Source organism: Salvelinus fontinalis, chromosome 16 (genome assembly GCF_029448725.1).
Source record: "Salvelinus fontinalis isolate EN_2023a chromosome 16, ASM2944872v1, whole genome shotgun sequence".
Classification (NCBI taxonomy): domain Eukaryota; kingdom Metazoa; phylum Chordata; class Actinopteri; order Salmoniformes; family Salmonidae; genus Salvelinus; species Salvelinus fontinalis.
Window position 1 is genome coordinate 3,888,940 of NC_074680.1, and position 71,856 is coordinate 3,960,795.

The 71,856-nt window shown below is 42.2% G+C and overlaps 1 protein-coding gene across 1 annotated transcript; it reads right to left on the minus strand.

Annotated features, from left to right (window-relative positions):
- Positions 1-30,342: 30,342 nt before the first annotated feature.
- On the minus strand, positions 30,343-56,946 carry LOC129812534 (bromo adjacent homology domain-containing 1 protein-like). Its single transcript, XM_055864168.1, has 7 exons — positions 56,572-56,946; positions 43,543-45,198; positions 37,121-37,608; positions 34,856-35,015; positions 34,349-34,428; positions 33,477-33,568; positions 30,343-32,785 (listed from the first exon to the last, which is right to left on the minus strand). The coding sequence occupies exons 2-7, from the start codon at positions 45,176-45,178 to the stop codon at positions 32,596-32,598; spliced, it is 2,646 nt and encodes an 881-aa protein (XP_055720143.1). The 5' UTR covers positions 45,179-45,198; positions 56,572-56,946; the 3' UTR covers positions 30,343-32,595.
- Between the last annotated feature and the right edge of the window lie 14,910 nt (positions 56,947-71,856).

The following is a 71,856-nucleotide window of genomic DNA, read 5'->3' on the forward strand; positions in this document are numbered from 1 at the left end:
CTCTTCGGTTATAGTCACAGCCCTGTATATCCCCCCTCAAGCCGATAACACGACGGACCTCGAAGAACTTCACTGGACTGTATGCAAACTGGAAACCACATATCCTGAGGCCGCATTTATTGTCGCTGGGGATTTTAACAAAGCAAATTTGAGGAAAAGGGTACCGAAGTAGCCAACATATTGACTGTAGTACTCATGCTGCTAAAACACTCGACCACTGCTACTCCAACTTCCGGGATCCCTACAAGGCTATCCCCCGCCCCCCTTTGGGCAAATCTGATCACAATTTTGCTCCTCCCTTCCTATAGGCAAGATCTTGATCACGCCGACTGGGATATTATAGCCTCCGAGAATAATATTGACGTATGCACTGATACAGTGACTAAGTTTGTCAGGAAGCGTATAGGAGATGTTGCACCCACTGTAACTATTAAAACCTACCCTAACAAGAAACCGTGGATAGATGGCCGAATTCCCGCAAAACTGAAAGCGCGAACCATCGCATTTAACCATGGAAAGGTGACTGGGAATATGACAGAATACAGTGTAGTTATTCCCTCCGTAAGGCAATCAAACAGGAAAACGTCAGTATAGAGACAAAGTGGAGTCGCAATTCAACGGCTCAGACACGAGATGTATGTGGCAGGGTCTACAGACAATCAAAGGGAAAACCAGCCACGTCACAGACACCGACGACTTGGTTCCGGACAAGCTAAACACCTTCATCATGGCTTTGAGGATTTGACACAGTGCCACAGTGACGTGAGTAAGACATTTAAGCGTGTTAACATCTCTAGGGTACGTGTGACGGTAGCGTCCCACCTCTTCAACAGCCAGTGAAACTGCAGGGCGCCAAATTCAAAACAACAGAAATCCCATAATTAAAATTCCTCAAACATGCATGTATTTTACACCATTTTAAAGATACACTTTGTAAATCCAGGCACAGTGTCCGATTTCAAAAAGGCTTTACGACGAAAGCAAACCAAGCGATTATGTTAGGTAAGTCCCTATTCACAGAATAACACAGCCATTTTTCCAGCCAAAGAAAGGATTCACAAAAAGCAGAAATATAGATAAAATGAATCACTAACCTTCATCAGATGACACTCATATGACTTCATGTTACACAATACATGTATGTTTTGTTCGGTAAAGTTCATATTTATATCCAAAAATCTGAGTTTACATTGGCGCGTTACGTTCAGAAGTTCCAAAACATCCGGTGAATTTGCAGAGAGCCACATAAATTTACAGCAATACTCATTATAAATGTTGATGAAAATACAAGTGTTATGCATGGATTTTAGATGCACTTCTCCTTAATGCAACCGCTGTGTCAGATTTTAAAAAAGCTTTACGGAAAAAGCAAACCATGCAATAATCTGAGGTCGGCGCTCAGAGCCCAATCAAGACAAATATATCTGCCATATTGTGCAGTCAACAGAAGTCAGAAATAACATTATAAACATTCACTTACATTTGATGATCTTCATCAGAATGCACTCCCAGGAATCCCAGTTCCACAAATGTTTGTTTTGTTCGATAATGTCCATCCTTTATGTACAAATTCATCCTTGTTGTTCTAGCGTTCAGTACTCTTTCCAAACTCACGACGCGCGGGCAAGTCTAGCGGAAAGTACGGGCGAAAAGTTAAAGTTATATTACAGTCCGTAAAAACATGACAAACGAAATATTGAATCAATCTTTAGGATGTTTTTAACATAATTCTTCAATAATGTTCCAACCGGAGAATTCCTTTGTCTTCAGAAGTGCGATGGAACAGAGCTGGCTCTCACATGAACGCGCATGGTCAGCGCATGTTCAGGTCATGGTAGACCTTACTCAATCCCTTCTCATTCGGCCCCACTTCACAGTAGAAGCATCAGACAAGGTTCTAAAGACTGTTGACATCTAGTGGAAGCCTTAGGAATTGCAACATTACCAATATCCCACTGTATCTTCAATAGGAGCTGAGTTGAAAATCGACCAACCTCAGATTTCCCACTTCCTGGTTGGGTTTTTCTCAGGTTTTTGCCTGCCATATGAGTTCTGTTATACTCACAGACATCATTCAAACAGTTTTAGAAACTTCAGAGTGTTTCCTATCCAAATATATTAATAATATGCATATTCTAGCTTTTATGGCTGAGTAGCAGGCCGTTTACTCTGGGCACGCTTATCATCCGGGCGTGAAAATACTGCACCCTACCCCAAAGAAGGTAACTTCTCTGGGATATGTGGGACGCTAACCTCCCACTTGGCCAAAAACCAGTAAAAATGCAGAGCGCCAAATTCAAATAAATTACTATAAAAATCTAACTTTCATGAAATTACACATGAAAGACACCAAATTAAAGCTACACTTGTTGTGAATCCAGCCAACATGTCTGATTTCAAAAAGGATTTACGGCGAAAGCACACCTTTCGATTATGTTAGGTCAGTACATAGCCGCAGAAAAACACAGCCATTTTTCCAGCCAAAGAGAGGAGTAACAAAATGCAGAAATAGAGATAAAATCAATCACTAACCTTGGGTGATCCTCAGATGACACTCATAGGACTGCATGTTACACAATACATATATGTTTTGTTCGATAAAGTTCATATTTATATCCAAAAACCTTAGTTTACATTGGCGCCAAGTTCAGAAATGCCTCCAAAAATATCCGGAGAAATTGCAGAGAGCCACGTCAAATAACATAAATACTCATCATAAACTTTGATTAAAGATACATGTTTTACATAGAATTAAAGATACATACACTTGTTCTTAATGCAACCGCTGTGTCAGACTTCAAAAGCTTTACGGCAAAAGTACAGTATTCAATAATCTGAGAACAGTGTTCAGCCACAAAAGGAAGCCATACAGTTACCCGCCAAATTGTGCAGTCAACAAAACTCATAAAATCATTATAAATCTTCACTTACCTTTGCTGATCTTCGTCGGAATGCACTCCCAGGACTCCCACTTCCACAAGAAATGTTTGTTTTGTTCGGTAATGTCCACCATTTATGTCCAAATAGCTATTTTTGATAGTGTGTTTGGTAAACAAATCCAAAGTTAGGAAGAGCGTTCACTAAAAGCAGACGAAATGTCAAAAAGTTCCGTAACAGTCAGTAGAAACATGTCAAACAATGTATTGAATCAATCTTTATAATGTTTTTAACATAAATTTTCAGTAACGTTCCAACCGGAGACTTACATTGACTTCAGATGTGCGATGGAACAGAGCTCCCTCTCATGTGAACGCGCATGGTCAGGTAATGAGAGACCTGACTAATTCCTGTCTCCTTCGGCCCCACTTCACAGTAGAGGTATCAGACAAGGTTCTACAGACTGTTGACATCTAGTGGAAGCCGTAGGAAGTGCAAACTCATCCATATCCCACTGTGTATTCAATAGGGTCTTGGTTGAAAATCGACCAACCTCAGAATTCCCACTTCCTGTTTGGATTTTTTCTCAGGTTTTTGCCTGCCATATGAGTTCTGTTATACTCACAGACATCATTCAAACAGTTTTAGAAACTTCAGAGTGTTTTCTATCCAATACGAATAATAATATGCATATATTAGCAACTGGGACTGTGGAACAGGCAGTTTACTATGGGCACCTCTGTGCACTTTTCATCCAAGCTACTCAATACTGCCCCTGCAGCCATAAGAAGTTAATAAACTTATGTCTCTATTGTTCAGTGGCCCTCTCGGGTCATTTTTTTGAGAATGGGATTCACTATATAGACTTATACCAAATGGATGGCAGTATACTGTACTCAAAACAAATTTGTAGCAAATCATATAGGACCTCAAATTAATTTAGGGGATTTTTAAACCTCATTAGGCAGTTCATCGATGCCAAATGCTTTCCCATTTTTTGCAGTGTCAATCATCTTAACTTCTCATTTAAATATTGGTTACATATATAAGAAGGTTCAAACATTTGTATTTTCCATTTTAGCTCTCAGGGAGCACATGTCTTTATAAAATCCTTCCTCAAAATATGCCACATTTTTGTTCCCTGAGAACAAACTACCCCTGTGTAATATCAGAGTTCAGCCCCCCCCTGCTCTTCCCTGACTTCCATTGGAATTTTCTTATGTCGTTTTGGTCCAAACTTGTGTATTTTGCTCAAACTGTAGAGGATGTCTTGTCTGTATCAACTCAAGGTGTAATAACTGTCCTCTCTGATATCTCCATTTAAATAGGCGTGGGAGGCCCCGGTTCACAACTGAGCAAGAGGACAAGTACATTAGAGTGTCTAGTTTGAGAAACAGACGCCTCACAAGTACTCAACTGGCAGCTTCATTAAATAGTACCCGCAAAACACCAGTCTCAACGTCAACAGTGAAGAGGCGACTCCGGGATGCTGGCCTTCTACGCAGGTTGAAGAAGGCTGAAGAAATTTGGCTTATCACCAAAAACACTCCCAAACTTTTACAGATGCACAATCAAGAGCGTCCTGTTGGGCTGTATCACCGCCTGGTACGGCAACTGGTCCGCCCACAACCGCAAGGCTCTCCAGAGGGTAGTGAGCTCTGCACAACGGTGGCAAATTACCTGCCCTCCAGGACACCTACACCACCCAATGTCACAGGAAGGCCAAAAAGATCATCAAGGACAACAACCATCCGAGCCACTGCCTGCTATCATCCAGAAGTTGAGGTCAGTACAGGTGCATCAAAGCTGGGACCGAGAGACTGAAAAACAGCTTCTATCTCAAGGCCATCAGACTGTTAAACAGCCATCACTAACATTGAGTGGCTGCTGCCAACATACTGACTCAAATCTCTAGCCACTTTAATAATAAATAAGTGGATGTAATAAATAAAAAACTAGTCACTTTAAACAATGCCACTTTATATAATGTTTACATACCCTGCATTACTCATCTCATATGTATATACTGTACTCTATACCATCTACTGCCTCTTACCTATGCCGTTCGGCCATCACTCATCCATATTTATATGTATATATTCTTATTCATTCCTTTACTTGTTAGATATTATATTAGTAAGATACAACACATATTATGGCTGAACTCAAATGTGCTGGTTGATAAAATACCTGTATTTATGGGAAAGATGTTTGAAAAGGGTATTTTGTTCTTAGAGTATTGTAAAATGTAAAGGGAGGACAGTGACGACGCCGGAGTTATGTCCTTCATGGAGTTATCAGAATTGTACGGGAAGGTCTGCTCAATCCAAGAGTACAACCAATTGATTACAGCATTGCCCCAAAAATGGAGGAGGCGGATGGCAGTGGGAGGAGGTAGGGAACTGGTCTGTCTGACCAATATAAAGGATCAAAACTGGTGGAGGAATAAAAATAGCATAAAATGGAAAGTATACCAGTTTCATTTGAGAACCAGGATGTTGACAACTGTGCCATTCAGATTGCAAAATAGTTGGGAAGAGATTTTTGATATACCGATTCCATGGTACAGGGTGTATGAGTTGATATATAAAACAACGCAAGATCCAAGACTTCGTGCTTTTCAGCTAAGATTATTACATAGAATTCTTGCCACCAACAAAATGTTGAATGTTTGGGGGATAAAATTATCGAAGCTCTGCAGATTTTGGTGTGAGGATATAGAATCAATAGACCATTTATTTTGGTATCGCCCTCAAGTAGCCTGTCTCAGGTTAGTATATAGAAATAGTACAGTTAGGAGGTCTGGAGAGACCGGGTCAGTCAATTACTAATATTCTGAGTAAAATTATTTATCTTCAACACACAATCTGTAGATTCTATTCGATTAGATAGATTGAAATTGTACGTTTAAGCATCATAGCATAGTTGAAAGATATGTGTTGCGTAGAAACAAGAAGTGGGTGGCCAGCAGAGATAGATCGGATGGGCTGAGGGAAGCTGAGGGTTGGTATGAGAGAGAGAATGATGGTCAAAATAAAACATAATAAAAGTACATTTGAATGACACTAAGTGGCAGTGTTTTTACAACTAATGTCGATTTTCCTGAGGCTGATGCCGTGCAGGTGTTTGTACACATGCATATACACACACTCTCATTCAAATAAACACATACAAGAACACACACATACATGTAATAGTTGTAACGGCAGCCTTCCCCCTCTTCGTCTGAAGAGGAGGTGTAGCAGGGATCGGACCAAGACGCAGCGTATTCCGTGTTCAACATATTTAATGACAGACGAAAACGTGAACACTTACAAAACTACAAAATAACAAACGTGGCTTACCGATACAGTCCTATCTGGTGCAGACAAAACACAGAGACAGGAAACAACCACCCACAAAATCCCAACACAAAACAAGCCACCTATATATGATTCTCAATCAGGGACAACGATTGACTGCTGCCTCTGATTGAGAACCATATTAGGCCGAACACAGAAACAGACAAACTAGACACACAACATAGAATACCCACCCAGCTCACGTCCTGACCAACACTAAAACAAGCAAAACACATAAGCACTATGGTCAGGACGTGACAATAGTGCCAGACATGCACACAAACATATATAGTTGGCATTGCTGTTATGATTTCAGTTGTCTTTCATGTCCTGTTATAAATTTATAAAAATATATATTTTTAAATTGCATTTGTTGTTTGCTGTGTTCTTCTGTCTTTTCCTTTTTTCTCTTTAGTTCATTCTCTTGGTTGTTGGTGCATTTGGGGGTGGGGAATGGAATTCATTGGTTTTTTTCTGGAGGGGGGACTGTGGGAGGGGTCTCGAATGGTTGAGGGACAGCTATTGGGGAACTGTGGGGGGATCTTGGAGGGTTCGGGTTTCACAAGATTGTGATAATGGAAAATGAAACCATGACATATATTTTATATCACTATCACCCTCACACATAAGGATGGCTCTGTTGCGGAAAGACTGATACATGTTGAATAGTGTCTTGATGCTGTATTGTTTGTCCTTCATGTTCTAATACTTTAATGTTAACCCTTCCTTGTGTAAACACCCCCCCCCCCCCCCCCCCAAAAAAAAAAGACCTGCTGGTATGGATAAAGGCTTGAGTATTTTCACTCTTTAAAGCAAGTGAATAGCTAAACAAGTGACACCGCCACAGATGCATGAATTTGTGATATTTCCATATGTTCATTTATCAATTTCTAAGTCCAACTAGATAGACAGACAGTGTTCCTGCTACATTGTTGTCATTCAGTAAAGGTGTAGCTAGCTACTGTAACTTTTACTGTACTAGCCTACTGTAGCCTACAACCAAGCTAAATAACGTTTTAGTTAGTTAACACACTTTTGTACATCGCGCTGTAATGTAGAATTAAACTTATTTTAGCGCCCAAAAAATGTAATACTTCCAGGTCAACTGTAATATGAATACCATTGTAAAGCACAACTTCATGCTGCCCGTCTCTGCATGATTGAAGAAGGCAATGAGCTCTGTTGGGTCTTTTTTTTAAATGGTGGGTGGGTGAACCCTGCTGCGTGATAGAGAAAGGGGAAACTGCTTTTTTCACCCGATCTGTCCAACTTATCACCTCTGAAATGTAAATAAAACACTATAAAGAGTTTATATAATGTGTCATTACATACCTATTTGATGACTAGAAAGTTCTTAAAGCAAAAGTGACTTACCTGTCTTTTTGGCGAGTGCTGATCTGCAGGCAAACTGGATCTAGAGTCAGCTAAAGTTAGCTAACTCGCTAGTAAGTTAGCCATCTTGGACATAAAACAGAGAAAATAATTGCAGTTGTGTTGTAAGAAGTCATTTCCAGATGGAGAAATGCCAGACCGGTATGTAATAACTAACAAAAAAATGTTTTTTTTATTTAACCTTTATTTAACTAGGCAAGCCAGTTAAGAACAAATTCTTATTCGCAATGACGGCCTAGGAACAGTCGGTTAACTGCCTTTTTCAGGGGCAGAATGACAGATTTTTACCTTGTCAGCTCAGGGATTCGATCTAGCAACCTTTCAGTTACTGGCCCAATGCTCTAACCACTAGGCTACTTGCCACGTCCTTCTTCCTCTTCTTTTTCGATGAGGTTTTGGCATCAAATATATTTTGCATTACTGCCACCTACTAGACTGGAGTATAACTCACTTATACTTTGCTTTAAACAATAAATAAAATAAAAAAACTAATACCCTACCATCTAACACTACACTCACAAAAATCCCAAAATAAAATTGAAATAAACATACTCCACTATTTGAATCTATTTAGTCCTACTTCAGGCCAACAGCCTGAAAGGATGGAACACCACCACTTAATACACCCTGTAACTCTTCTGATGTCAAGTCTCGCACACCCAAATACCTCTCTGCAGCTGCCACCACAACCTCTATTTTCTGTGACTTACGTTCCAACCCTGCAGTACAGTTGATAACCATTGCTATAAATGCCATTGCTATAAATGCCAAAAATCCAATCTTACTGAAACATATATCACTTGTTGGTTTATCCCTCTGTACTGGTACAGATCTACTACTCACACCACTCCTCTCAGGATCCCTCCCCCTTGACCCATCTTACTCTACTTTCTTCACTGCCTCATCATATGACAACGACTGCACTACTCTAACCCTGGAAACCTCAACCTGCCTCTCTCGCACGGGACATTTCTGATCCCCAGCCCCATGGGCACCCCTACAATTAACACATACCACTACTTTCCCCAATGCTACACATTCCTTTGTCTCATGCCCTTCTGCACACTTCTCACACCTAGGAACTTCCCTCCTACACACTGCTGGCACATGCCCATAAGCTTGATACCTGTAACAACGTAATGTATTTAGCACAAAAGCTCATACAGGATAGCTTATATATCCTAACATCTCTTTGCCGGTCAAAGACTCAACATCAAAACTCAAAAGAACAGACAATGACTCTTCTGTTTCTCCACATACGCTACCCTGTCGTCACCTAAACAACAAGCATCACAAACACTGGAAATCTTCCCCTTCATTTGGTCAGCTTTCACATTTACCGCTACTTCAGTAAACACTCCTTTCAATGGCACTCTTTTCTTGAGAGCAAAAAAATTCACATCTCTTGACCCCATTCGATTAACACGGAGCGCCTGCATCTTCTGACCAGCAGAAACACAAACAATTATCGCAAGACCACTTCTGGATACCCTCACCAATTCTACAGCACCCAGCTATGTTAACACCCACCCTGAAACCACAAATGGATCAGCCAAAAGGCAAGGGTCTACTTTTGCCAAAAATTGAACTCCTACTGTCACAGACTCCGCTCCTTGCTCCGTGAGTTACCAAATGTTTTAGTATAGACAGACTGAAAGTTTCCTTTCTACAGTGGCCTATGGGGTGTGGAACATTGTCACAAAACCAACCAGTGGCCAGAAATATATTACACCCATAGTGATAAGACACCTTAGAGAATGAATAGGAAAAATTTAGGAAAGTTAAGCTTTACTATATCACACACACAGACCAACCGTTCCAACATTATCCCCTTGCCACCTCTGTATCCCCTGTTACTTATAATCTGATTCAGCAGATTTAGTGCCGGGAAGGCAGTGTTCCCATTTTGAACCATTTCATGTGTCTGAAGGTAGCACTCCACCTACCCGGAAGGCCCAGAGAGCAAATCAAGTGCACCTATTGGCCTACCGCTGGCCAATCAGATAGCTCAGATCACAGTGTCTGCACAGTTTCCTCAAACCATAGACTGTTAAAAGAAACCTTGAACACACAGCAAAACTTTTAAAAATCATGACTAGAGACTCAACGAATACAGCGAAGAGCTGCTGTTTTTATGAGTAAGTTCATGTTTGTTGAAATTCAGCACTTTCAACACTTTTTTATAAGCCATAAAATGCCCGTTCCTCCTACTTCAACTCACGCCACAACCAGTGAATGAGTAAAGCAAAGTGTTCCAATAAGTTTGCGTTGTTTTGATAAGCGGCTTGTGTCTTTTTATATTGAGGAATATTTCACATTCTCTGTTCATAGGAGTAACAACATTCATTGGTGCATGAGGCAGAAAAAATGCCGTTTCGCCATCAGTTGGGGGACTGATGTGTCCCTTTTTCTTAGCGGAGGGAGGGAGATCAGAGGAACAGTGAGAGACAGCCTCACCGCTGCTCCCTCCCTCCCTCCGCTCAGATTGACCGTCAAATGCAGGCCATCAGTCCAGTAAAAAAAAAAAGATTTATCATGCTCACTCAGCAATGCCTCACAAGTAATACAACAAGTTATCTACAGTATTACCAGTGTGATCATATACCTAAAAATGTTTATTTTTTTACAAAAAAATGGTCTGAGAAGAACAACATTGGCAGGGCAATTCAAGCACAGCCAATACTGTATGCAGTGATGATATATTGGGCCTATAGCCTACTGCACAAACCTTATTGCTACAGAACTGTTTTTAATTGGTTAATGTTGCATAGGTTTAAGTTTTTTAAGTATTTAAAAAAAATTATCTTAGTGGTAGATCTCGACTTGCATTTTGACTCAGAAAGTGATCTTGATTCAGAAAAGGTGGGTGACCACTGAATTAGGCTATTTTGAATCCACAGGTGGCACCTTGTGTGGCCATACATCTCTGGAATCGAATTACTATTGTGGTGCATAAACGCCATGGTTTGCTATTGTGATGCATAATTGATGGTAATTTGGAATGTTTAGTCATTGAGCAATATGGGAAATGTAGTCATTCTAAAATAATAGTTTTAAACATGGAATTTTAATACCACTAACAAATCTTTAAATTCTTGTTATTTCTTTACAATATACAGTCGGGTCCAAAATTATTGGCACCTTTGATAAAGATAGGGAAAAAATGACAAAATAAATAATACAAATACTGAGCTATTTTGTATGCTCACAAAATGGGAAAACTACTCAAACCCTTAGAACAGTTGCTGCATATACGATTGCCATGCCTATAGCATAAACGTATATATGTTTTAAGTGTATATGTGATACAAAGCAAATTCAACACATTTTCAGAACCAAAATGCAATTAATTCCATCTATAAATCGCGGGAAAGTGTGTAGGCTTATATAAATGTCATGAACTATAGTAGACCTACGTTTTATATCCATATGAAAATGTACATTTCCCATGCCTGCATGCATCCATATTTTTGTCAGGCACAGCCCCCCAGATAGGTTTGATGTGAGTGACATGTACTGTATGCGCATGGCCCTTTAAGAAACTCCATACCTGTGTCCGAATACTCATACTAACCGCACAACATACTATTTGTGACGTAATTTGAGTATGTAGTATGCTTATTGGTCATAGTATGTATATAGTTAGCATGTTAAAAGTTCCCGGATCTCGTACTACATTCAGCAAAATAGGAAGTATACAAGCAGTGGACACTATTTCCGTGCTTTTAGGGCCTGTCATGCAATTCTTCAGAAAATTGAAAATCTCCTGTAACTATTCCCCAGGTCGTTGCTGCAAATGAGAATGTGTTCTCAGTCAACTTACCTGGTAAAATAACTGTAAAATAAAAAAATAAAAAAAATAAAAACTAACTACCCAACTGTGTGTTCGTAAATTGCGTTTCGCTCTTGGAACATTCAGAGCGCACGCTGGACGCTCTGGTTGATCCGAGAGTTCTAACCTCCCAATGGCAGTCAAGCACCCAAGCTAACTGGCTAACGTTGGCTGGCTTGCTAACTACTTCCAGATACAAATGAGAGAACACCTCACTCTGACCGTTTACTCGGCCTGGCAGAGCTGGTAAAGCTGTTTTCATGTTATCCAGTTGGTGACTGTAAAAAAAAGTATTACGCTTTTTTGCCATTGTTAACTGACACCGGTCGTATTCAAAGGGTTTTGAGCATTCGTAAATTCGTCAACAAAAAGTATATACACTGCTCAAAAAAATAAAGGGAACACTTAAACAACACAATGTAACTCCAAGTCAATCACACTTCTGTGAAATCAAACTGTCCACTTAGGAAGCAACACGGATTGACAATAAATTTAACATGCTGTTGTGCAAATGGAATAGACAAAAGGTTGAAATTATAGGCAATTAGCAAGACACCCCCAATAAAAGAGTGATTCTGCAGGTGGTGACCACAGACCACTTCTCAGTTCCTATGCTTCCTGGGGGATGTTTTGGTCACTTTTGAATGCTGGCGGTGCTCTCACTCTAGTGGTAGCATGAGACGGAGTCTACAACCCACACAAGTGGTTCAGGTAGTGCAGCTCATCCAGGATGGCACATCAATGCGAGCTTTGGCAAGAAAGTTTGCTGTGTCTGTCAGCGTAGTGTCCAGAGCATGGAGGCGCTACCAGGAGACAAGCCAGTATATCAGGAGACGTGGAGGAGGCCGTAGGAGGGCAACAACCCAGCAGCAGGACCGCTACCTCCGCGTTTGTGCAAGGAGGAGCACTGCCAGAGCCCTGCAAAATGACCTCCAGCAGGCCACAAATATATGTGAACTGATTGCATATGTGAACTGATTGCCCCCCATCTATCTTCAGAGCTCGTGCTGCTAAATTGGAACATGCTTAACACCCCAGCCATCCTACAATCTAAGCTTGATGCCCTCAATCTCACACAAATTATCAATGAACCTACCAGGTACCACCCCAATTCCGTAAACACGGGTACCCTCATAGATATCATCCTAACCAACTTGCCCTCCAAATACACCTCTGCTGTTTTCAACCAAGATCTCAGCGATCACTGCCTCATTGCCTGCATCCGTAATGGCTCAGCGGTCAAACGACCTCCACTCATCACTGTCAAACGCTCCCTGAAACACTTCAGCGAGTAGGCCTTTCTAATCGACCTGGCCGGGGTATCCTGGAAGGATATTGATCTCATCCCGTCAGTAGAGGATGCCTGGATATTTTTTTTAAATGCCTTCCTCATCATGCATGCCCCATTCAAGAAATTTAGAACCAGAAACAGATATAGCCGTTGGTTCAGATATAGGAACAGATATAGCCCTTGGTTCTCTCCTGACCTGACTGCCCTTAACCAACAGAAAAACATCCTATGGCGTTCTGCATTAGCATCGAACAGCCCCCGTGATATGCAACTTTTCAGGGAAGATAGGAACCAATATTCAGAGGCAGTTAGAAAAGCCAAGGCTAGCTTTTTCAAGCAGAAATTTGCTTCCTGCAACACAAAGTCAAAAAAGTTCTGGGACACTGTAAAGTCCATGGAGAATAAGAACACCTCCTTCCAGCTTCCAACTGCACTGAAGATAGGAAACACTGTCACCACCGACAAATCCACTATAATTGAGAATTTCAATAAGCATTTTTCTACGGCTGGTCATGCTTTCCACCTGGCTACCCCTACCCCGGTCAACAGCACTGCACCCCCCACAGCAATTCGCCCAAGCCTTCCCCATTTCTCTTTCTCCCAAATACAGTCAGCTGATGTTCTGAAAGAGCTGCAAAATCTGGACCTTTACAAATCAGCCGGGCTAGATAATCTGGACCCTTTCTTTCTAAAACTATCTGCTGAAATTGTTGCCACCCCTATTACTAGCCTTTTCAACCTCTCTTTCGTGTTGTCTGAGATTCCCAAAGATTGGAAAGCAGCTGCGGTTATCCCCCTCTTCAAAGGGGGGGGACACTCTTGACCCAAACAGCTACAGACCCATATCTATCCTACCCTGCCTTTCTAAGGTCTTCGAAAGCCAAGTTAACAAACAGATTACCGACCATTTCGAATCCCACCATACCTTCTCCGCTATGCAATCTGGTTTCAGAGCTGGTCATGGGTGCACCTCAGCCACGCTCAAGGTCATAAACAATATCTTAACCGCCATCGATAGGAAACAATACTGTGCAGCCGTATTCATTGACCTGGCCAAGGCTTTTGACTCTGTCAATCACCACATCCTCATCGGCAGACTAGACAGCCTTCATTTCTCTAATGATTGCCTCGGCTGGTTCACCAACTACTTCTCTGATCGAGTTCAGTGTGTCAAATCGGAGGGTCTGTTGTCCGGGCCTCTGGCAGTCTCTATGGGGGTGCCACAGGGTTCAATTCTTGGACCGACTCTCTTCTCTGTATACATCAATGATGTCGCTCTTGCTGCTGGTGAGTCTCTGATTCACCTCTACGCAGACGACACTATTCTGTATACTTCTGGCCCTTCTTTTGACACTGTGTTAACAACCCTCCAGGCGAGCTTCAATGCCATACAACTCTCCTTCCGTGGCCTCCAATTGCTCTTAAATACAAGTAAAACTAAATGCATGCTCTTCAACCGATCGCTGCCTGCACCTGCCCGCCTGTCCAACATCACTACTCTAGACGGCTCTGACTTAGAATATGTGGACAACTACAAATACCTAGGTGTCTGGTTAGACCGTAAACTCTCCTTCCAGACTCACATCAAACATCTCCAATCCAAAGTTAAATCTAATATTGGCTTCCTATTCCGCAACAAAGCATCCTTCACTCATGCTGCCAAACATACCCTTGTAAAACTGACCATCCTACCAATCCTCGACTTCGGTGATGTCATTTACAAAATAGCCTCCAATACCCTACTCAATAAATTGGATGCAGTCTATCACAGTGCCATCCGTTTTGTCACCAAAGCCCCTTACACTACCCACCACTGCGACCTGTACACTCTCGTTGGCTGGCCCTCGCTTCATACTCGTTGCCAAACCCACTGGCTCCAGGTCATCTACAAGACCCTGCTAGGTAAAGTCCCCCCTTATCTCAGCTCGCTGGTCACCATAGCAGCACCTACCTGTAGCACGCGCTCCAGCAGGTATACCTCTCTGGTCACCCCCAAAACCAATTCTTCCTTTGGCTGCCTCTCCTTCCAGTTCTCTGCTGCCAATGACTGGAACGAACTACAAAAATCTCTGAAACTGGAAACACTTATCTCCCTCACTAGCTTTAAGCACCAGCTGTCAGAGCAGCTCATAGATTACTGCACCTGTACATAGCCCATCTATAATTTAGCCCAAACAACTACCTCTTTACCTACTGTATTCATTTATTTATTTTTGCTCCTTTGCACCCGATTATTTCTATCTCTACTTTGCACTTTCTTCCACTGCAAACCAACCATTCGAGTGTTATTTTTTATTTTTTACTTGCTATATTGTATTGTATTTACTTCGCCACCATGGCCTTTTTATATTTTTATTTATTTTTATATATATTTTGTTTGCCTTCACCTCCCTTATCTCACCTCACTTGCTCACATTGTATATAGACTTATTTTTCACTGTATTATTGACTGTATGTTTGTTCTACTCCATGTGTAACTATGTGTTGTTGTATGTATCGAACTGCTTTGCTTTATCTTGGCCAGGTCGCAATTGTAAATGAGAACGTGTTCTCAATTTGCCTACCTGGTTAAATAAAGGTGAAATAAATAAATAAAGATAGGCCATGTGGAGATGTTCATATTGAAACATATCTCCATTTTTGAAAGTTTGATAAGATAAGTATAGATTTTCTCAGACCCCACATGGGGCCCCAAGTTTGGGAACCACTATGCTAACGTCTCTCTCTGCTTGCGTTCTCTCTCTCGCTGTCTCCTCTGCTTCCTCCTGCATGCATTGCAACCTGCCTCAGCATCTCCACTGAGTACCACATCACTGTCTGTCTCAGTAGCCTACTCTCTGTTAAAAGCAAAGTTATTATGATAACTTAGTATCACATTGTTTGATCCTGCTAGTGGAGGCTCCATTTGACTTTAGCATCTTACTTCATCCTTCTAGCTGGCTAAGTAATACTAGCCAGAGCCCTTTAATGTTACTGCAGTAGCTGGGATCGATTTTTACTGTAGATTTTGACCCATAATTTATTTTCTGTATATAACATATATAAATATTTATTATTCAATTTTTCAACGACATTGAGGTCCGGACCTCTGTGTCCTCATATGTAGTTATGGCCCTGCTGGCTGCCAGTGTCTGGGACTCCATTTTAGGGCTTTAGAATTACACATGAGAATGGAAATGCAGCCCTGTCGTTTGCCGTTGAGTGGCCATGACTAATACCTGATCCTTCTCTTTCCATGGAAGCAGGAGTCTGTTATAATGAGAGAACTAGTGAAAGCTGACTGGGGTAGAAGGGACTTGGACACAGAGCACATGGAAAATAAATCCATACCCATTTGTAATAGTCACACAAACACAGGAGGTTGGTGACACCTTCACTTGGGAGGATGGGCTCATGGTAATGGTTCGAGTGGAATGGTATCAAATACGTTAAATGTATGGTTTCCATGTGTTTGATGCCATTCCATTTGCGCCGTTCCAGCCATTATTATGAGCCGTCCTCCCCTCAGCAGCCTCCTGTTACACCAAGAGGTCACAGGGAATACATTTTCAGTCATTCCATTTGAACTGTGTTGGACACACAGAGGCAATATACCTGACGGAATATGATGATATTGACAGCTTTTGTCTGGCTTTCACAAGGGGGCACAAATCAAATCAAATTGTATTTGTCACACGCTTCGTAAACAACAGGTGTAGACTAACACGGGGGTACCAGAACCGAGTCGATGTGCAAGGGTACGAGGTAATTGAAGTAGATATGTACATATAACTAGGAATAAAGTGACTAGTAAACACGACAGAAAAATAAACAGTAGCAGCAGTGTGTGAAGAGTCAAAAAAGTTAGTGAAAAAAGGGGTTAATGCAGAAAGTTCAACTACCTATTTAGTTAACTATTTAACTAACTATTTAGCAGTCTTGTGGCTCAGGAGGAGAAGCAGTACAGGGTTCTGTTGGTTCCAGACTTGGTACATCAGTACTGCTTGCAGCGCAGTAGCAGAGAGAACAGTCGATGACTTGAGTGGCTGTAGTCTTTCACAATTTTTAGGGCATTCCTCTGACACCGCCTGGTATAGAGGTCCTGGATGGCAGGGAGCTCGGCCTCAGTGATATACTGGGCCATATGCACTACCCTCTGTAACGTCTTGCGATCGGATGTCAAGCACTTTCCATACCAAGAAGCCAGTCAAGATGCTCTCAATGGTATAGCTGTAGAAGTTTTTGAGGATCTGAGGGCCCATGCCAAATCTTTTCAGCCTCCTAACAGGATCAGACGTTCGTTGTTGTGCCCTTTTCATGACTGTGTTGGTGTGTGTGGTCCCTGATAGATCCTTAGGGATGTAGACACCGAGGAACTTAAAGCTCTGGACACGCTCCACTACAGCCGAATGGGGGTGTGCCCTCTGTTTCCTATAGTCAATGATCAGCTCCTTTGTCTTGCTGACGTTGAGGAATAGGTTGTTGTCCTGCCACCACAATGCCAGGTCTCTGACCTCCTCCTTATAGGCCATCTCAACGTCCTCGGTGGTCATGCCTACCACAGTCCTGTCGTCAGCAAGCTAAATGATAGTGTTGGAGTCGTGCACGGCCATGCAGTCGTGGGTGAACAGGGAGTACAGGAGGGGACTAAGTATGCACCCCTGAGGGGCCCCTGTGTTGAGGGTCAGTGTGGCGGATATGTTGTTGCCTGCCCATCAGGAAGTCCAGGATCCAGTTGCAGAGGGAGGTGTTCAGTCCCTTAGTTTAGTAATGAGCTTGGAGGGCACTATGGTGTTGAACGCTGAGCCGTAGTCAATGAACAGCATTCTCACATAGGTGTTCCTCTTGTCCAGGCTGGAAAGGGCAATGTGGAGTTTAATAGAGATTGCATCATCTGTGAATCTATTGGGGCGGTATGTGAATTGGAGTGGGTCCATGGTGTCTGGGATGATGGTGTTGATGTGAGCCATGACCAGCCTTTCAAAGCATTTAATGGCAACCAATGTGAGTGCTACGGGGCAATAGTCATATAGACAGGTTACCTTGGCGTTCTTGAACACAGGGACTATGGTGTAGGTATTACAGACTGTCTCAGGAAGAAGTTGAAAATGTCAGTGAAGACACTTGCCAGCAGGTCAGCACATGCTCTGAGTATGGGTCCTGGTATTCCGTCTGGCCCGGCGGCCTTGTGAATGTTAACCTGTTTTAAAGGTCTTACTCACATTGGCTACGGAGAGCGTGATCACACAGTCGTCTAGAACAGCTGGTGCTCTCCTGTATGGTTCAGTGTTGCTTGCCTCGAAACGAGCATAGAAAGAATTTAGCTTGTCTGGTAGACTCGGGTCACTGGGCAGTTTGCGGCTGGGTTTCCTTTTGTAATCTGTGATAGTTTGTGAGCCCTGCCATATCCGATAAGTGTCAGAGCCGGTGGAGTAGGATTTGATCTTAATCCTGTATTGACGATTTGTCTATTTGATGGTTTGTCGGAGGTCATAGCAGGATTTATTTATTGTGAATTTTACCCCATTTTTTTCTCTCCCCACTTTTGTGATATCCAATTACGATCTTGTCTCATCGCTGCAACTCCCCAACAAGTTCGGGAGAAGCGAAGGTCGAGTCAAGCGTCCTCTGAAACATGACCCATAGCAGGATTTCTTATAAGGGTCTTGATTAATTTCCTGCTCCTTGAAAGCAGCAGCTCTAGCCTTTAGCTCAGTGTGGATGTTGCCTGTAATCCATGGCTTCGGGTTGGGATATGTACGTACGGTCACTGTGAGGACGACGTCGTCGATACACTTATTAATGAAGCTGGTGACTGTGGTAAACTCTACAATGCATTGGATGATTCCTGGAACATATTCCAGTCTGTGCTAATGAAACAGTCCTGTACCTTAGCATCAGCTTAATTGAACCCCATCCATATTGAGTGCATCACTGGTACTTCCTGTTTGAGTTTTTGCTTATTAGGAGGATAGAGTTATGGTCAGATTTGCCAAATGGAGGGCGAGGGAGAGCTTTGTATGCATTTCTGTGTGTGGAGTAACGCTTCAAACACACCGATAGCGTCATTGAGCAAAATAGTATGCAGCATCATCTGGATATGTATGCAACAGAAGTTCAACATTCAACTTCTGCTACCATTTCTGTCAAGCCGTCTATGCATACAGTTTGACGCATATGTTCGATAAATTCAACGTATGCACCACACCGAACGCACTGCAACTGCCCCTGCAACGTAATGCTGCAAGGCAAACGCAGCGTTTCATTGGAAATGAATGTAATTCTGGTTTACCAAAATGCAATGACGCTGTCGGTGTGTTCGACGCGTCAAGGTGATCTAGAGTTTTTTCTCCTCGAGTTGCACAGGTGACATGCTGGTAGAAATGACATAAAACGGATTCATTCAATAAAATCACTGTCCACTAGGCGTGCCACCTCTGGATGAGCATTTTCTTGTTTGCTTATGGCCCTATACAGCTCATTGAGTGCGGTCCTAGTGCCAGTATCAGTTTGTGATGGTAAATAGTATTCTAACTCAAGCGAGCAGAACCTCGAGACTTCCTTAATATTACAGATTGCGCACCAGCTGTTGTTAAAACTTGTTAGGGCTAGGGTCCTTTTTTTTCAGAATTTCCGCCTGACTGGCGTGCCCAAAGTAAACTGCCTGTTACTCAGGCCCAGAAGCCAGGATATGCATATAATTGGTACCATTGGATAGAAAACACTTTGACATTTGTGGAAATGTTAAAATAATGTATGAGACTATAACACAATTGATATGGTAGGAGAAAATCCAAAGAAAAATCAACCAGAATATTTTTTGGAGATCTATTGCTCTTACAATAGAAAGCTATGGGTCCTATGCAATTCCAGCCCCCAGATTGCAATTCCTATGGCTTCCACTAGATGTCATCAGTCTTTGGTCAAGGTTTCAGGCTTGTTACTTAATTTCTTCATTTTTGGTACAGGGAGTCAGTTGGAAAATAGTTGTGGGCGCGCGACGAAGAGGAGGCGCACTTGCTAATTTTCAATTGAACATACTTCTTTCCGTATGAAATATTATAGTTTAATTACATTTTAGGGTACCTGAGGATTTAATAGAAACGTAGTTTGACTTGTTGGGTTCCTTTGTCTGCATGTTGAACTCAAATCGATGGCGCCAACTAAACAGACTTTTTGGGATATAAAGAATGATTTTATCTAACAAAACGACCATGCATATTGTAGCTGGGACCCTTTGGATTGCAAATCAGAGGAATATTTTCAAAGAGTAAGTGATTATTTAATCGCTATTTGTGTTTTTATGAAGCCTGTGTTAGTTGAAAAATATGTTGATATGGTCCGCCATCCTCAAACAATCGCATGGCATGCTTTCGCTGTAAAGCCTATTGTAAATCGGACAATGCAGTTAGATTAACAAGAATTTAGGCTTTTAACCAATATAAGACACTTGTATGTACCTAGATGTTTAATATCCATCATTTTTACAATTATTTATTTGAATTGCGTGCCCTCCTATTTCACTGGAAATTGTCGACAGGTGTCCCGTTGATGGGACGCCTAGCCCTAAGACACACACTCCCGAACAGAGCTAGTCCAGTTTGTCTCCATTGATTCTACCTTCGCCAATAGTACGGCGGGTAAGGGCGGTTTTGTCAGGGTGCCCACACGTCAACCTCTCTTACTTCGCCTTTTTCTTTTCCGAGTTTTGGCAATCAGGGCATGGTTCAGGGTGAACAGTATGTCCTGCACCTCCAACTCGTTGAAGTAGAAATCTTCATCCAAATCAAGGTTAGTGATCGCTGTTCTGATGTCCAGAACCTCTGTTCGGTCATAGGATACGATGGGGGAAACATTATGCGCAAAAAAAGTTACGATCAGCGGAAGAAAAAAAAAAAATCTAAACTATGACATATGGAATCATATAGTAACCAAAAAAGTGTTCAACAAATCAAAATGTATTTTAGATTTTAGATTCTTCAAAGTAGCCAATTAGGCTCTGCATAAAGACAGCAGCATCCCAAATGGCACAATATTCCCTATGTAGTGCACTTCTTTTTTACAGAGCCCATACGGGGGAAGGGTGCTATTTGGGACACACGCATCTTTGCACACTCTTGGCATTCTCTTAAGCAGTTTCTCCTGGAATGCTTTTCCAACAATCTTGAAGGAGTTCCCACATATGCTGAGCACTTGTTGGCTGCTTTTCCTTGACTCTGCGATCTAACTCAACCATAACCATCTCAAATGGGTTTAGGTCGGGTGATTGTGGAGGCCAGGTCATCTGATGCAGACCTCCATCCCTCTCCTTCTTGGTTAAATAGCCCTTACATAGCCTGGATGTGTGTTTTGGGTAATTTTCCTGTTGAAAAACAAATGATAGTCCCACTAAGAGCAAACCAGATGGGATGGCGAATCGCTGCAGAATGCTTTGGTAGCCATGCTGGTTAAGTGTGCCTTGAATTAAAAATCAATCACCAACAGCATCACCAGCAAAGCACCCCCACACCATCATACCTCTTCCTGCATGCTTCACGGTGGGAACCACACATGCAAGAGATCATCCGTTCACCTACTCTCACAAAGAAACGGCGGTTGGAACCAAAAATCTCAAATTTAGACTCATCAGACCAAAGGACAGATTTCCACCGGTCCAATGTCCATTGCTAGTGTTTCTTGGCCCATGCAAGTCTCTTCTTATTGGTGTCCTTTAGTAGTGGTTTCTTTGCAGCAATTCAACCATGAAGGCCTGACTCACGCAGTCTCCTCTGAACAGTTGATGTTGAAATGTGGCTGTTACTTGAACTCTGAAGCATTTATTTTGGCTTTAATTCCTGAGGCTGGTAACTCTAACTTGTCCTCTGCGGCAGAGGTAACTCTGGGTCTTCCTTTCCTGTGGTGGTCCTCATGAGAGCCAGTTTCATCAAAGCGCTCGATGGTTTTTGTGACTGCACTTGAAGAAACTTTCAAAGTTCTTGTAATTTTCCACATTGACTGACCTTCATGTCTTAAAATTATATACAAGGTGTCACTTCATTCGTGCTATTTGATGGGAACTAGCCCCTGTCCCCCTACACACCTCAAGTTTGCTCTTTCAGGCCCGCAAAGGCAACAAGAAAAATGTTGCTCTATTAATTACTCCTCTGGGATTTGAACTCTCAAACCCTTCTTTGAAGATCCAACACCATAACCACTACACTACCGGTCAGACAGTCAAAATGTTAAGGGATACTAAAAATGCACACACCAAAGACACGATTTCAGAGGTTGGAGAAGGGTGTGGGGGCTTGTACTTCTTGGATCCATCAACCATTCCTCAATCTTCTTCTGATGACTACAAGCATAGATTATGAATCTTCAAAACCTACACTATAGGATGGATGTGTTTAGGAATGGGGGACGCAATTCGAAAGTTACATGTTTCCATAAACCAGCAAATAGACGCTAGAAATGTTACACCATCATCATATTATTGTACATTTTTCCCTTCGTTTGCCGACTACTGTTTCTAAGCTATCATAGCATGTGGGTTTTTTCAGGGGGACCAGGTATCAGAACGCATTTGAATGGTCTACAAAGCATGCCCCCAGGTAAAAGTAGGCTTTTGCAGAGATATATTGTTACTCCACGACATATGTTATCACTCCATTATTGTAATGATGGGCTGTCATTTCTCTTTACTTATTTGGGCTGTTCTTGTATAATATGAATTTGGTCTTTTACCAAAGGAGGCTATCTTCTGTATACCACCTCTACCTTGTCACAACCCAACTGATTGGCTCAAATGTATTAAGAAGAAAATAAATTCCACAAATTAACTTTTAATGAGGCACGCTTTTTAATTGAAATGTATTCCAGGTGACTACCTCATGAAGCTGGTTGAGAGAATGCCAAGATTGTGCAAAGCTGTTATCAAGACAAAGGGTGGCTACTTTGAAGAACCTCAAATATAAAATATATTTTGATTTGTTTAACACTTGTATTTGTTATTTCAGAGTTTTGATGTCTTAACTATTCTTCTACAATGTAGAACATAGCAAAAATAAAGAAAAACCTTGAATGAGTAGGTGTGTCCAAACTTTTGACTGATTTCAGAGAGTTCTAGCTAGCTAGTTAGTCATATTTCTAGCTAGCTAACCTATTTAATTTGCTTGCCAACTTTACTACACTGTGGTATGCTGCTCACATACGGTTGCTCTGTTGGTTGCTAGATACTGTAGTCAGCAAGATATTATTGATATTATGCTAATTTGTTCACAATTTCGCTAATTAAATCTATTTTAAGTAAGATAAATCAGTTGTAGACAATTGGGTGACATTCACTTGGCTACATAGTATAGCTAGCTAGCTACATCAAAAGTACAAATAAAAACATTTTGAAAGCTAGTTGCACTCTGTAAACCAACATAACAATATGCTCACTGTCAGGGCTGCTATGGTTTCAGAGTAACATGCTTCCCAACTCAATAAAGCCACACTGCAATTTTCCTGCTGTTCAATTGTTTTTCAACCCAAATAAATGCCTCTATTATTCAATGTGTGGCTCAAACATTCTACAATAAATGTTGTTACATTGGTAATAATATTTTCTTTATTATGTGTATCCAAAAGTAACGGAAAGTAATCAGATTACGTTTTTTTTTTTAACGGGTGGATCAACTTAATATTGTGAAAAGATTGTGGCTTCCATCAATGTAATTGTCTGCATCATTTCCAATCCCCCATATCTTTTTGTTGTTGTAAATATATATATCCATATACATATGCACATATATACATACACATACCTATATAGATATACATACTTTTTTTTAGAATATACTTTTATTATTCCCGCAAACCCTGCCACCCTTTCCCCAATTGGAGTAAACTAATAAACAATAACACTTAGGCTTCTACCTTCAGTTTATACATCTTATACACATTTTACAGACACAATCTATTTTACAATAGTTATATTTGGTTTGTTTTTAGTCCTTGCTCTATTTCTGATGTCCATCCAGTTTGATTTCTATTTGTAAATGTGCTATTTCACAGAATTTATGAACCTATATACATTTTGCAGACCCCGTATGTTTTACACTGGTTATCTTGTTATTAGTCCCACCCTTCAGCTCCATTCAACCCCTCCCATTTATCTCTCAACACCATCCATTTTAGATTTCTATTTGCCATATATTTTTCAACTGTGCTGTGATGCTTCACAAAAGTACTGAACCTTTCTATTCTCATAGCTTCTACAGACTGCAAATTAAAAATAAACATTTGTCACGATCGTGTGGAGGATTGACGGACCAAAACGCAGCTTTAGGAAAATAAGCCATCTCCTTTTTATTTAACGAAGAAGGCAAACGAAACAAAAACACTTACACACTAAACAAAACAAGAAAACGATCGTGAAGCTAAACAACGATGTGCACACACTGGCTACAAACGTATCACATAGACAATTACCCACCATTAATGAGAGCCTATGGCTACCCTAAATAAGGCTCCCAATCAGAGACAACCGACATCAGCTGTCTCTAATTGGGAACTCATTCAGGTAACCATAGACTCTTCTAGATCACTCACCAACATAGACAACGCTAGACATCTACACTAAACACAAAACCATATTTTACACCCCATAACCCCTTTACCAAATAAACACCCAAATCCAACAAAACATAAACATTACCCATGTCACACCCTGACCTAACTAAAATAATAAAGAAAACAAAGAATAATAAGGCCAGGGCGTGACATAACCCCCCCCTTGAGGCGCGAACTCCGGGCGCACCATACACAGTCTAGGGGAGGGTCTGGGTGGGCTCCCCTCCACGGTGGCGGCTCCGGCTCTGGTCGTAGTCCCCACGTCACCACAGTACCTAACCACCTCCAAGGCCTCCTCCAAACGACCCCCCTCCACATTAACCCCATTGCATTCAGGGGCAGTTCCAGACTAAGGGGCAGTACCAGGGTAAGAGGCAGTACCAGGGTCAGGGGCAGTACCAGGGTCAGGGTCAGTACCAGGGTAAGGGGCAGCACCAGGGTAAGGGGCAGCACCAGGGGAAGGGGCAGCACCAGGGGAAGGGGCAGCACCAGGGGAAGGGGCAGCTCCAGGGTAAGGGGCAGCTCCGGACTGAGGAATGGCAGCTCCGGACTGAGGGACTGCAGCTCCGGACTGAGGGACTGCAGCTCCGGACTGAGGGACAGCCCATGGCTGGCTGACAGATCTGGCTGCTCATGGCTGGCTAACTGATCTGGCTGCTCATGGCTGGCTGACGGATCTGGCTGCTCATGGCTGGCTGACGGATCTGGCTGCTCATGGCTGGCTGACGGATCTGGCTGCTCATGGCTAGCTGACGGATCTGGCTGCTCATGGCTAGCTGACGGATCTGGCTGCTCATGGCTAGCTGACGGATCTGGCTGCTCATGGCTAGCTGACGGATCTGGCTGCTCATGGCTAGCTGACGGATCTGGCTGCTCATGGCTAGCTGACGGATCTGGCTGCTCATGGCTAGCTGACGGATCTGGCTGCTCATGGCTAGCTGACGGATCTGGCTGCTCATGGCTAGCTGACGGATCTGGCTGCTCATGGCTGGCTGACGGATCTGGCTGCTCATGGCTGGCTGACTGATCTGGCAGATCCTGTCTGGTTGGCGGCTCTGGCAGATCCTGTCTGGTTGGCGGCTCTGGCAGATCCTGTCTGGTTGGCGGCTCTGGCAGATCCTGTCTGGTTGGCGGCTCTGGCAGATCCTGTCTGGTTGGCGGCTCTGGCAGATCCTGTCTGGTTGGCGGCTCTGGCAGATCCTGTCTGGTTGGCGGCTCTGGCAGATCCTGTCTGACGGACGGCTCTAGCGGCTCCTGTCTGGCTGGCGGCTCTAGCGGCTCCTGTCTGGCGGACGGCTCAGTGGGCTCATGGCAGACGGGCGGCTCAGTGGGCTCATGGCAGACGGGCGGCTTTGCGGGCTCATGGCAGACGGGCGGCTTTGCAGGCTCATTGCAGACGGATGACTCAGATGGCGCTGGGGAGACGGATGGCTCAGATGGCGCTGGGGAGACGGATGGCTCAGATGGCGCTGGGGAGACGAGCAGTTCAGTCAATGCTGTGCAGACGGCAGACTCCTGCCGGCTGAGGCGCACTGTAGGCCTGGTGCGTGGTGCCGGGACTGGTGGCACCGGGCTGGGGACACGCATCTCAGGGCTAGTGCGGGGAGCAACAACAGGACGCACAGGACTCTGGGGACACACAGGAGGCTTGGTGCGTGGTTTAGACACTGGTGGTAAAGGGCTGGAGACACGCACCATATAGTTAGTGCGTGGAGGAGGCACTGGTGGTACTGGATTGGGGCGGGGAGGTGGCGCCGGAAATACCGGACCGTGCAGGCGTACTGGCTCCCTTGAACGCCGAGCCTGCCCAACCTTACCTGGTTCTATGCTCCCCGTCGCCTGACCAGTGCGGGAAGGTGGAATAACCCGCACCGGCCTATGTAAGCGAACCGGGGACACCATGCGTAAGGCTGGTGCCATGTACGCCGGCCCGAGGAGACGCACTGGTGACCAGATGCGTTGGGCCGGCTTCATGACATATGGCTCAACGCTCAGTCTAGCCCGGCCGATACGTGGAGCTGCAATGTACCGAACCGGGCTATGCACGCGTACAGGAGACACCGTGCGCTCTACTGCGTAACACGGTGTCTGCCCGTACTCCCGCTCTCCACGGTAAGTACAGGGAGTAGGCGCCGGTTTCCTACCTGACTTCGCCACCCTCCCTTTAAGGCCCCCCCCAAGAAATTTTTGGGGTGTACTCACGGGTCTCCAGCCTTGTCTCCGTGCTGCCTCCTCATATCGCCTCCTCTCGGCTTTCGCTGCCTCCAGCTCTTCACGAGGGAGGCGATATTCTCCAGGTTGTGCCCATGGATCTTCTTCCAATTCCTCCTCCCAACTCCAGAGATCCTGTGTAGGTATGTCCTGTTGCCGCCTTCCATGCCGCTTGGTCCTATGGTGAGTAGTTCTGTCACGATCGTGTGGAGGATTGACGGACCAAAACGCAGCTTTAGGAAAATAAGCCATCTCCTTTTTATTTAACGAAGAAGGCAAACGAAACAAAAACACTTACACACTAAACAAAACAAGAAAACGATCGTGAAGCTAAACAACGATGTGCACACACTGGCTACAAACGTATCACATAGACAATTACCCACCATTAATGAGAGCCTATGGCTACCCTAAATAAGGCTCCCAATCAGAGACAACCGACATCAGCTGTCTCTAATTGGGAACTCATTCAGGTAACCATAGACTCTTCTAGATCACTCACCAACATAGACAACGCTAGACATCTACACTAAACACAAAACCATATTTTACACCCCATAACCCCTTTACCAAATAAACACCCAAATCCAACAAAACATAAACATTACCCATGTCACACCCTGACCTAACTAAAATAATAAAGAAAACAAAGAATAATAAGGCCAGGGCGTGACAACATTGTTGCTAAAATAATTATTATATTATTGATTGATTGACTATGGCTTTTCAAATCACCCAGTATTGCTATCTTCAGCGTTAGTTTTAGGCACATGCTGCAATTCTTCAGCCATTCCTGGACCTGTGACCAAAAACGAGCTACATATGGACAATACCAAAATAAACTATCTAATGACTGCCTCCTCGCAGAAAAATCTGCAGAGCTGGGAAGATTGTATCCCCCCATCCTTCTACTTGCCTCTTACATTTTTGTGGTAATGATGCAATTAGTTGGTTGTAATTTTGGGTAGAGCAGACATTTACATATGTCTGTGTTAGCTGCATGTGTGACAACTCCACCAGTCCTATTTATGATATCATTCACTAAAATTACACCTTTTCTAAACATTTTCTTTGAGAAATGTTTTTTTTATCAATTAGTATATTTGAGTTTAACCACAATATTTGTTGTATTATTTGTTCTGTCTTTTCAGGTGGATTAAACTGAAATTGCAACCAACTTTCTAAGGCTTGTTTAAAAAAGAATGATATTTTGGAGATTATTTCCTTTTCAAACAACCAAAAGTGAGCAGGTGTAATCTGAGTAAAAGGATCAGATTACGTTACTGAGTTTAGGTAATCCGAAAGTTACGTTACCGATTACAATTTTAGACAGGTCAGTAGTAACAGATTACATTTAAAAAGTAACCTACCCAACCCTCAGTGGGAGCCAACAGAAGTGACAACAAAAAGGTATTGATACGTATTTCTATCCTACGCCAACCCTTCCATTTTAGTTCAGAAAGCTATCATTATCAGACACATTTAATGTCTGGTAGCCTATACCCCATGCCCTAGGATGGAGAAATACATTTCTACAGATCACATAATTTACTTACTTTCCGGTGACTATGACAAATTAATCGGCCACATCGAGAAAGACAATATTTAAATATCTTAAATGCCTAATTATGTCTGTACCCTCCTTCACTCCCCCCAAGTCTGAACCGAGTGCACACCAATTTTACATGTACAATCGCGTGAAAAAATGTGGCAGTCAGACACAAATGCTAGATCCACAATCGGTGCTATGTGTGCAAGCCTTAAGAACTGAGCAATCTGCTCTATGCTACTTTTTTGATGGGGTCAGAAGGAAACCAGGCCACCAGCCTTTGTTTACTGACCAAATTGACATAACAAGTGAAGTGGTAGCAAATTACATTTCTCGAAATACGGAAAAACAATATTACACCGAGACCTTGAATTAGCCTCAAGAGCATCCGGGAAATAAAATGCACTCTAAGTCGCAAACGATTGAATCGATGGACCAATGTTTTTTCTAAAGAAAGCGAAGACAGCCACTCCAAATTGAAGATCTTAGGGACAGCTGAAAATGGGATGAGTGACCTTTTTTCTTGCAGGTGTACTCTATCTCAAGTGTAGATAGAGTTCTACTGTCATTGACTTAAACTGTGTACAACATCTGTGCACGGAAACAGACTGACTGAAGTAAATTTTCACTGGGGAACTTGTAAAAGTATTTCACTGCAGTAGCTTGCGAGGTATGAGGGGAATGAACACACATGGACACATACACAAGTGAGGGAACATGCACACAGACACACACACAAACAACCCCAAGGTAATAGATCAATACAGTACAAGGGGATTAAACTGTAAGAAGGTTACCCTTAATAAGCTTTAATCAAACATGCAGGCTGTTAGACATGCAAATGGAGTTAGGTTAAGGTTAGGGGAAGGGTTGGCTAGCATGCTAAGTAGCTGCAAAGTTGCTAATAAGCTAAAGTTGTCTGTAATTAGAGACATTCGCGTTATAAGCCCAACCAACCTTCCTCCTATTGTTTCTGTCTTAAGTAACCTACTGTCTTTATCTGTGATTGAAATTAACTGTATACAAAATTGTGTAATGCACACAAAAAAATCACATCTTTGTGTGCCTGTCACGAAGTTCTAATAAGCAACTTGTGTCTATTTCACAATAATCTGTGATACTGGGTTTTTAATTACTACATTAGATCTCCAAGAGTCCTTGAACCCCCCCATATCCTGATCCACTCAATGAGAATATATGAATGGCCACCATTAATTCACAAGGAAAGGTGGATTACACATTAAAGTGGCATAAGACATCAAAGGGCTGTTGTAAGCACGGGGCATTACATTTTTGTGACACTCAAAAAGGTGTCATGAGGAAACTGTGAAAAGTCAACATATGATAAAAGAGTACCTTTTATCATTCTAATATTTTTTCTGATTTGAGGATCAATATTAATTAATTTAATGTAAACTTCTGTGTCCGTATATATCAGTTGTCTCAAAGAAGAAGTGCTGATCTTGGATCAGCTTTCCCCGTCCATGTAACCTTATTCACTGTAATCTGAAGAGCCAAAACTGATCCTTAAACTACTCCTACTCTGAGACGCTTGATACACATGGCCTATGGAGACATCCATTATTTTATTTGTCAGAAGCCAAAATTATGTTGAATGAAACACTGAAAGCAGAACTAGCAGGACACCATGTGGTGGGTTGGTCTTAGTACGCTTCTCAGGTTGTTCCTAGCAACAGCTCATCTCACTCAACCAGGAGAAAGTTAAAGAGCAATTCCACCACTTTCCAACCTCATATTCATCATCTCCAGCACCAAACCAGTATCTATGATCTGTGGTTAAAAAGATAATAAGAAAGGTCCTAACAAATGCTTCTCTATAACCACCTTTCATCCAGTTTTTAAATGCGAATGAAGTCATACCGTAAGAGAGGGTATTTTCTTGCTCAACCACATCATTGAATTTCATAGTGTTTGAAAATCACGGTTTTAAAATGTTTTAACTTTGATGATGTCATTGGGTAGAACTTTGTAATTTTTTCTGTAAAACTTTTCTTCCTTTTTTTTTTTCTTCTTTTTTTTTTTTTTTTAAACATATGTTGACACTGGTATGGTGCTGGAGATAATGAAAATGAGGTTGAAAAGTGGTGGAGTTGCCCTTTAAATGCAGAAAGATTTTTTTAAGAAAGTCAACTCCGTTCAGGACCTAGATAAGAGTCAGTTACTGATGTTTATTTGTAAGAACTTGACACAATGTCATGCACATGCAAAGATGAGTCAGACTGACTTTGCAATCTCATCAAATTAAACTCTTGGATTCCAAATCATATATTATTTATTCAATTTAAATATTGTTTTATATTACACAGGTCCATGTTAAATGACACAATCACTCTGTGCTATGAATATCCTTTCCAAGAATTCCCAGAAACTCCATGCTAAAACTTGTAACATATGCACATAAGAAATTTGGAATTCAGAGTTTTCTACATCGGGGAATGAGTTGAATGTGACATTTTACACTCCTTCTATTCCCTTTTTGGTAAATCCATTTGTTATCAATTAACAGAATTTACCAGAAAAAAATGGCATTTAAAAAATACATAAAATAACAATGTTGTCCTACTTTTCTTGGAAAGGGGATACCTAATCAGTTGCACAAGTGAATGCATTCAACCGAAATGTGTCTTCCACAAGGGATGCCTTAATCGACGTCATCGGCGCCCGGGAAGCAGATATTGTTAGGGGTTAACTACCTTGCTCAAGGGCAGAACGGCAGAGTTTTTGCCAGCTAGGGGATTTGAACCAACAATCTTTCGGTTAGTAGCCCGACGCTCTTCAACTGCTTGGCTACCTGCAGCCCATTGGACACTGAGTCCCCTGAGACAGGCAGGCACAACAGGCCATGTAAGACAAATCGGTCACATCTTGATTGGACATAAAGGAATCGAGAGTGTAAGAGATTTTTCTATGGCCGGTGAACTCTACATCAAGATACATCTCAGAAGCAGGCTTGTGTGTGTGTGTGTGCATTTATGTTGATCAGACAGGAAGCTTTCCCAGGAATTGTGATACCAAACGTTGATTCCCTCTGATCTAAGCAAACACACATGTAGATTAATACCCAGTGTGACTTCCATGATGACGAATTAGTTGCAGTTTCAGCCTAAAGACACAGTCAATCTCAAAATGGAACATGGATTAGTGCAAAGTAACATGGGAAGGGCCTGAGTGAATTTAGGAGTGGCTTGTACTGAACTGTAGCTCCACTGACTGACAACCTTTGGTTTAGACAGAAGGCGGGGCATTTGGTGCAGTGTGAACTGTGAATATATTGGGGCTTGCATCCCAAATGTGAACCTGCGGGTTGTAAGGCAAGTTCTGGGTAATGGCAGGGTGGGTGTTGGGTTCAAACACTTGTTCATTGGTCAATTCAAGGCAGGGTAGTAGGGGGAAAAAACATTATCTTGGGGGTGGCCCTTCCAGTTAAGAGTCACATGTGCTGAATCTAAAAAACCAGTCCCTTCCTTTCTGCCCTCCATTTGCACATTCATGCACGCCTCCGCCATATGCACAAATGTCCAAAAACTGAGGGAGATAAAATGATCAAAGTGATAGCCAGCAAGGCGGCCGGCTCCAGAGCGAAGTGCTATCCCAACACACAGCACGAAATGTTTGGAGTTTGCGCAATATGCATTCATTTGTGTCTGATTTTGAGCAAATACCAAATAAATTACCTCGCAAATTAAATGTAATCTGTTAACTGTTACTGGGGTTTATATCTTCTGAGACGACAAGGGGAATTTTTTTATTAGAATTTCCTGCTCATATAACTATTTCAATTATTATTTAAATGGTAAACATGAATTGCACGATTCAAGTCACAGGTGTGTACCAAAGTTAATGGGTTTATTTGATCACCTCTCCACTCTAGAAGTCCCCCTAGGAATTTCTTCAGCAGCACGTGACAACGGAGGACGTGACAACGGAGGGCACCTCTGAGTGAGTTGTTAGGTGCGAGGGGCTGGTTTGGGATTCACAGGTACTTTACCTCTAAGACAGTGCAGAGAGTGAGTCAGTGTTGGCAAACGCCTGGACAATTTCTCGCTTTGAAAAGTCCAAATAATTCACTCTTAAATTACTTAAAAAATAAATTAGATGTTCTCCATATATAAATACATATTTCTCTATGCACTTAAGCCAATTAAACTTTAAATTCAAGACTAAATCATTACAGATAAAAGTGTTAAGCTCACATATACATATAACCCACATATATATAGATATATACAGGCCAAGGAATGGGATGATGCAAAAATAAAATCATAATTTGGCAAAGTAGTAAAAACAAAAAAGGGGATTTGTGCTTGGGATGATAAAAAACATTTCCTCATTGACCAAGTGTGACCCACAGGATTTGCAAGAGAGAGAGAGATAGAGACATTGAGTAAAAACACTTCCAGACATCGAGACTTACTCGATGTATTCTGAGGAATGAACAAAATAGTGTCTTTTTAACCTCTTCTTTCACTGTTTAAAATCCTTCCTTCTACCACTGTCCTCATGAGCGCTACTGCCGGTTCCTCAGGATGCGCCCATAGCGGAAGTCGTAGACGTGGCGACAGACGAACACCAGGTTGGGGTCGATGTCCGTGGGCACACAGCGGTGGGCAGAGGTGCCGTATTCAACACAAGGCGGTACCATTCTGGTGGCACTTTCAGGGAGACCCTCCCCGCGACATTTCACGAAGGCACAAAATCTGAAATACCATGTCAAGAAGACCACCCAAATGCTTAAATGGAAATTCCACCGTTTTTCAACCTCATTTTCATTATTTCCAGCAAAATACCAGTGTCTACAAATGTGAAAACGGCACATTTCTATGTTTTGTAGAAAAATATATAACATTTAAAATGTTCCTCCCGATGGCCTCATTAGAAGTTAAACATTTGTGAAAACAGTGATTTTCAAAAACTGAGTTTCGCAGTGACGTGGAGAGCAAGAAAATACCCTCCCTCTGGCTATGAACTCGTTGATGGTTTTGAAAATCACTGTTTTTCGTACTTTTAATACTACCTTGTGATGACACAGAGAATAATTTTTTTTGTCTTTTTAACCGCAGATCATAGAAACACATAGTTTTTACATATCTAGACACTGGTATGGTCCTGAAGATAATGAATACGAGGTTGAAAAGTTGCGGAATTGTCCTTTAACATCTTAGAATAGCTCACAGAGAAAAATAAGTGAACAAATACAATGCAACAGATATAATGTTGAAAAGTGGCGGAATTGCCCTTTAACATCTTAGAATAGCTCACAGAGAAAAATAAGTGAACAAATGCAATGCAACAGATATAATGTAATTCAATCCACTCAACATCATGTGGCTCCCACATCCTATTGATTCTCACGCCCCAGCTCCCATCAGCGAAAAACAGACACCTTACCTACAGTACTGTGCTAACGTCAAAACGTAGCACTTGTCTTCAATGCAGGCCACACTGTTCTGGTCCTGATGCCGAGATGCAAAAATCTCATTCTGGAAACAAAGTCAGGTGACAAGGCGGAAGAAAATGATGCATGAATCTTCACTTATGAACCAAAACAAATACCTTGCTTAAAGGGATATTTCAGCAATTTTACATATGTACATGTATCAAAATATGTTATAACTGAACTATCCCTTTAATATGAAGAGGAATCTCATAACTATGTGTATCTGACATCATCACCAAGACCCACTTACCATCAGGAAAATCACACAGTCATGGGAGATCAAAAAAGTGTGTCTTGTTTTAATCCTAGCTAGTTATCCTTACAGAGGTTTTAGTAGAGCAAAGTAGGGCACACTGCAGCAAAATGTTTTACAGCAGGTCATGAAAATCTGTGTTTTCATTGGACAAGTTCAGTTAGTGCCTCCCTGTTTCAAAACGTTTTTCTCCCTACTAGCTCTCTCACACAACCTAGCTCTCTCGCAGATCATTTCCACTGGGCACACATTGATTGAATCAACGTTGTTTCCACGTCACTTCAATTAAATTACGTTGAACTAACGTGGAATAAACGTTGAATTGACATCTGTGCCCAGTGGGTTGTGAATAAGGCTGCTGTTTATTATTTCTAGCCTGGGTGAACAAAGTCTGTTTGTTCCTGAGGGATATTGACAACGGGAAGCCTGTCGCCTATTTCTCCAGGAAATACATAATTCAACGGAAGCAATGTGTTTGCCATCTCATTCCCTATGGAGAACCAGGCTGGGGCTGGACAAACATTGTGGATTGCAGCCACACAGTGTGAACTCAGCTTTCTGTGAACCCACCTCACAGTGTGTGCTGGGATTGCGCCCTCCCTGTGTGTGTTCTGGGCGGTAGTACCAAAACAGACTCATCATCATCTCTCCTGAGGATACACACAGACAGTGCAATTTTTAGAGTGATTAGAGGATAACTGAAGTTGTATCGAATTATGATGGGTAGGGATTCCATCCGGTGATGGGTAGGGATCCTATTCATAATATTTCACGTTTTGTCACATTCTCTAAATGATTATGCAGCAAACAATGGTCTGTTTAACAGACCTTGGTTCAAATGGTATTTGTTTTCATTCTAATGTTTTGAGCATTTGATTCCTGCCTGGAACAAAAGATGGGCAGGTTTTGTACTTTTGGGGCTATTCCATTAGTTTCATTGTGCAAGGCAAGCTCAATCTGAAGTATTTCAAACAAAATCAATACTATTTGAACCTGTGGGTCTATGGTTTTAAACATGGCTATAGTTTTCATCCATCTGTGTCAGTTTAAATTTGTGTAAAAAAGGCGGTGCCTCACCGGATTCTGAGTCTTCCCATAGGGCTGAGATTTTGGCTATGTAGGGCAGAGACTTCTTCCTGGGGCCAGAGCGCAGCAGGACTGTGTCTCGAACCCAAATGACCTCCCCATCCCGCTTGACCCCTTCAAAACATTTGCGCAACAATGTTGTCTCTTCCCCCTGGAAACATAGTCAATATATCACCATTGTTGCCACATACTATTAGCAATGGTATTAGTACATGCTAAGCACATGATGTGTAATAATATCATACATGCATACAGACAAAGTTTGTTTTTACAGTACTAAATATAATATTCTGTAGCCTCAGCTAGTTACCTTACAAGGTACAACCAATATCTCGACTTGAACTGCAGCAGATTTCCACAACAATTTTCAAATCGCAAAAACAATAAATAGGGGTAGGGATTGCTAGCTAGCTAGCAAACGTAGCTACGCACAATAATAACAAAGTAAATATCAGCATGTAAAGTAGCTAGCTAGCTGGAAAATGACCTAAACAAACTGCTCTATCCATTTAGAAGTCTATCTCACTGAGTTCAACTTGCAGTTCCTCTCTGCCCAGAGCGAGTGCAGAGTACTTTGCTATGGGAACAACGGCCCTTTCCCACTTTTCCCACAGGCAAACAGGGCGCATTGCGAGATGGTACATAAAAGGAGAAACTGAATTGAAAATTGGTGCACTGTTTAGATTGAGCACATCTAATCGAAATATACTTTGTTGTGACGATATAAACGGTTGAATGTGTTCTAGACCAGTGGTTCTCAACTGGTTTTGCCTCGGGACCCACATTGAACCCGGTTGTCTGTCGTGACCCAATATTCACAAAAAAATGATCGCCAAAACACAATCTGGAAACCTATACTGATCAAAAATATAGACGCAACAATTTCAAAGATTTGACAGTTCATTTAAATTAAAATAAATAAATTAGGCCATAATCTATTGATTTCACAGGACTGGGCAAGGGCGCAGAAATGAGTCAGCCTGGGAGGGCATAGGCCCACCCACTGGGGAGCCAGGTCCAGCCAATCAGAATGAGTTTTTCTCTACAAAAGGGCATTATTATAGACATAAATACTCCTCAGCACCCCCTCAGACGATCCCGCAGGTGAAGAAAAAGAATGTGGAGGTCCTGGGCTGGCGTGATTACACGTTGTCTACGGTTTTGAGGCTGGTTGGACGTACTGCCAAATTCTGTAAAACGAAGTTGGAAGCTTATGGTAGAGAAATTAACATTCAATTATCTGTCAACAACTTTGGTGGACATTCCTGCAGTCAGCATGCCAATTGCACACTCCCTCAAAACTGCACATTTTAGAGTGGCCTTTTATTATTCCCAGCACAAGGTGCACCTGTGTAATAATCATACTGTTTAATCAGATTCTTGATATGCCACACCTGTCAGCTAGATGGATTATCTTGGCAAATTGAGAAATGCTCACTAACAGGAATGTAAACAAGTTTGTGCACAACATTTGAGAGAAATAAGCTTTTAGTGAATATCGAATATTTCTGGGATCTTTTATCTCAGCTCATGAAACATGGGAACAAAATTTACATGTTGCATTTATCAATTATTTCAGTATATTTTAAATGCTATATTGATATTAAATGTAGCAATTACATGACAAGGGAACAACATTCCCACCACTTTTATTGTCAATAATTAAATTTTGCCCATATTATTGATGAAGAATGTTAATAAACTCATAGTTTGAGACCACAAAATCAACCAAAATGGCACTGCTAATAGCTCTACATTTAAAAATACTGTTATTAAAGAAAGATTGTTCAGAGATAAAATTATTTTAAAATGTAAATTCATTATAATTTCTTCAAACTTTCTACCTGGTTTAAGTCACTCAAGTTCAGACTGGAGTATGTTTTCATAAATATTATTATTTATTTTAAAAAATGACCACCGCAACCCATTCAAATCCTCCCACCAGTTGAGAATCGCTGTTCTAGACAAGTATGCCCATACCATCTATTGGCTGATTTGGCAATCTGGAGTGCAGGTAATTGTTTTAAAAGCGTTATTGAGTGTAATTCCCTATCTCCACTGACGAGAACCATGTACAGTACCTATGATGCGTTCCTACACGATTTCCTGATTTCACAGACGGACATATTAGAAGTTAAACCACAGGAATATTATTACTTTACCTTCTGATTAAACAAAGGCTTTCACCAAATTGACAGGAGTTTCATGATTTTTATTTCTGGGGGTGGATTATCCCTTTAACACAGCAACACATACCACAGTGAAAACCTCTCTCTCGAAAGGCACGCCCACGGGCAGCCAACCATTGGTTGCCCGGCGACGGGTGATCCTCTGCTGCTTGGCATCTCTGCAGGGTGCGAGGCCGGCGGGCCCCAGCTGCTGCTCGGCAGCTCTGCAGGCTCCGAGGCCGGCGGGCCCCAGCTGCTGCTTGGCAGCTCTGCAGGCTCCGAGGCCGACGGGCCCCAGCTGCTGCTTGTCTTGAATGTGGGGGCAGACGGACCACGAGCCGCTGCTCACCCCAGACAGAGAGCCGCTGGGTGGCTTGGCACTCTGAGGGTACTCCCGGACCACCTGCACCGGGACCTGCAGTTGGCTGGGGTCTGACAGAGAGGTCTGAAAGCAGGCCACTGATTGGGCAGCTGGGGGAGTGCTGGGGCTGGCGGGGAAGCCGGAGAGGGGCCGGGGTGCGGGGGAGGCTGGGACAGAGGAAGAGCTGTGGTCCTCCAGAGACGAGGAGTAGTCTTCTGTGGGGAAAATTGGAGCTGTCAAACACTGGAGTGATCAGTCTCTTAAACACACACACATGCACCCACACAAACCCTCACATAGACCCTCACAAAAACTCCAAACTCATCCTCTCCTTTCCTGTCATGGTGAGCCCACTCTGTTTCAGCACCACTGACATAGAAACAGCGATGCTGCATGCAGTAGAGATTAGAACACTGCCTATCTGTATCCCCTGTATTAATTGTAGCTGTGAGGCACAAGGCTGAAACAGCGGGCCACAAATGCACATCAGAATAACAGAGATGTCCATTTATTGTGGTCTGATGGACCACAGACCGGCAGTGTGGAATCAGAGAACTGGTTAAAGTTGATATGATACTGTAATATACAAAGTGATGCAGTCAGTTGAGGTCAAAGCATTTAATGCACCTTTTTTTTGTGAATAGCGTTTAGTCACCTATTACGCTAAATGTGTTTTTGTTGTTGTATTATAGCATTTATGCTACTTGACTCTCATCTCAATCGGCACTCATTTACCACTTCTGTTAATTCCTGGAAGTATATTATTACATAATCTGATGCATGATTGGATCTGTGCACAAAGGTCGTGGAGATGCTGTATTGTACTCTAATGTAATGTAGAGTCTTTAAAAAAAACATAGGAATCAACCAAGCTGTGGGGCAGCTTCACCTGACTATTAAGGCCAGCTAGGATGAGACAGGATACAATAAATGTCACATTATAATAAATTATCTCAATCTTGTTGTAGCTGATCAAGATGTCTTGATCACTTCTTTGGGGAAAAGGGTCCATTTCTGTGTCACTTCAAAGCAGGCGGTTCAACAGAGGCAACAGGACACGACCAAATACCAATTTACTTCAGCTAATAGCGCCTCTGACTGTGCAATGCCAATTATATACCATCTTGATCTGTAATCAGCCTACTTAATGAGGTTGTGAATGCTGCTGTGGTCCCTGACAATTAAGACCTGAACACAGACCAGCTGAGAACAAATTCCCTCAGTAACAGTGGTTCTGCTGTCCTCCTGACGCAGTGGCTAAAGGACAGTAAAAGGGGCTATGATACTTTGGGACTCCTGGTTGATAGTAACAACATGTGGAATTACGTCGGCCTGTCTTGTGTGTACAGTAATTCAAAATGCAAATCGCACATCTGAGCAATCTTTTTTTGCAGGTGCATGGTAACAGTTGAACAAGATGAAGGAAAAAGGAAACCGCACACTGCTCTTGATAGTATTACTGATCTTTAATAAGCTTTACGTATCGGCCTCACGGCCTTCGTCAGAGCTTTTGTGAGTTTTTTTTAATTAGCACCCTTATGTAGACCTCGCCCCACCCACATCCGTTCCACGCATCGAAAGGGGTTGGAGGCCAAGGAAAAACAAATAAGTGTTACCAAATATAACAATATGCATTTCACAAATATTCGAATAAAGTGTGTAAATAAGACGTATTAAACACATCTGTAAAACCACAATGAGGACATCGACCTACCGATCAAGTTTTCGTTCATCATTGGGTGTCGCTCTGGATAAGAGCGTCTGCTAAATGACTTAAATGTAAATGTAATTGGGTACATCGTACGAAAAACATCAGAGTAATCTTAAATAGGGGAATAATTCATGTTCAAATTCACAACTCTTATATATATAAGAGTTGTGAATATTATTAGTATTATTAATATTATTCATGTCACCTCCGCTGTCTGATATCTTAACTTTCTCTATGCCACAAAATCTAAAGGTATAAATGTCATGTTTTAGGTCATTAAAATGTACTGCGACTGGATAATCCCTGTCGTTTCTCCTGATTGAACTTTTATGTTCACTGATTCTCTGTTTGAGAGAACAAGAGGTTTTACCTACATAGCACAGCCCACATGGACATTTAATTATGTAAATAACATCGGTGGTGGAACACATAGTAATGTAATTTATTTGGAACCGTTTTCCTGTGTGTGGATGGCAGAAATATTCACACATCATCATATCGTTGCACTGTGTGCATCCTCTGTGGATGAAGCTCTTAATTTGGCATTTGGAAAAACACGAGATGAACTGCTACAAAAAAGACCAGCTAAAGCTAAAGAACACTCCGTAATGTTCACAACCACATAAACTTTGAAAAGTGGGAGGTGCGGTCAAGAAACACTGGCATATTTTATCATCGGACCCAGTTTTGCCGGCTGAATTTAAAAATCCACCATTTATAGGACAGGTCACAAGGGATTATCCAGTCGCAGTACATTTTAATGACCTAAAGCATGCCATTTCTACCTTTAGATTTTGTGGCATAGAGAAAGGTAAGATATCAGACAGCGGAGGTGACATTAATAATACTCTGAGTAAAAGAGTTGTGAATTTGTTGTGAATTTGAACATGAATTATTCCCCTATTTAAGATTACTCTGATGTTTTTCGTACGATGTACCTAATGATTAACGAAAACTTGATCGGTAGGTCTATGTCCTCATTGTGGTTTTACAGACGTGTTTAATACGTCTTATTTACACACTTTATTCGAATATTTGTGAAATGAATATTGTTATATTTGGTAACACTTATTTGTTTTTCCTTGGCCTCCAACCCCTTTCGATGCGTGGAACGGATGTGGGTGGGGCGAGGTCTACATAAGGGTGTTAATTTTTAAAAAAACTCACAAAAGCTCTGACGAAGGCCGTGAGGCCGATACGTAAAGCTTATTAAAGATCAGTGATACTATCAAGAGCAGTGTGCGGTTTCCTTTTTCCTTCATCTTATGTGTAAAGTACCAAGCTCTGCTACAAAGATGAACAGACCCTATATAGAGGACCACTGGAAGCAATTGGGATTTCGGAGTAACTACTTCAGTTGATCAAAGACCACAGCTTGGCATCTCTGCATGAATACTACTCAGCTTCAGTAGTAAATACAGTACATTCTATCTAAACCATCTGTGGTGATTACTCATACAACTAGTGGCTAGATACAGTAGTTAAGGCACTCCACTGACCATGTACGTTGAGTGGGGGGCTGGGATAAAGAAGCAAAGTTCAGCTCAGGACTGTGGATGTTAAACCCTACTAGGCTTTTAGACCCCACTGAATGAATCCGGAGAACATGACTGAACAAATTTCTTGTACAATGTTGATTCTTGCCTCCTATGTGACATTTCTGATTCTCTGTAACATTTTCCTATAACTGCCATTCCTGTGAGGAGTATTCTGAAGGTCAAAAGATGAGTATTCTCCACAGATTGTTGCTGGTTTGACTGCTCGACTTAAAGGACACTGAGCCATCTCAAACATGTGGTTAACACCCTGCAACTATCATGGCCCGTTCACATCATTATCACTGTATACAGTCACCTCCAAAATGAGTAGCATCCTTAATAAGGATGAGCAAAAAAGACTGTATAAAATAAATTTGACAAATACTGAGCTATATTGTAAACAAAAAAAAATACATTATTTTAGACTAATACAATTGCTCAGAGAAAGAGATTTTGTTTAACAAGTGATAAAAATAAATCTAAAAATTATTGGCACCCCTGTTTTCAATACTCCGGCAGCCTTCCCTTGCGAGGATAACAGCACTGAGCCATTTTCTAAAATGTTTTTTGAGATTGGAGACACATTGGGAGGGATCCTCCATTCAGAATATTTCCTAATCCTTGATATCCTTTGGTCTGCGCTTATGGACTGCCTTCTTCAATTCATTCAAACCAAAGGTTTTCAATGGGGTTGTAGTCCGAAGACAGAGATGACCATTGCAAAAATGTTGATTTTGTGGTTAATTAATCCTTTCTTTGTAGATATTGATGTGTGCTTGGGGTTGTTGTCGTGCTGGAAGAGCCACTCGTGGCCAAGTTGAACCTCCTGGCAAAGGCAACCAGGTGTTTTGGCTAAAATGTCCTGGTACATAGTAGAGTCCTTGCTGTCGTTGACCTTAACAAGGTTCCCAGGACCAGTGGAAGCAAAACAGCACCATAACATCAAAGATCCACCACCATATTTTAAAGTAGGTACCCAGCTAGCTGATTTTGTTCCTTGGAAGCTGTGGGAACATACGTTTTTGGTTTCTCACTAGTTCTGGGAACAAAGCCATAAGTTTCCTGACTGGTAAAACAGATTTTTTTTTTTTTTACGTTCTGAGAACTTACGCAAACATTTTGCTTGTTCTGTCAATGTTAATTCTTAGGTTGCAGGTAGATTCTGATAGTGTTTTACTATGGTTCCCTGGGAGGCTTTATTAACGATCTGAGAACAGAAAGTATAGGTTATTTGAAGTTAACTATTAAATTACTTTCTGAGAATATGTTTCAATAAGACTTTTAATAACACAGCTAGCTTAGGCTAACTGCTTTGAACTCCAAGCACACATGGAAATTCATTTGCTTAGGCATTAATCATGGAAACACATTTATTTTTTATTGTGGCACTATGTCAGTGTGATTTGAACCTATGTTCTTCTGTTCTCTATCTATGGAATTAGTCCACTGCACCACCAGGATGGAGATAGCATGGAATGTTTTTTTTTTTACTTATACAAAGCTGTTCATTTTTGTGTATTCAAACAGAACCCATTTCAAAGGAAACAAGCACTCATTAAGATCAGGTGTGGCCAATTAGTGGCTGTGGCCAATTAGTGGCCACAGCTGAAAACACTTAACAAGATAGAGGATCGAGATACATGTAGTATTGTTGATGCTGAGAACAGAATGTATATGTTTTTAAATAATATTTTTTGAACGTTCTCTGAACGTTACTAACGTTTTCTTATGGAAAGTTTTCTTAACTTTCTCAGAACAATTTGACAACAAGACTTTAAATATAACCATGAGGAAACCTGTAGGAAATGTTATGCTGAGTTACTGACATTTCCACAGAAGAACATTGTTTCTAATGTTCTCGGAACAATGTGAGAACATTCCCAATGTCAAACCAGTTGTAAAGCATTCCCAAAACATTATCAACATTTTTATTAAATCCAACCATGTTTGAACTTTTAGGAAACTTCTGTTAAAGTAATAAAATACCAAGAAAATAATTAACCACACTCTCACCAAGCTCTAAGAAACGGTTCTCAGAATGTTATTTGCTAGCTGGGAATGAGTTTCTTTTCTGAATACACATCATGCTTTTGTCTCCAAACTCACCACTGGTGTGCGTGGCCAAAGAGCTCTATTTTCACGTCATCTGACCATAGGACTGGTTCCAAACCAAGTGCCAATGCGTTTAGCGAACTCCTGGCATTTACAATTGTTGGTTGCTCTTAATAATAAAGGCAACCCTTCCAAAGAGCATATTGGTATGGAGGTGGTGAATGTAATTCTCCAACTTTGGCCCTTGGTTTTTTCTTTGCCTCCAGAAGCATCTTCCTCACTGTGCGTGGGGACAAGATACACTTGCGTCCAATACCAGACAAGTTTAGCACTGTTCCACTGGTTTTCAACTTCTCAATTGTTGCGGAAAGAGTGGTAAGTGATATATTCGATATTTTTGCAGTTTTTTTTTTTCTCCCATTGCCTGATTTTTGAAGGTCAACAACCATTCATCTCTTTTCGTTTGTGGATTCTTTGCCTTTTCACATGATGAATGACAAATATGTGTGTATTACCTCATTTTTATACCCCAGTGAAATAGGAAGCCATGGAAGGCCACAATACAGTTCCTTAATAAACTGAGATTTCATTTTTAAAAGTAGAATGTTAATGCAGATATTATTTATAATATTCTTTAGACGTGCCAACAACTTATTTGTTTTACTTACTTGTTTAGCAAAATCTCTTTCTCTTAGCAATTGTCTTTGTATAAAATAATATAAAAAAAGCATATAATATAGCTCAGTATTTGTATCATTTATTTTATACAGTATTTTTGCTCATATTTATCAAGGGTGCTAATAATTTTGGAGGTGACTGTACCTATAGGCATTTCTGCCTCCCCTTACCCATCTTAATCTTGTGGCTGCAGCTGGAGCAGCCTGCGTTATAACAGCACCTCCTGCTGGCTAGGGTCGGTACTGCTCTATATGCGTATCCACTGATTTGGCAGGATTCTCCATAGCAGTAGACCGGGTGGACGATTCCTGAGGGTTGAGAGCCTGTCGGGGACAGCAGCTTGGGGCTCTGAACCTCACCAGAGCACAACGTGATGGGGGCGACAGAGGAGGGAGGGTAGGGCATGGGGATGGAGCTCACGGAGGTCATGAGGGTAGAGGAGGTTTCATGGTGAGAAAAGTGGACGTAGTAGCCCGAGAAACACGGGTAAGGGTGGGGGCTTATGGTTAGGGCATGTGGGTGGGACAGGGAACGGGGAGAGGGGAGGTAGCTATTGGAGAGCAAACGCTCCTCAAGTTTGTCTTCGCCGAAGCTCTTCTGGTTGAGGAACAGGGCCAGTTGGTGACAATACTCCACTGACCTTTCTTGGGAGCAGCAGTAGAAAGAAGGAGTCAACTGCGTCTCGACCTGTTCCTTGACCTGTTCCTCCTTCACAGACTTCATCGGGTAGCCCAGCAAGGCTCGACACTGGAAGCCAGATCTGATGGAGCCGTTCCCCCATGTAATACCCTCGCACTGGGGTTCGAGGTGGAATGACTCCCTCTTATAGAGATTACAGCATCTCTGAACCAGCTGTGGATGGGTCTGGGATTTCCCGTGTTGGAGTTTATGATACTGTTGCTTCTTTAGCTTGGGGTGCAGCGACTGTTTGGTCCGCAGTACTGCACTCAGTTGCTTGCAGTTGGTCTTGGCCACCCGGTGTTTGGCTTTGAAGGAGGTGCTAGTGATCTTGAGCAAAGCAGCAGCGTTGAGGCTGGCCTGACGCCGGGGGGTGGGACCGTACAGACTTAGCAGATCCATGGACTCCATCTTCATAGACTTTTTGTTTTGTTTAGAACTTCCAGTTACATAAATGTCTGATTTTGCCACTTTAGGACCCCTTGGGGTGTTGTGTCCCAAAATTACTGCATCTTTTGCCAGATTCCCATTGGACTGTAGCTTCTTTGTGAGTCTGGTCGCTTGAGGATATTCTCTATATAAGAGCAGACTATTCACAGCCTCCGCATTCAGAGAGGCCAGTCTCCGTTTGCGAGGCTCCACGACAGGTAATGTGCATAACACTTTTGATTGTTTGTTTAATTCCGGCAATTTCCGATAAGCTTTGAAGGTCTTTTGTCTAGACTTGCAGGGCTTGGTCCTTCCACACACCAGGTTATGGCTCCCTTCCTCTTTGGTCTCTATTCGACACTTCAAGCAGCTCGCCTTGTCCTCATCACCACTCACCTCCAGACGGGTGAGAAGGACGCGACAGTCGAGGGTGTCCCCCTCACATTGATCCAGTGTCCTGGCCCTGAGAGGGTACAGCTTCCTGTCCTTCTCCTCCTCCTCCTTCTCCACCACTCGCAGATCCTTGCACTCTTTCGCTCTGCCCCTCTTGATCTTCTTGGGCCTCCCTCTTTTTAGTTTTGGGCGATCGGGCGGGGCTCCCCCCACCATGGCCTCAGCATGTGGCACCCCCCCTACCTGCTCCCAGGAGTTACCGGGATGGTATCTGCTCAGAGAGTCCTTCTGTCGTGCATGGGTCATCACATCCCTTCATACAGACCCTGGGGGAGGAGACATAGAAATATCAATGAATGGGGAGTTTTTTTGCAGAAACTTAGCCGACATGACAGTGAATGCACGCCCATTAAGAAAGTAAGGGCTCAATACAGTTTTTATTATGGTACATGTTCGTGAGAGTCTCAGCTTTCCATAGTGAGGTCATATTAGTTTCTAGCCCAAACCATTACGACGCTTTCAACACAGAGGGGATATGGGTTTTAAATAAGCCACAAGGTCAGAAGGGTACTGCTGCTGACTTCCATAGGCTCATCTCAGTAACCGGGAAAACCACACACACACTCACAGTAACTGGGAAAACCACACACACACTCACAACACACACAATATTGAGTCATGGAAAGCAAAAACTTGCCCTATGCTATTGTGTAGTTCCAATCATGCTTAAGTGATTCGGCAGGTAGCTTAGCGGTTAAGAGTGTTGGGCCAGGCCTCCTGAGTGGCGCAGTAGTCTAAGGCACTGCATCGCAGTGCTAGCTGTGCCAGTAGACATCCTGGTTTGAGTCCAGTGTCGTCCGGGTTAGGGGAGGGTTTGGGAAAATATATATTTATAATTATTTATTATGAACACAACTAATACAAAAAAACTGAAATATACAAACAAGAGTACATAAACCTAACAGACAGCGGTATTACATATCAAGATTCATTTTGAATTTGTTAAATACTTTTATGGTGCGTATTGCTTTTTTGTTTTTACATTTACTGATAATTTCAAAATAATATTTAAATTATATCTTAAATAATGTGAAGAGGGGTTTGTTATAGACAAAGAAACTTCCATGAAAAATAAACAAATTAACAATGAAAGTTAAATCAGGGTCCACATCAGGGTCCATACATTTGTTATCAATAGCTATTTTAAATCTGTGTGTAATAAAGGTCTTTACAGGGTAGATTCTATGGATGAGTTTGTATGATACTTCTTTCACCTTATTAGATATACAATATTTACCAGATAACAACGAAACTTTGTTCCAGTTCACTTGTCCTAGGGCTGCATTCCAGTACATTTTTGCAGAGGGAATCGTAACAGTTTCCTTATATACATGTTATTACATTTATAGTTTAAAATGTAAATTCCTTCTAATTGTATTGAGGCTACAAAATCCTCAATAGTTGCACTTGGAATATTGTTATATTTTGGGACCTTTGGGGACAGCTCTAACAACAATTTGATACTCCTCAGGAGTGAATGTAACATTGTGTGTTGTAATAAATTCTGGATAAGTTGTCCATCATTATTCAATAATTGTTTAACCCAAATAATGTTGTGGTCAAACCAGTTCTGGAGAAACAAAGACTTGTTTTTGTATTTTATGTATTTATTATTCCAGATTGTATACCTATGTGGGGAAAAATTGTGTTTGTACATGAGGTTCCAAGTTAGAAGTACTTGTTTATGAAAGTTTGCAAGCTTAATAGGGATTTTACCCATATCAAAGTTGCATTTGAGTAAGAATTCTAGACCACCAATCTGTTGGAATATTAAATTAGGGATGATATTCCAAATGCAATCTTTATTTCTTAAATAGTTTTGTATCCATTTAATCTTAAATATTATATTGGAGCTTTTAAAATCCAGAGCATTCAACCCTCCCTCACATTGGATGCTACATATTACTGCTTTTCTTAAATAATGAGGTTTATTCCTCCATATGAAGTTAAATAATTTAGTATCAACCATTTTAGTTACTGACAGAGGAACATCCAAGGCAAGGGAGGTATAAACGAATCTTTGGGATGTTCTTGTCCCATCGCACACTAGTGACTCCTGTGGCAGGCCGGATGCAATGCACGCTAACACGGTCGCAAGGTGTACTGTGCGTTTCCTCCGAAACATTGGTGCGGCTGGTTTCTGGGTTAAGCGGGCATTGTGTCAAGAAGCAGTGCGGCTTGGCTGGGGTTGTGTTTCGGAGGACGCACGGCTCTCGACCTGAGTCCGTACGGGAGTTGCAGCGATGGGACAAGACTGTAACAACCAATGGCTACCACGAAACTGGGGTAGAAAATATATATTTTTTAAAGAGTGTTGGGCCAGTAACCGAAAGGTCACTGGTTCGAATCCCCGAGCTGACTAGGTGAATGTGCCCATGAACAAGGCACTTAACCCTAACTGCTCATGTAAGTAGCTCTGGATAAGAGTGTCTGCTAAATGACTAAAATGTCAAATTCATCAATCATCAAGCTTAACACTGAACAGACTGGGACTGTGTATTCAATGGAAAAATATTCAAATCATATGCTTATTACAACCTCTTAGAAGGGCAAAGATACTACTTTAACATCTACAGTGCATTCGGAAATTATTCAGACCCCTTGACTTTTTCCACATTTTGTTATATTACACCCTATTCTAAAATTGCTTAAACTTTTTTTCCCCCCTCATCAATCTACACACACTACCCCATAATAACAAAGCAATAACAGGTTTAGAAATAATTGCAAATTTATTACAAATAAAAGACTGAAATGTCACTTTTATATACAGTACCAGTCAAAAGTGTGGACACTTACTCAAGGGTTTTTCTTTATTTGTACAATTTTCTATATTGTAGAATAATAGTGAAGACATAACAACTATGAAATAACACGTATGGAATCATGTAATAACCAAAAAAGTGTTAAACCAATCAAAATATATATTTATATTTGAGATTCTTCAAAGTAGCCACCTTTTGCCTTGATGACAGCTTTGCACACTCTTGGCATTCTCTCAACTAGCTTCATGAGGTAGTCACCTGGAATGCATTTCAATTTACAGGTGTGCCTTAAATAAGTTAAGTTGGAGAATTAATTTCCTTCTTAATTCGTTTGAGCCAATCAGTTGTGTTGTGACAAGTTAGGGGTAGTATACAGAAGATAGCCCTATTTGGTAAAATACCAAGTCCATATTATGGCAAGAACAGTTCAAATATGCAAAGAGCAGCGACAGTCCATCATTACTTTAACCTCTCTGGGATATGTGGGATGGTAGCGTCCCACCTGGCCAACATCCAGTGAAAAAGCAGAGCACCAAATTCAAATGAATTACTATAAAATTAAACTTTCATGAAATCACACATTCAATATACCAAATTAAAGCTACACTTGTTGTGAATCCAGCCAACGTGTCAGATTTCAAAAATGCTTTACGGCGAAAACAAAAATGCTATTATCTGAGGATAGCACCCCAGCTAACAATCACAGACCATCATATTTCAACCCTCCCAGCGCGACACAAGACGCAGAAATAAAGATATAATTCATGCCTTACCTTTGACAAGCTTCTTCTGTTGGCACTCCAATATGTCCCATAAACATCACAAATTGTCCTTTTGTTCGATTAATTCCGTCGATATATATCCAAAATGTTTATTTTATATATATATCCAAAATGTTTAATTTATTTGGCGCGTTTGATCCAGAAAAACACTGGTTCCAACTTGCACAACGTGACTACAAAATATCTAAAAAGTTACCTGTAAGCGTTGTCCAAACATTTCAAACGGCTTTTGTAATACAACTTTAGGTATTTTTTTACTTAAATAATCCATAAAATTGAAAACGGTTCAATACCGGAGGAAAACAATGTGTAGCATGCTTTCTGGTCACGCGCCTCTAACAAACACTACACTTCACTGGAGCCTCATTCTGGATATTGGCTACTTCTTAATTTCTCAAAGGAAAAACGTCAACCAATTTCTAAAGACTGTTGACATCCAGTGGAAGCGATAGGAACTGCAGGAAGGTCCCTTAGAAATCTGGATTCCCAATGAAACCCATTGAAAAGAGAGTGACCTCAAAAAATTGTTTTCTGAATGGTTTGTCCTCGAGGTTTTGCCTGCCAAATAAGTAATGTTTTAGTCACAGACATGATTCAAACAGTTTTAGAAACTTCAGAGTGTTTTCTATCCAATACTAATAATAATAATATGCATATATTAGCATCTGGGACTGAGTAGGAGGCAGTTTACTCTGGGCACACTTTTCATCCAAACGTGAAAATGCTGAAAATCATCCAAATGTGAAAATCGCTAACTTACTCTCATGAGGACCGCCACAAGCTCATCATTAAGCTAGAGGCCCTGGTTCTCGACCCCGCCCTGTGCAACTGGGTCCTAGACTTCCTGACGGGCCCCCCCAAGGTGGTGAAGGTAGGAAACAACATCTCCACGTCACTGATCCTCAACACTGGGGCCCCACAACGGTGCGTGCTCAGCCCCCTCCTGTACTCCCTGTTCACCCATGACTGCATGGCCGTGCACGCTTCCAACTCAATCATCAAGTTTGCAGACGACACAACAGTAGTAGGATTGCTTACCAACAATGACGAGACAGCCTACAGGGACGAGGTGAGGGCACTCAGTGTGGTGCCATCAAAACAACCTCTCACTCAACATCCTAAAAACAAAGAATATGATCTTGGACTTCAGGTAAGAGCAGAGGGAGCACCCCCCTATCCACATCGACGGGACAGTAGTGGAGAAGGTGCAAAGTTTTAAGTTCCTTGGTGTACACATCACGGACAAACTGAAATGGTCCACCCACACAGACAGTGTGGTGAAGAAGGCGCAACAGCGCCTTTTCAACCTCAGGAGGCTGAAGAAATGTGGCTTGTCACCTAAAACCCTGACACACTTTTACAGATGCACAACTGAGATGATCCTGTCGGGCTGCATCACCGCCTGGTACGGCAACTGCACCGCCCACAACAGCAAGGCTCTCCAGAGGGTGGTGCGGTCTGCACAACGCATCACCGGGGGAAACTACTTGCCCTCCAGGACACCTACAGCAGCCGATGCCACAGGAAGGTCAAAAAGATCAACAACCACCCGAGGCACTGACTGTTCATGGCGCTACCATCCAGAAGGCGAGGTCAGTACAGGTGCATCAAAGCTGGGACCGAGAGACTGAAAAACAGCTTCTATCTCAAGGCCATCAGACCATTAAACTGCCATCACTAACACAGAGAGGCTGTTGCCTACATACATACTTGACATCATTGGCCACTTTAATAAATGGATCACTAGTCCCTAATAATGCTACTTTAATAATGTTTACATGTCTTGCATTACTCATCTCATATGCAGATTCTGTCTTATATACCATCTACTGCATCTTGCCTATGCTGCTCTGTCATTGCTCATCCATATATTTATATGTATATATTCTTATTCCACTCCTTTACTTAGATTTGTTTCTATTAGGTAGTTGCTGTGGAATTGTTAGATATTGCAGCACTATCGGAACTAGAGTCACAAGCATTTCACTACACTCGCATAACATCTGCTAACAATGTGTACTGTATGTGACCAATAAAATGTGATTTGATTTGAGGAAAGGAAGACTCAGAGTTACCTCTGCTGCAGAGGATAAGTTAATTAGATATACCAGCCTCAGAAATTGCAGCCCAAATAAATGCTTCACAGAGTTCAAGTAACAGCCACATTTCAATATCAACTGTTCAGAGGAGACTGAGTCAGGCCTTCATGGTCGAATTGTTGCAAAGAAACCACTACTAAAGGACACCAATAAGAAGAAGAGACTTGCATGGGCCAAGAAACACTAGCAATGGACATTGGACCGGTGGAAATCTATCCTTTTGTCTGATGAGTCCAAATTTGAGATTTTTGGTTCCAACCTCTGTATCTTTGTGAGAGTAGGTGAACGGATGATCTCTACCTGTGTGGTTCCCATCTTGAAGCATGGAAAAGGAGGTGTGATGGTGTGGGGGTGCTTTTCTGGTGACACTGTTGGTGATTGATTTTTAATTCAAGGCACACTTAACCAGCATGGCTACCAAAGTACTCTGCAGCAATATGCCATCCCATCTGATTTACGATTAGGGGGACTATCATTTGTTTTTCAACAGGACAATGACCCAAAACACACATCCAGGCTGTTCAATGGCTATTTAATCAAGAAGGAGAGTGATGGAGTGCTGCATCAAATGACCTGGCCTCCTCAATCACCTGACCTCAACCCAATTGAGATGGTTATGGATGAGTTAGATCGCAGAGTGAGGGAAAAGCAGCCAACAAGTGCTCAGCATATGTGGGAACTCCTTCAAGACTGTTGGAAAAGCATTCCAGGTGTAGCTGGTTGAGAGAATGCCAAGAGTGTGCAATGCTGTCATCAAGGCAAAGGGTGGCTACTTGGAATCTCAAATATATTTTGATTTGTTTAACACTTTTTTTGTTAGTACGTGATTCCATATGTGTTATTTCATAGTTTTGATGTCTTCACAATTATTCTACAACATAGAAAATAGTAAAAATAAAGAAAAACAGTTGAATGTGTCGGTGTGTCCAAACTTTTGACTGGTAGAGTTGGTATTCAGACCCTTTACTCAGTACTTTGTTGAAGCACCTTTGGCAGCAATTACCGCCGTGAGTATTCTTGGGCACACCTGCATTTGCAACACACCATGCTTCACCGTAGGGATGGTGCCAGGGTTCCTCCAGACGTGACGCTTGGCATTCAGGCCAAAGTGTTCAATCTTGGTTACATCAGACTAGAGAATATTGTTTCACATGGTCTTAGAGTCCTTTAGGTGCCTTTTGGTAAACTCCAAGCGGGCTGTAATGGGCCTTTTACTGAGGAGTGGCTTCTGTCTGGCCAATCTAACATAAAGGCCTTATTGGTGTTGTGCTGCAGAGATGATTGTCCTTCTGGAAGGTTCTCCCACCTCCACAGAGGAACTCTGGCGCTCTGTCAGAGTGGCCATCGGGTTCTTGGTCACCTCAATGACAAAGGCCCTTCTCCCCCGATTGCTCAGTTTGGCTGGGAAGCCAGCTCTAGGAAGAGCCTTGGTGGTTACAAACGTTTTTCTTTTTAAGAATGATAGAGACCACTGTGTTCTTGGGGACCTTCATTGCTGTAGAAATGTGTTGGTACCCTTCCCCATATCTGTGCCTCGACACAATCCTGTCTTGGATTGTGACAATTCCTGACAATTCCTTTGACCTCATGGCTTGGTTTTGCTCTGACATGCACTGTCAACCTTATATAGACAGGTGTGCACCCACCAAATAATGTCCAATCAATTCAATTTACCACAGGTGGACTACAATCAAGTAGAAACATTTCAAGGATTAATGCAAACAAGATGCAACTGAGCTCAATTTCGGGTCTCATAGCAAAGGGTCTGAATGCCTACAGTTGAAGTCTGAAGTTTACATACACCTTATCCAAATACATTTAAACTCAGTGTTTCACAATTCCTGACATTTTAAAAGTCCCTGTTTTAGGTCAGTTACGATCACCACTTTATTTTAAGAATGTGACATGTCAGAATAATAGTAGAGAGAACTATTTATTTCAGCTTTTATTTATTTCATCACATTCCCATTGGTTGAGAAGATTACATACACTCAATTAGTATTTGGTAGCATTGCCTTTAAAATATTTAACTTGGGTCAAACGTTTCGGGTAGCCTTCCACAACCTTCCCACAATAAGTTGGGTGAATTTTGGCCCATTCTTCCTGACAGAGCTGGTGTAACTGAGTCAGGTTTGTTGGCCTCCTTGCTCGCACACGCTATTTCAGTTCTAACCACACATTTTCTATAGGATCTAGGTCAGGGCTTTGTGATGACCACTCACATACATTGACTTTGTTGTCCTTAAGCCATTTTGCCACAACTTTGGAAGTATGCTTGGGGTCACTGTCCATTTGGAAGATCCATTTGCGACCAAGCTTTAACTTCCTTACTGATGCCTTGAGATGTTGCTTCAATATATCCACATAATTTTTCTACCTCATGATGCCATCTATTTTGTGAAGTGCACCAGTCCCTCCTGCAGCAAAGCACCCCACAACATGATGCTGCCACCCCAGTGCTTCACGGTTAGGATGGTGTTCCTCAGCTTGCAAGCCTCCCTCTTTTTCCTCCAAACATAACGATGGTCATTATGGCCAAACAGTTCTATTTTTGTTTCATCAGACCAGAGGACATTTCTCCAAAAAGTATGATCTTTGTCCCCATGTGCAGTTGCATTTTGTAGTCTGGCTTTTTTATGACGGTTTTGGAGCAGTGGCTTCTTCCTTGCTGAGTTGCCTTTCAGGTTATGTCAATATAAGACTTGTTTTACTGTGGATATAGATACTTTTGTACCTGTTTCCTCCAGCATCTTCACAAGGTCCTTTGCTGTTGTTCTGGGATTGATTTGCACTTTTCGCACCAAAGTACGTTCATCTCTAGGAGACAGAACGCATCTCCTTCCTGAGCGGTATGATGGCTGCGTGGTCCCATGGTGTTTATACTTGCGTACTATTGTTTGTACAGATGAACGTGGTACCTTCAGGCATTTGGAAATTTCTCCCAAGGATGAACCAGACTTGTGGAGGTTTACAATTTTTTTCTGAGGTCTTGGCTGATTTCTTTTGATTTTCCCATGATGTCAAGCAAAGAGGCACTGAGTTTGAAGGTAGGCCTTAAAATACATCCACAGGTACACCTCCAATTGACCCAAATTATGTTAATTAGCCTATCAGAAGCTTCTAAAGCCATGACATCCTTTTCTGAAATTTTCCAAGCTGTTTAAATGCACAGTCAACTTGTAAACTTCTGACCCACTGGAATTGTGATACAGTGAATTATAAGTGAAATAATCTGACTGTAAACAATTGTTGGAAAAATGATGTCCTGACCGACTTGCCCAAACTATAGTTTGTCAACAATAAATTTGTGGAGTGGTTGAAAAACTAGTTTTAATGACTCCAACCTAAGTGTATGTAAACTTCCGACTTCAACTGTATGTAAATAAGGTTTTTCATTTTTTTTATTGTTAATAAATTTGCTAAAATTTAAAAAAGACAGTTTTTGCTTTGTCATTATGGGGTATTGTGTGTAGATTGATGAGGGGAGGGGGACTATTTAATCAATTTTAGAATAAGGTTGTAACGTAACAAATTGTGGTAAAAGTCAAGGGGTCTGAATACTTTCCGAATGCACTATATGTCCTCTCTGGCACAGAACACTTGAGTAAATTTTCCTTCACACTCCAGAGAAGCACAACTTTCCACAGTGGCCATTCATATCTTAGACTCACTGAAGTGATCATCCATGCCATACAATCCAGAATTAAGTATTTTTTCCAATACTGGCTGAATGGAGATAAAACCTAAAAGCTGATATGATCCATAGTCTGCTTGAAAAACTCTAATAGTTACTGTCTAAACGGACATTATTTAACTGCTTTCTCTTATGACAAGTCCTGTTTTCTATCAAACAGATAGATGACTATCATAAATCAGCAACCATTCATATGTTGGTGTGACTACTAAGCAAACAATTTCCTAACAATTAGCCTACCCACTGAAATCAATGCAGAATAACACACATACCTCTAAACTAACTAGTCACCCCCAGTACAGGTAGTGGGAAATTCTTATGACATGAATGGAGATGGGGGGTTTTTACGCACAAATGAACAACTGGTCTTAAAAACAATAACAAGACTACAGGAGCTGGATTCTGTATGAAATACCACTTTGTAACAGTAGGCTCTATACACACCAACGGTATGGCACTTTATGGGACCCCAGCCTGCCATTCTATGGATTTAGTTTTCTGTTATTCACACAAATTCCTCACACATCAGTTAGAACAGAGGTTTGATGTAGGCTACATTAATTGCCTTTTGGAGTGCAGAATACCCCTTGTCTATATGCATCATATGCATGATTGCTACCAAATGCAAGACTCTTACAGATGTGGGTTCACTCAAATACGTGCCTTTTACTGAGCCTGCCTTGAGTGTAGGTGGGGTTTGCACATTTGGGACTATTCCATTGAGTCCATTGTGCCAAGCAAGCTCAATCAAGTGCAGTATTTGAAAGAAAACTAATACTAACTGAACCCAGGTCTGGTCCTTTTTTTCTTCACAATATCATTGCACTGGTTTCCTCCAATCTTTCACAACCAAAGAGCAACCTTTGCAACACCCACTACTGAGTCAAGATATGAATAAGATATGACAACAAAAAAAAATTGAACAGATGACTGTGGTTCTGGTCATCTTGTTTTCATATGTTATAATCATTTCATTTACAAATCAATACTAAGATGTATCAAGAATATAATCCCAAAAATGCAATGTTATTTTCCTTCTAAAAACAAGCCAACTCTCTGCATGATGTTATTCCTTCTTCAGCATTTTCCTATTCTATAGCAGACGTACATGTTTTACATGACAACCAGAATAATGCTCAATTGACTTGATTCTGGACTGCATTTCTAGCCTTCCATTTCCAAACATCCCACAACTTAAAGGGACATTATTTCCAGTGGACTCAGAGGACCATGAAATGCAATACATCAGAAAGACCATTTTTATTTAGAGATAATGAGGGAACAGAAGGGGACACTTTGAATTTCTGTCTATGGATATCAAATCAAGTTGCTTCATTGGGATAAGACAGCAGGCTATGGAACGAATGAAGTGTAAATGAAGCACGTTGTTTTCTACAGAAATGTTTTATTGAAAAAGAAAAAAGCTATGGATAACTTGGATAAAGAAAACAATCATAATATTAATATTATATGGTCTATGATATGTCATATCATATTATTTTTAACTTTCAATAACACCTAAAGTTGGACTTGGTACAATATTTAGTGTAACCCACAAAGCCTACATTAAAATAATAATTGGAGAGATGAGGGTCCCAGGTAGGCTAGCAGAGCGTTTGGCCAGCGTTCGGTAACCAAAATGTCACTGGTTCGAATACCTGAGCCCGAGAAGGTGAACAATCTGTCGATGTTCCCTTGAGCAAGGCACTTAACCCTCAGTTGCTCCAGGGGCTCCGTTCTACTATGACTGACCCTGTAAAACAACACATTTCACTGTACCTATCCGGTGTATGTGACAATAAAACATATATATTTTGTAAACCGACCTTCCGTTACAGTGCCGTTCTCATAGGGCGTATCACGTAAACCTGAATTACTCTCATATCTATCACGGTTCTGGATTTACCAGATTAATTTACCACCATGAGCAACGAGGCTTTGAGTTTAGACCGCCAACTCACACATGACTCAATGCGTGTTCATTATTAAGATGGGCGATTAGCCTACTAATCGAACATTTAGCCTAACATTATAGTCAATCTTTATAATCCGGTTAAACCCAAATCATGAAATTGATAATGCACTATTACAAATCTGTTCTAAATTCTTGAGTTCGACTCCCGACACGGGCTATTCTAAGGCTATACTATAATATCAGAAGTAACGGTTCAGGTGGATGCAGGCAAGGAATAACCATGATATCTGACTGCAAGCATAATAAAGCAGTTACATGTCATTACAACGTATCTCACATAGGCTATACATTAAATATGATGCATTATGAGCTATATCATTTTACCTTAGGACACGATAGATGGTCGATTTGAGTCCACTCTTTACTTCAAATTACACCTTTTTATAAATGACGAACAGTGTCGACGTGTAATTGAGAAATATAACGAGCACCCAATAGAGCTGAGACATGGTAAAACGGTGACCTACTTCCGAAGTGGCATGCTAGAGATGATATTCATGCGCTGCATTCGCGAGACTGCTGTTGCGCTGGGACAACGAACAATATCGTTCCAAGAGCCACGAGTTTCACAATGATAACTTATTATCGAAGTATACGGACGTCAGAATTAACTACACCAGTGGCAATATCAATCTGCTCTAACTGCGACGGAGATTCTTTTCTGCACAAACTTGCTGCATGAATCAAACATGCTTCACGAGACGCAGCCGCCCCAGACTATGAAGAAATCAATATCAAGCCAAAACTTTGTTGCAAAGTGTGTAATTAAGATTCTTCCTAAATCAACCCCGATCGGGAACAACTCCTTACTAAATGTTAACCAATGACACGGACGGTATTTGTGTTACCTTGAAATCTAGATTTTCCAATCAAAGTCCTCCCTGGGATGGAACAAATTCAGTTAATTGTTTTAGGCTATCCAATGTCCACCCATCAACAGCCTACAATGAAAGTATAAGCCTACTTAAACCTAAATTAAATCCATGCAGGGCCGGCTCCAAGCATAAGTGACATAAACTGTCGCTTAGAGCCCTTGTTTAATCAGTCACTGACAGTAACATAATTAGCCATGTCAGCTAACAGTGTTTTGATTGTTAAGTTAGTCTAGCCAGTTATCTAAATGTATAGTAATCATGGCAGAATATCAACCGGGCACGTAGGGCACGTGTCCAAAGTTAGTTACCTTATGGAGCAGTTCTCTCTCTGTGGGTCTAACCCCAAGAAGTTCTGGAAAACGGTTAAAGACCTGGAGAATAAATGTGGGTGTTACTGACAAGGAGCACATGGCTGAGCTCAGCTTGATCTCCCCATTTATAATCCAATTTCTATTTTGCCCTATTTATCAAAAGAGTTGGAAAAACGTGTCAATAATCAACTGACTGGCTTTCTTGATGTCTATAATATTCTCTCGGGTATGCAATCTGGTTTCCGCTCTGGCTATGGATGTGTCACTGCAACCTTAAAGGTCCTAAATTATGTCACCATTGCCCTTGATTCTAGGCAATGTTCTGCTGCTATTTTTAATGACTTGGCCAAAGCTTGTGATAGGGTAGACCATTCTGTTCTTGTGGGCCGGTATTTGTTTCTCTGAGGGGTCTTTGGCTTGGTTTGCTAACTACCTCTCTCAAAGAGTGCAGTGTATAAAGTCAAAACATCCTGCTGTCTCAGCAACTGCCTGTCACCAAGGGAGTACCCCCCCCACCCCCCCCCCCCCCCCCCGCCCCCAATTTACATCAACAACATAGCTCAAGCAGTAGGAAGTTCTCTCAACCATTTATATGCAGATGATACAGTCTTACACTCAGATGGCCCCTCCCCGGATTTTGTGTTAAACACTCCACAACAAAGCTTTCTTAGTGTCCAACAAACTTTCTCTGCCCTTAATTAACCTTGTTCTGAACACCTCCAAAACAAAGGTCATGTGGTTTGGTAAGAAGAATGCCCCTCTCCCCACCGGTGTGATTACTACCTCTGAGGGTTTGGAACTTGAGGTAGTCACCTCATACAAGTACTTGGAAGTATGGCTAGACGGTACACTCTCCGTCTCTCAGCACATATCAAAGCTTCAGGCTAAAGTTAAATCTAGACCTGGTTTCCTCTATCGTAATCGCTCCTCTTTCACCACAGCTGCCAAACTAACCCTGATTCAGATGACCATCCTACCCATGCTAGATTACGGAGACGTCATTTATAGATCGACAGGTAAGGGTGCTCTCGAGCAGCTAGATGTTCTTTACCATTCGACCATCAGATTTGCCACCAATGCTCCTTATAGGATACATCACTGCACTCTATACTCTTCTGTAAACTGGTCAGCCCTGTATACCCATCGCAAGACCCACTGGTTGATGCTTATTTATAAAAGCCTCTTACGCCTCACTCCCCCCTATCTGAGATACCTACTGCAGCTCTCATCCTCCACATACAACACCCGTTCTGCCACTCACATTCTGTTAAAGGTCCCCAAAGCAAACACATCCCTGGGTCGCTCCTCTTTTCAGTTCGCTGCAGCTAGCGACTGGAACGAGCTGCAAAAAACACTCAAGCTGTAACGATCGTCGTAATCCTCCTCCTCGGACGAGGAGGAGAGGCGAGAAGGATCAGACCAATATGCGGAGTGATTAGTGTCCATGATTATTTAATGAGTCGAAACTGAACACGAAACAAAAGAACACCATGAAACAATCGACAAACAGTCCCGTGTGGCACGAATGCAGACACGCGATACAACCACCCACAAAACACACGTGAAACCCCGGCTGCCTTAGTATGATTCTCAATCAGGGACAAACGATCTACAGCTGCCTCTGACTGAGAATCATACCAGGCCGAACACAAAAACCCCAACATAGAAAAACACACATAGACCAACCCACCCAACTCACGCCCTGACCAACTAAATAAATACAAGAAAAAAGGAAAACAGGTCAGGAACGTGACACAAGCTGGACAGTTTTATCTCCATCTCTTCATTCAAAGACTCAATGGACACTTACTGACAGTTGTGGCTGCTTCGCGTGATGTATTGTTGTCTCTACCTTCTTGCCTTTTGTGCTGTTGTCTGTGTCCAATAATGTTTGCATCATGTTTTGTGCTTCTACCATGGTATGCTGCTGCCATGTGTTGCTACCATGTTGTGGCATGTTGTGTTACTACCATGCTGTGTTTTAATGTGTTGCTGCCATGCTATGTTGTTGTCTTAGGTCTCTCTGTGTGTAGTGTTGTGGTGTCTCTCTTGTCCTGTTGTGGTGTCTTTCTTCGTCCTATGTTTAGATTTTATCTTACATTTTTAATCCCAACCCCGTCCCCGCATGAGGCCTTTTGCCTTCTGATAGACCATCATTGTAAATAAGAATTTGTTCTTAGCTGACTTGCCTAATTAAATAAAGAAAAAAAAAAAAAAAAAAAGAACACAACGCGGTGCCATTCTGTGAGTTTGTGGCCTACCACTTCACGGCTGAGCCGTTGTTGCTCCTAGACTTTTCCACTTCACAATAAAAGCACTTACAGTTGACTGTGGCACCTATAACAGGGCAGAAATTTGACAAACTGACTTGTTGGAAAGGTGGCATCCTATGACAGTGCCACGGTTAAAGTCACTGAGCTCTTCAGTAAGGCCATTCTACTGCCAATGTTTGTCTCTAGAGATTACATGGCTGTGTGCTCGATTTCACGAGTGTGGCTGAAATAGACGAACCCACTAATTTCAAGGGTTGTCCACATACTTTTGTATATACACTGCTCAAAAAAATAAAGGGAACACTTAAAACAACACAATTTAACTCCAAGTCAATCACACTTCTGTGAAATCAAACTGTCCACTTAGGAAGCAACACTGATTGACAATAAATGTCACATGCTGTTGTGCAAATGGAATAGACAAAAGGTGGAAATTATAGGCAATTAGCAAGACACCCCCAATAAAGGAGTGGTTCTGCAGGTGGTGACCACAGACCACTTCTCAGTTCCTATGCTTCCTGGCTGATGTTTTGGTCACTTTTGAATGCTGGCGGTGCTTTCACTCTAGTGGTAGCATGAGACGGAGTCTACAACCCACACAAGTGGCTCAGGTAGTGCACCTCATCCAGGATGGCACATCAATGCGAGCTGTGGCAAGAAGGTTTGCTGTGTCTGTCAGCGCAGTGTCCAGAGCATGGAGGCGCTACCAGGAGACAGGCCAGTACATCAGGAGACGTGGAGGAGGCCGTAGGAGGGCAACAACCCAGCAGCAGGACCGCTACCTCCGCCTCTGTGCAAGGAGGAGCACTGCCAGAGCCCTGCAAAATGACCTACAGCAGGCCACAAATGTGCATGTGTCAGCATATGGTCTCACAAAGGGTCTGAGGATCTCATCTCGGTACCTAATGACTGTCAGGCTACCTCTGGCGAGCACATGGAGGGCTGTGCGGCCCCACAAAGAAATGCCACCCCACACCATGACTGACCCACCGCCAAACCCGTTATGCTGGAGGATGTTGCAGGCAGCAGAACATTCTCCACGGCGTCTCCAGACTCTGTCACGTCTGTCACATGTGCTCATGTGCTCAGTGTGAACCTGCTTTCATCTGTGAAGAGCACAGGGTGCCAGTGGCGAATTTGCCAATCTTGGTGTTCTCTGGCAAATGCCAAACGTCCTGCATGGTGTTGGGCTGTAAGCACAACCCCCACCTGTGGACGTCGGGCCCTCATACCACCCTCATGGAGTCTGTTTCTGACCGTTTGAGCAGACACATGCACATTTGTGGCCTGCTGGAGGTCATTTTGCAGGGCTCTGGCAGTGCTCCTCCTTGCACAAAGGCGGAGGTAGCGGCCCTGCTGCTGGGTTGTTGCCCTCCTACGGCCTCCTCCACGTCTCCTGATGTACTGGCCTGTCTCCTGGTAGCGCCTCCATGCTCTGGACACTACGCTGACAGACACAGCAAACCTTCTTGCCACAGCTCGTATTGATGTGCCATCCTGGATGAGCTGCATTACCTGAGCCACTTGTGTGGGTTGTAGACTCCGTCTCATGCTACCACTAGAGTGAAAGCACCGCCAGCATTCAAAAGTGACCAAAACATCAGCCAGGAAGCATAGGAACTGAGAAGTGGTCTGTGGTCACCACCTGCAGAACCACTCCTTTATTGGGGGTTTCTTGCTAATTGCCTATAATTTCCACCTTTTGTCTATTCCATTTGCACAACAGCATGTGAAATTTATTGTCAATCAGTGTTGCTTCCTAAGTGGACAGTTTGATTTTACAGAAGTGTGATTGACTTGGAATTACATTGTGTTGTTTAAGTGTTCCCTTTATTTTTTTGAGCAGTGTATAATGTAAATCAAGTAAATGGTTTGACGATGGCCTAATAATTAGGCTAACAGAGACAATTTTATGGTAATTTTATTATCATGTTGGCATCATGTCAAAATCCGACTTATTGGGGTAAATCATTGGCCTCGTCAATATTAACTTTGGAGTGTGTAATTAACTGCTGTAAACGGCCTCATGTATGATTTAATGGAGCATGAAAATGGTGGGAAGCTGCTAAGTAGGCAGACTGCAGAGAGCATGACCTCCTACACTATATCAGCACCTAAATTGCATTCCGAGCTGCACTTGCTCCTCATTTAGGAAGTCATTTAACACCGAGCTTATACTTTCTGGAACCAACTTGACAATGATCTCTTCATGCAATGGTTTTGAGTTGCAGCTGAGATTCATTCCGTCTCCAGTTTTAACAAGACAAAATCATGCAGAAATTCCTCTATTCTGAATGAGTGAATATGAACAAGCAAATAAACAACCTTTACATTTTCAAATTAGTAAAAAACCAACACATGAGGGTGTGTTCATTAAGCACCAAACAAAAGAAAATGGACTGAAACAGCAAGGGACTACCTGGATCTTTCCAATAAGAAACATACATTTTAGTTTTCCATTGAAAAACCTTTTCCGTTACGGGCCTTATTGAACCCGACCCAGGTGCCATGAGAAACAAATGGTAATTTACCATCCCTTCTAAAACAAAGTGACAAGTACATTCATAATCACTGTCAAACAGGATATATAGATAACAATTCAATAAGTTTACAAAAGCTTCAAAATCAGTCACTAAAGTACAGTAGTTACTACATCCACAGTTCTATAACATTAATATTGACAGAGCATGTCATGTGGTGAACGCTTGAATGTACAGTTGAAGTACACAAACTTCAAACCGTTTGATGCTTGCCTTACCTAACAGACAACAAATGCTTGCACTCAAATCAAACTCAAATCAAATCAAATGTTATTGGTCACATTTATAGCAGATGTTATTGCGTGTGTAGAGAAATGCTCATTTGTACACCTTCGTGGACACAGATTTTGTAGATGACAGTTCACAACCTCTGATCAGAGGAGATGACACAGGAAGTGTAGTTAGCTGCTGCTACAGCTCATCTTCAAAGAGCAGGGGAATACAGGGCAAGATGCCAAGGAGAGTGACAGAGAAAGCTGAGAGAGAGAGAAAATGAGGGGGTTTAAAACTAACCAATGTGTGTGAGAGAGAGAGAGAGTAGACAGCGAGAAAGAGAGAGAGAGAGAGACGGGGAGTCTTCCCGCTGTGAGCACTTTAGATCTCATCCAGTTGCACAGTAAATCATAAACTGATATGGCAATTTTTTACTCGCAACCTGGCCCTTCGTTGACAGCTTTTATACGCTAGTAAAAAGGTTGACATGCCTCTCAAAAAACATCAGGAACAATGGCTCTCTGATAAAGTGGAACTAGTAGGTCGTTACTTTCCGAAGCAGGGAGGTGCCCAATTTCAGTGATGCTTTTAAAGCATCTGTCACTTTAAGGACACTTTATGCAATGTGCTCGGTGCTTTTCAGTGGATGTTAAAGGGCAATTCCGACAGTTTTCAATATCATATTCATTATCTCCAGCACCACAGAAGTGCATGTTCCATGACCAGAGTAGGCACATTTGCTATTTAATGCAACCATTTTTTTGTGACAAAACTATAGGTAGAGTTGAGAATGCGATGGAAACACATTGAACTTTCGGTTTTTATTTGGTATAGTACATGAAAACAAGCAACACTATTTGGCCATCAGTGTATACAACTTTGATGCCCTAGTAGGGAACATAAAAAAATGGTTTTGCTTTCTGGCATCACAGCAATATAGCTTCAGCTACATTGAAGTTACTCCCAAGCTGTAGTTCTTGACTCAAGGTGGTTTTCTCATCTTTAGAGAGCAGCTTATTACAAAGATAACCTCCTGGCTGTTCAGCCCACGATTCTCATCTCCCCAAGATGTCAAAATGAGTGTAGGCACTGTGCCTACCTTATTTCTTGTGCCGGCTCCTGTTCCACTGATCTGGCCTCTTTGGTTGGTTTAAGCTGTCATGGTGTCCGTCGAGTTCTTCCTCTGATAATTAGAACCTAACAGTTGGCATTGTCGGCAGGATTCACCACGATTTTCTATTAAAGTTTATTCTTCCCAAAGGATCGAACAGCAAGAGACATTCACACAAAAGACATTCACACAAGCACTGATATTTAACCCTTTCTCCTATGCTGAGTCTACTCCTACACATCTGAACAGCCAATGCATCTCTGTTGCTAGACAGAACCGTGTTCTTCCTCTGTTCATCTGACCTGACCTCTGCCCCAAAGTGCACACTCCTCCCCAACTCATGGCTGTCATGTTGACTCGTACCAGACAGTGTCTCTTCTCCTCCCATAGTATCCCTGATGGCTAACAATAACATGTTTTGACATAATGTACATTTTATAAATTACCCTCTCTCCCTCAGTTGAAAGGAATAAGTATATTTCATAAGTCAAGAAATCCGAACCAAGCACAGTATTCAATGTAATTTCTCTAAAACAGGCCACATGCTACATGTTATGAGGGGGAAAGGGACCAAATTATTAGGGTGAGGCACATGGACTACTAAGAGCTTACTACACAACATACACTTATTACTTTCATAGCTACAGTATACATATCTCCCTGGCATATTACATAATTTATGCAGCAACATACAAGACATTTGTGACTGACCGGCTCAAATCGGTCTTATGTAGCAACATTTGAAATTGTTTAACATTGGATTAAAGTAGAGATTCAGAGCTACAAAATGGTATATCACACACTGCATTTGAGGAACAATGGGAAAGTAATTCTGCTTTGAAAGTTGACAAACTTGTAAATTCACCTTTGAGGAAATGGCCTTAGAAGGTTTAATTACCTACTAAAGAGCTCTCCTTTGTTTACACCCATTCAGCACTGTTCACACCCTTTTAACCTCTCTTGGGTAGGGGGCAGTATTTTCACGTTTGGATGAAAAGCGTGCCCAGCGTAAACTGCCTCTTACTCAGTCCCAGATGCTAATATATGCATATTATTATTAGTAGTATTGGATAGAAAACACTCTGAAGTTTCTATAACTGTTTGAATCATGTCTGTGACTATAACAGAACTTATTTGGCAGGCAAAACCCCGAGGACAAGCCATTCAGATTTTTTTTTTTTTTTAGGTCACTCTCTTTTCAATGATTTTCATTGGTAATCCAGATTTCTAAGGGACTTTACTGCAGTTCCTATCGCTTCCACTGGATGTCAACAGTCTTTAGAAATTTGTTGAGGTTTTTCCTTTGAGAAATGAAGAAGTAGCCGTTCAGAATGAGGCTCCAGTGAAGTGTACTGTTTGTTAGAGGGGCGTGACCAGAAAGCATGCTACACATTGTTTTCCTCCGGTATTGAACACAGATCATCCCGTCTTCAATTTTATCGATTATTTACGTTAAAAACTGCCTAAAGTTGTATTACAAAAGTAGTTTGAAATGTTTGGACAAAGCTTACAGGTAACTTTTGAGATATTTTGTAGTCACGTTGTGCAAGTTGGAACCGGTGTTTTTCTGGATCAAACGCACCAAATAAATGGACATTTAGGATATATATCGACGGAATTAATCGAACAAAAGGACCATTTGTGATGTTTATGGGACATATTGGAATATTGGATATTCTGTCTCCTGCCATGATTTCGTCCCACGTCCAGGATGTCCTCCACTCCTGGCTTTCCTCCCAGGCCCAGGATCCCTGCTCCTCCTGGGCACGCTGCTTGGTCCGTGGGTGGTGGGATCTTCTGTAACGATCGTTGTCGGAACGATGGTCGGACCAAGATGCAGCGTGGGGTAGGTTAATCATGTTATATTAATGATAACCAGCACAAAACAAGAAAGAGTAACAAACGAAACGTACAGCTTTGTAGGGCTAAAGCTACAATACAAAATCAAGATCCCACACACAACAGGTGGCAAAAGGCTGCCTAAATATGATCCCCAAACAGAGACAACGATAGACAGCTGCCTCTGATTGGGAACCATATCAGGCCAACATAGAAAAGACAAAACTAGACTACCCACCCTAGTCACACTCTGACCTAACCAACATAGAGAATAAAAAGGCTCTCTAAGGTCAGGGCGTGACAGGAATCAATGCTATATATAGGCAGGCAATATGCTTAATAGGCAAACATAGATAACTAGTAATTATTGAATCACAAAGCATTACAGAAAATGCATACAGCATTCCTTACCTATCAGTGTTGGGGTTTGCACAGCGACAACTTGTACAGCCTCAGGTTTCCTCAAAATCAGTCTCCACCAGTATCTCCCTGAGAAATATGGAAAGTGAAAGGCGATACCTAGTCACTTGCACAACTGAATGCATTCAACCAAAATGATGCACTCAACCAATGTAATTTTAGATAATTTGGCAGTACGTCAAACCGCCCTCACAACCGCAGACCACGTGTGACCACGCCAGCCCCGAACCTCCACATTCGGCTTCTTCACCAGTGGGATTGTCTGAGTCCAGCCACCCGGACAGCTGATGAAACTGTGGGTTTGCACAACTGACGAATTTCTGCACACTGTCAGAAACCGTCTCAGGGAAGCTCATCTGCGAGCTCGACCTCCTCAGCAGGGTCTTGACCTGATTAAAGTTTGGCGTCTTAACCGACTTCACTGGGCAAATGCTCATCTTCGATGGCCAGTGGCACGCTGGAGAAGTGTGCTCTTCACGGATGAATCCTGGTTTCAACTGCACCGGGCAGATGGCTGACTGTGGGCAAGCAGTTTGTTGATGTGAATGTTGTGAACAGAGAGCTCCATGGTGGCAGTGGGGTTATTGTATGGGCAGGCATAAGCTATGGACAATGAACACAATTGCATTTTATCAATGGCAATTTGAATGCACAGCGATACCATGACGAGATCCTGAGGTCCATTGTCGTGCCATTCATCCGCTGCCATCACCTCATGTTTCAGCATGATAATGCACAGCCCTATGACGCAAGGATCTGTACACAATTTCTGGAAGCTGAAAATGTCCCAGTGGTTCCATGGCCTGCATACTAACCAGACATGTCACCCATTGAGCATGTTTGGTATCCTCTTGATCGACATGTATGACAGCATGTTCCAGTTCCCGCCAATATCCAGCAACTTTGCACAGGGACAACATTACACAGGCCACAATCAACAGCCTGATCAACTCTGTGTGAAGGAGATGTGTCGCGCTGCATGAAGCAAATGATGGTCACACCAGATACTGACTTGTTTCTGACCCACGCCCCTTCCTTTTTTTAAAGGTATCTGTGACCAACAGATGCATACATGTATTTCCAGTCATGTGAAATCCATACATTAGGGCCTCATGAATGTGTTCCAATTGACTGATTTCCTTCATATGAACTGTAAGTCAGTAAAATCTTTGAAATTGCAGACCAAGTAAATGCTTCAGAGTTCAAGTAACAGACACATCTCGACATCAACTGGTCATAGGAGACTGAGTGAATCAGGCCTTCGTGGTAAGATTGCTGCAAAGAAACCACTACTAGTAGGACGGCATGTTAGAGTGTTGAGACAGAAACTGAAAGGTTGCTGGATCGAATCCCGAGCAGACAAGGTAAAAATCTGTTGTTCTTCCCCCAAGTTAACCCACTGTTCCTCAGGTGCTGTGGATGTTGATCATGGCAGCCCCTTGCACCTCTCTGATTCAGAGGCGTTGGGTTACATGCAGAAGACACATTTCAGTTGAATGTGTTCAACTGTACAACTGACTAGGTATCCCCCTTTCACCAATCATATTATTGGTTAGAATGATGGTTCTATACTGAATGTATGTGCTAGTCATTGCTAAACAATATGAGTAGTGTAGGTAGGGAATGAAGTGAACCTATAGGAGGGAGAGTTCTCCACGAGGCGGGTTGGGCATGAACTCACGGCATGCTGTTCAATACTGAGCCATGCTGACTGACAAATGGCGTAGAAGTGATGCTGAGACTCTTTGAAATGTATCTCAAACAAACCAATGATTGCAAATTGTTAAAAGTAGTCCTTGTGCATAGAGTTGTATGGTTTGTTTCACTTTGAAATCATTGTTTTTTGTTTGACATACATTTTAAAGTAAAAAATCTGTGTCAGCATCACTCTGTTATCGAGGAATTGCCCTGCAGTTCGGTCCCACATTTTGTTATCACTTATTTGGCTAAATGATTAACCACAGTTTCCTCTTTTGATGCTGCAATCTTAAAATAGACTGCTACCTTGAGATGTTAAAACATTTCAACTCCAATTGAACTCTGTCTGAGACATTTCCTGACATCTTATTTCCCTCTCTCTCTCAATCCAGTTCTTGTGAGACAGGTCAGTGTGTGTAGAGAGAACACATTTGACCAGGTGGAGTCAGGCTTCTACTTAAACGCCCTGGGCCACAATACTAATGAGGCAGAGGACCTCAAGTTTGGCCACCAACTCATCTTATGCCTTACACTCGGCATATATGTATCGCTCCACCTTTCTCAAACTCCAGTGCCATACTTTTGTTTACCTCTTTACCAGTGTCTAAGGATTGTACAAGGATTTTAAATCTAATTACATCTCCTGTAATGTTCTGCCCTCTCTATAGATTATGCTGATGCCCGACAGTAAAAACCTGGAGATCTTTACTGGTTTTGAGGGAGGTGACGTGGCCACAAACGGTGCCTGGGACACCTCCCAGCGCTACCGCTGTCTAGAGAACAGCCAGAGGGTGGTCAAGACATCTGCCGCAACTTCATCTTTAGTGAGTCAACTCTGCTGCACCTGGGACCTAATGGTATGGCACGGCACTCCCAACAGTCATGTATGTGGTTCTTAAAGCGTCAATCAGCAGCTGAAACAATAACAAAGCGTTCTCCTGGCCCCGGTTTCGTAAAAGCTGAGTGACGGGGCTGGAGAAATGTAACCACTCTCAAATTCATAGAAAGAGCTATGGATGCAAGGACTGAACAATGCGCCTCCTAAAACCCCATTGGAGGAGACGACCCAAGGTTCCTCATCTAAGACCTCGTCCAATGGGTTTTGAGAAGGACGCACAAGGAAGTAAGGAGTTGAGATGAATTGGGACAGGGCTCATGTCATTGTTTTAGGGGGACTCTTGTGTTGAATGATACATTTATTCTGTTTGCACTACAGGAGGTTGGTGCCACCTTAATTGGGAGGGACTGGCACGTGGTAATTGCACGTGGTATCAACAACATCAAACCCATGAATGCATGGTGTTGTTTTGACTTCAGTCCTCCTTTGAATGCTGTGTGTACGGATTCAGTACTAAATGACAATCATCGAGTCCATCCTCACCTCCTCCATCACTGCAACGGATTGTCCGGTCTGCTGATAGCGTCGTTGGCTGCCACCTGCTCTCCATCGAGGTCCTGCATGACTCCAGGGCAAGGAAGCGTGCAGGAAAGATCATCGCCGACCCCTTCCACCCCCAGTTCCAACGATTCCGCTCTGGCAAATGGTGCAGGTCAATTGCGACCAGAACCTCCTGCCACCTGAACCATCCACCTAGTCCATGGACTTTGCACTATTCATCCAGACTATCCACTCTGCACATTCATCCCTAAACTGCACATTGCTCTTTGTGATACACAATTTCACTTATTTGTTTACATTTGAGTCATTTAGCACACTCTCTTATCCAGAACAACTAGATAAAAGTGCCTCATTTTTTTACATAGTTGGCTCGGGATTCAATCCAGCTACCTTTCAGTTACTGGCCCAACGCTCTTAACCACTAGGCTGCCTGTCACTTAGTCTTCATAGTGTACTGTGGATCTGTGGAAATTCTGCATCTATATATTTTTTGTCTACATATTCTGTTTATTGTGGCAGCACCATTTCACATTCAAATTCCTGTACATGCAAATGCATTTGGCGAATAAAGCAGATTCTGACATGTTAACCTGAGTTTAGCTGGTTTGTCAGTTTACATTTTATTATTTGGGACTGGTTATGTACTGGATGAACAGTAGCAGGTAACAGATTATCCCCTTGTGCTGTGTGTGTGTCCTTCCTTTGGCTTAATACCCTAAATATTGGCTCCTGCCTGCAATTAGTGGACTCTAGTTTAATGGTGTTTGCTTGAGCTGACTGTCTGCATTCGTTTTGCTGGTCAAAAAAGTAATACGCTAGCTAAGTTTAGCAAGTAGATTTCACTCAAGGTATAGTATACCTATTGGAATGTATTTCCCAATACATCTGCTGGGTTTCCGAAGTTTTTTGGCGCTTACTGCTCAACCCGGCTAGCCAGGGTTGCCAGGTGAAGCTAACATTTCTAGCCCAATGACCACTCAAAACCTAACCAAAAGGCCTGGAAACCAACCCCAATTTTTTTTCACATCGAGAGGAGTTGCCCTTTCTATCAACCCTTCTTCCAAAACGTTATCGAGCCAATTAAGAAGGAATATCTTAGTAACTTGTAATGACGTTAGAAGCTAAATTCGGGTTTCCTCAAAATAATAATTATCGCAAGCTATGACATTGCTTAATCATAGCAATCAAACAAGTTAAATCAACATCCATTGATGGAAAATGATCTGGCGAGTTTAATAGGGGCGAATTATCCTTTCTCTTACCACATATTCAAATTCCTTTATTACGCTATAAGGCACAAGAGGTATGACATATGGCCAATATACTACGGCTAAGGGCTGTTCTTAAGCACGACGCAAAGCGGAGTGCCTGGATGCAGCCGTTAGGCAGGTAGCCTATAGCCCCTGGTAGGCCTAAATCTCATTTCAGATAGTCTACTCTACAATATTTAAACTGAACAGACTAATTTATGAATGAATAGCGAGGCAATTTCACAATAATAAGTGCTTGCGTTTCCCAATAGCCTGCTGGAATAGGCTACTGAGGATGGGGTCATAATGTTGTTAGTTCGTTCATCACTCCAGTGAAAGTGACCAATCTAAGGTTTCTAGACACGCACCCGCCTGTAAACCCACCCCCCCATCAGCCTGAAATCCAAACCCAAAAGGTGCCAAGACTTGAGAGAGCAATTTGAGAAATTGAGAGATAATTGAATGTGTTTTTACACATTTGAATCACATTTCTTTGCTTACAGTTCTGTATGTACTGTTTTGTTTTTTTTAAATTGGGGGGAATGTGACGATGTTCTTCTGCTCGCTCAAAGTCCCAATTGCAAGCTCTGAAGTTTAATTTGCGCTCTTGACTGACCTGTGCATTCGGGGGACCGGTCCTCTGCTAGCTCGACCATTTTCTTCTCTCTCGACTCAGCATTTGCAAGCGCAATAATGTTTCATCTTGCTCGCGCCCGCCATCTACTGCTCGTTCGACTTTTGGATTGGATTTGACACCATACATGCCTCCACATGGAAAAACAGGTAATCTGAATATTCGTCACTTTCAGCAGCGGATTGCTATTTTCATGTCTCTCCAGAGATGTTCGATCGGGTTCAAGTCCGGGCTCTGGCTGGGTAACTCAAGGACATTCAGAGACTTGCTCCGAAGCCACTCCTGCATTGTCTTGGCTGTGTGCTTAGGGTTGTTGTCCTGTTGGAAGGTGAACTTTTGCCCCAGTCTGAGGTCCTGAGTGCTCTGGAGCAGGTTTTCATCAATGATCTCTCTGTACCTTGCTCTGGTCATCTTTCCCTCGATCATCCCCACAGTATGATACTGCCACCACCATGCTTGACCGTAGAGATGGTGACAGGTTTCTTCCAGACGTGACGCTTGGCATTAAGGCCATAAGTTCAATCTTTGTTTCATCAGACCAGGGAATATTGTTTCTCTTAGTCGGACAGTCTTTTATGTCCCTTTTGGCAAACTCCAATTGGGCTGTCATATGCCTTTTACTGAGGAGTGACTTCCATCTGGCCATTCTACCAGAAAAGCCTGATTGGTGGAGTGCTGCAGAGATGGTGCTTCTGGAAGTTTCTCCCATCTCCACAGAGGAGCTCTGGAGCTCTGTCAAAGTGACCAACAGGTTTTTGGTCACCTCTCTGACCAAGGCCCTTCTCCTCCGATTGCTCAGTTTGGCCGGGCGGCCAGCTCTAGGAAGAGTCTTGGTGGTTCCAAACTTTTTCCATTTAAGAATTATGGAGGTCACTGTGTTCTTGGGGACCTTCAATGCTGAAGAAATGTTTTGGTACCTTTCCCCAGATCTGTACCTTGACACAATCCTGTCACAGAGCGCTATGGACAATTCTTTCGACCTCATGGCCTGATTTTTGCTATGACATGCACTGTCAGCTGTGGGACCTTATATAGACAGGTGTGTG

Bases quoted from the DNA above. Each gene is read 5' to 3' on its own strand.
- LOC129812534 (XM_055864168.1), bottom strand. From the start codon at position 45,178: ATGACCCATGCACGACAGAAGGACTCTCTGAGCAGATACCATCCCGGT. The intron at 37,609-43,542 runs GTAAGGGGAGGC...TTTTCCCCACAG, and splicing joins CAGCCACAAGATTAAGATGG to AAGACTACTCCTCGTCTCTG. The intron at 32,786-33,476 runs GTAAGGTGTCTG...ATGGTATTTCAG, and splicing joins ACGTTAGCACAGTACTGTAG to ATTTTGTGCCTTCGTGAAAT.